At 38.3% G+C, this 72,089-nt stretch overlaps 3 protein-coding genes across 20 annotated transcripts in view; all 3 read left to right on the forward strand.

Moving 5' to 3' along the window:
• The first annotated feature begins 24,936 nt into the window (after positions 1-24,936).
• Positions 24,937-31,240, forward strand: LOC103711305 (protein KINESIN LIGHT CHAIN-RELATED 1-like). Its single transcript, XM_008797398.4, has 3 exons — positions 24,937-25,802; positions 26,364-27,272; positions 30,763-31,240. Exons 1-3 carry the CDS (start codon positions 25,141-25,143, stop codon positions 30,995-30,997), a joined length of 1,806 nt encoding a protein of 601 aa, XP_008795620.2. The 5' UTR covers positions 24,937-25,140; the 3' UTR covers positions 30,998-31,240.
• A 956-nt stretch (positions 31,241-32,196) lies between these two features.
• On the forward strand, positions 32,197-52,989 carry LOC120110436. 18 transcript variants are annotated; one of them, XR_005511384.1, is made up of 4 exons: positions 32,197-32,311; positions 38,379-38,441; positions 52,325-52,382; positions 52,457-52,989. XR_005511384.1 is itself a non-coding variant. In XM_039125377.1 (4 exons), the coding sequence occupies exons 1-4, from the start codon at positions 32,271-32,273 to the stop codon at positions 52,642-52,644; spliced, it is 306 nt and encodes a 101-aa protein (XP_038981305.1). In that variant the 5' UTR covers positions 32,199-32,270; the 3' UTR covers positions 52,645-52,989. The 18 variants fall into 18 exon arrangements, 5 of the variants coding, with proteins under 5 accessions (XP_038981305.1, XP_038981304.1, XP_038981306.1 ...); XR_005511386.1 differs by having other exon boundaries at positions 38,379-38,436; XR_005511381.1 differs by having other exon boundaries at positions 38,379-38,436; positions 52,474-52,989.
• Positions 52,990-67,225: 14,236 nt separating this feature from the next.
• LOC103698392 (hexokinase-2-like) overlaps positions 67,226-72,089 on the forward strand; it is a 17,402-nt gene continuing 12,538 nt past the window's right edge. Inside the window, exon 1 of the mRNA XM_039125382.1 lies at positions 67,226-68,064. Coding sequence (XP_038981310.1) covers positions 67,793-68,064 — 272 coding nt within the window. The 5' untranslated portion in view covers positions 67,226-67,792. The remainder of the gene's footprint in view (positions 68,065-72,089) is intronic.

Below are 72,089 nucleotides of genomic sequence, written 5' to 3' on the forward strand. Positions count from 1 at the left end.
TGGTGTCTTGTCAGAGGAGTTAGCCGATCTTCGACAGAAACTGGATACATATCATTCTCTTTTGCGGCAGGAGGAGATATTCTGACGGCAAAAGTCCAGAATTTAATGGATCAAAGAAGGGACAGGAATACAAGGTTTGTCCTCCGGTCTACCATCATCAGGAGATAGAGAAACTTAGTTTGGCTGTTGATAGATGAGACTGATAAAGTGTATAGAAGAAAAGCAGAGTCAGATAGGTGTTGTTTGACTTCTTCAGATCCAGGTGGACTAAGGGCCGCGATCGAGAGGTGGCCCACTATTTTCTGCACCTAGATGCTGGGTTTGGGGCGGCGGAGAATGCTAGACTCTTCGAGTCTATCTCAGAGATCAAGGTTACAAGGTGGGCATTTTGGACCTTGGCAGAGGATAAGGCCCCAGGGCTAGATGGCTTTCCCCCCAATTCTTTTTCAGAAGATACTGGAGCATCCTTCGAAAGGAGGTGGTAGAGGCAGGACGGTTGTTTTTCAGTACGTCCTTAATATCGGATGCCTCGAAAAAAACCTTCATCACCCTAATCCTGAAGCGCTATGCGACAGAACCTAGCCACTTCAGATCAATCAATCTTTGCACTACCCTTTATAAGGTAGTGACGAAGATTTGGTGGGTAGGATGAAGTGGGGGGTCAGAATATTATGGATAATATTCTAATTGCCCAGGAGGTGATATTGGATCTGCAGCGTGCCCCATGTCGGTGGAGCCTCATGGAAGTGAAGCTCGATATGGAGAGAGAGCCTATGACGGATTCCGTTGGGTTTTCTCTGATATCTCTTGAGAGTTTTGGGTTCCACGAGATTTGGATTGGCTGGATTTTAGCTGTGTGCGGGCTCTTTCCTTCTCCATCTTGATCAATGGATGTCAACACCATTCTTTCGCTCCATAATCGGGCTACATCAATATTGTCCCTTATCCCCTTACATGTTCATTATTTGTGCTGATGTGTTGTCCCGAGCTTTACGGGCGAAGCATCGAGAAAAGAAACTAGACGGATACATGCTATCCTTGGGGGCCCAGCCAATCTCCCACCTACTTTTTGCAGACGATTGTCTCCTTCTAACCCTCGTAAAGATGAGGGATGCGGTGGTTCTCATATGTATTTTGGAGGATGACTATATGGTCTTAGGTGAATCTGCTCAAGTCAACCATTGCTTTAGTCTAAAGATCAAGCCACAGGTGAAATAGGCCATTAAAGAGCTCCTTGGAATGAGAGAGCAGGAGGAGCCTTGGAGTTACTTAGGTGTTTCTATTACTAGTAGGAGAGTTTGGACGACAGAGTGCCTTGATGCAGTGCATCCAAGAGCAGCTAAAGGGTTGGAGAGATGCTTTACTATCCATGATGAACAAGCTAGCCCTTGTGAGATCGATTCTGAGCTCCATGCTGATCTACCTCATGTCCAACATGGTTGTCCTGAGGTCAGTGCTGTTGAGGATCGAGCATATGCACCGGAGCTTTTTGTGGGACTCGTATGGCGGCAGACAAGGGGTGCACCTATTTGCCTAGGGTGTAGTTTGCCAGCCGGTTTAAGAGGAGGGCTGGGTGTCTAGTCTCTGCTCAGGAAGAGAAAGGTGCTAGTTGTTAGACATGTTGTGAGGCTAGTTCTTGAGCCCCAATGCCTATGGAGTCAAGTGATGAGGGCTCAGTACAACCCTGGAACTGCTGACGGGGCATTCCAAAGTGGACGGAGGATTTTCTTTATATGGAGGGAGATCTGTAGACATGTTCCCAGAGTTCTGGCCAACACCAAAAGGCTTACTGGGGATGGGTGAAGTGTGGATGTGGTAGGGGACCTCTGGATGGATTCTCTCCTGCTGAGGCTTTGGCCAACCATGGTCAATGTTGAAGCCGTGGGACAGGTGAGGCTCTAGCCCGATTGGTCATCTCTTTGGAGAGCACCTTGTGAAGAGAGTGCATTCACTGGTGGTTCCGGGTGTAATGTTCATGATGTGAGGGTCTAGAGTACTTTTTGCAGCCTGAGAGTCAAAATGAGGGATATCTTTGACCTATTCCAGAGTGAGCGGAGTCATGGTCTAGACTATGCTTGGATTTGGAGGTTTGGCCTTCACCCGAGGGTTGACTTATTCCTATGGAAGGTGACCTAAAGACATCTCCCCATTAGAGCCGTCCTGAGCAAGCATGGGTTGAGCATTCTGCCGACCTACCCTGGGTGCAGGGTGGAGGAGTCTGTGGATCATGTCTATTTTAGTGTGATCGAGCTATGCGGGTGTAGAGACTCTCTGATATTCTGTCGAAAGCTCTGCGCTACTTTGGCCCTTTTTATCCAGGTGTTCAAGAGGTGGTCGGGCATGCCTCAAACCCGCAAGAGGCCATCAAGGCTACATATGTTGCTTATCACATTTTGCTGGCTAGGAACTCCTAGATATTTGGGGAAAGCAGTTCAACACCGAGGCTCATCCTAGAGAGAGCTCGAGTGCAGGCTATGAAGATCCCCCATATAGGTTTGTTTGGAGGTCCTTTGATAGCTCGGGGCATCTGAAACTCTACCTCTGCTCATGTAGCGTCTCAGACGGTGTACATCATCTGGGAGCCCTTACTCCCGAGCTTCCTCAAGGTCAACTTTGATGGATGTATTTTGCATAGTGGCAGAAGAGGTGGTGTGGATTTTGTGATCAGAGGCCCAGACTCTAGAGTGGTGGCAGCCATAGGGAGCTTGATCTTTGACACCTTAGTCCCTAACGCGGGGCTGAGGGCAGCTTGGGTTCGTTTTTGTCATGCTTGGCGTGTGCTGAGAACAAATATCATCTTACTTGAGGATAACTCGGCTACAGTGATTGATTGGATTTGAGGGTGTCCTAAGGAAGTTGGAAGATACTGCCCCTTGCTTCGGAACATCTGGGGTATAGCTAGTGTTGGCATTATCTTCAAGGTGAGGCATCTCTACAACCAATGGAGCTGTGAACTGGGTGATTTTTTTTGCGGCAAATCACTTTGGAGGGTTCTTTGGACTGGTGAGGGAGAGCTGCCTCGGGCACTTTGTGACCTATTGTATTTTGACTTTTTTAGATATATTTATACTAGAATTTTCAGATAATCATCTGATATATCAAAAAAAAATCTATCTTACAATTTTCAGATGCACATAGATGAAAATACTCTGCAACTTTAGCTATAGGAATTTCTGGAAATAAAAAAATTATCGGTAACACTTGCAATTGAAATATGTTCCTGACTTTTACCTGCTATGCAGATTGGGCTTGCATTTAATACACCAAGACAATTAAATTGTAAATTAAAAATAAATTTCATCTAGAATCTGATCCATCTTTATAATAGGGATAACTAATATATATATATATATATATATATATATATATATATATATATATATATATATATATATATATATCTTTCTAGAAAAAATCATCCATGCTAATAGTAAATTGCTTCTTTTTTTTGGTAGAAAATAGGAGGGAAGGAGGAGAGGCAGAACCCCACCCATGTAGCAGCCTCCACTGGGCCCCCTTCCACCAAAAAATGTTCGATGCGGGTCGCAAGTTTCCGTGTGCCCTTCCCAACCCGTAGAAAATCCTACTGGGCCATTCACGTGTAAGTACGTCACCCTAGCGCCACCTTAGTACTGATGGAAGGAAAGCATATCCACACAGAGCCATCCGAGCGTGGGGCATGCGGTCTCCTGATTTAATCGACGCCCGCGCAATTCGAACCCGGACAACTCGGGTAGAGTCAAGCTCCCTTACCACCAGGCTACCACCTTGGTGTAAATTGCTTCTTGTCTATAGAAGCAAGATGCCAAAGTTTTCCACCCTCTTACCTGCTTCCTACGTGGCATGTGCCAATCGTTGAGATTAGCACCCCATGAAAAGTCCATGGACTTGTATGGAAGTGGCAGCCAGTAACACTGCTTTCATTAAAAAAACAGGAATTAATGTCTTCCCATTCTGCTGTATAAGAAAGAAACAAATGATGCCTCCCAGCCTCCCACTCCGTGCTTGCTCTACTGTATCCTCTCTTCTATTTTATTGCTGATATTTTTTAAACTTTCTTATCTCACTAAAATAATCATGTTTTGCGATGCTACCGAAAAAAAACAAGCACCATTAGTTGATATTTGATTCTACGAGATCTTTATAAAGTCATGATTCAGCTTTTGAAGTCGAAAGATCCAACGAAGATTGTGCAATGATTGTTGCCGATCTCGGAGGCTTTTCAGGGAATTATTGACACTGGTTGATCTCTGCCAAGATTCTTCCTGCCTGACAATTCAGCAGTCAAATTATATCAATTATTTCCTTACATCTGGATGCTGCCGACCATGATCTAGAAAATTGTTTTTAATTTTTTCTAAGAAACGAGATTGAGGGAAATGATCCGATTCAAGTGAGAGCAAAATTCAAATCCAAATCACTGATATTGACACCCAAATACTCTGTTACTTTATCAATTTTTTTCCGGCAATTATTACTTTGTCAATCGAACCATCTATATTTTTTCAGTAACTTAACATTTTGTAATCAACTGGTTAATTAATATCATATTAGAGTTCAGTTCATGAAGATCACGGGCACAGAGAAGAGATGTTAGGTTAGGGATATATTGTAGATCAATTTACTAACTTAAACTTTAGAAATTAACAAATTAATTAATAATATTTATAAATATGAAAAAAATATATTATAGATTCATAAAGATGGCAGTTATAGGGACATATATAAATTAGCATACTTATATTTACTTATTATGTAAATATGTAACAATCAATATTGAATTATTAGCTATAATACTTAAAAAAAACTTCATCAATTTCATTACTTATATTAAATAACCATAGTGACAATATAACAATCTATGAGGTAATATAAAAATTATAATGCCAATTTTAACTCTTCAAATTAGACTAAAACATTAGTATGCAATGAATTATATGGAATTGAGATTGGAAAACTCCGGTGGTTTTTAGGCTCTAAATGTTGACCATTCGAGAAACCCAGGAAGCCGGAATATTTTGATTGGGATAAAATTTAAGGGGTTCCAACCGAGCCAGATTGGGAGGGAGAAATTACCTGTAGTTTTGGATAATCTTGGCTAGGACTTGGGCCGGGCTTAGGCTGCGCTCTAAACGATCGGACTGGTTTCAAGTTGTAACTGAGTGGGCTCAATCTGACCGGGCCACTGACAACCTAGTTTGCTTCCAGCGACTGACATTTACTTGCCCTCTCTCGATCTTCTTCTCTCCTAAACCTATATCTTGTATCCCTGGTCTTTAGTTCTAAAGTCTCGAAATGGATTATAAACTTGTAGGTTGTAGATCTTTTATTCAGCATATGGTGATGAATCAGTTTTAAATTTATAATTTTTCCCTAATTTGATGATGATTCATAAAGAGAATCTTAGTAGCACACGTATTAAAAAGCTGGAGCAGATATCTATAAACTGAATTTGTCAACACATATCGATACATCCTGTTTCTCACATTTGTTTTGGCTCTGCTTGATTGCAGACACCGGAGCTTCTTCAACAAGAAATGGTCATCCTTTCAGTAAAAATAAAAGAAAGTGGTGTACATCAGAGTGAGTTCAATCACATTTTCATCAGATAGATCAGTGAATTTTGTGTATTTTGTCTTCAATAGATCTTACTACTCAAAGATCACCGAGGAGTTGAACGTTAAGCTAAAGGAACAGCAGCTAGGCTCGAATGAAATCTTCCAAAGTTCTTTTGAACTATCATATCATCCCTTGGCATGCCTTGTGCTTCTAACTTGCAAGTATGTTCAACAAAGATTTTCCATTTTTTTCTCCTTTGTCTTGCGTGTGTTGGTTTAACTCACTACAAGATGCTTGGCCAGTATACTTTCACTAACATTCACCATGACCTTCTATACACTACTATACAATAATAAATTATGAGCTCTCCATGTATAATAACCGGTTAAGCTGTACAGGCTTAACATAAAAATAGGAGTAGTACCAAATTGCTTTCTTTGTTAAGGTCTACTTTCAGGAAGATCATGATAGTTGGAGTCCTCAGTTGCGGTTCTTGTTGCACCAAGTTGGACTAGGCTCAGCTATTCTTTTCTATGAGTTCATTTTTCTCCACTGAAAAGCATTGATTGCACAATAAAGTTTAATCTCTTCTTTCACAGTACAATAATTATTCTATTAATTAGATAAGAATATTACAGGTTCTACCCACTAATTTGATGATGTTACTAATGTAGATCAAGGAATGTTCCTCTAAGTCAATGGGTAGCTATATTGATGGTATGATTCTTCTGATGCATATTATTTTCTTGTTGGATTACATGTAATTTGTTGTTAGCAGAATATGGTGGAATTGTGTAGCTGGATATTCTTATTTCTCCTTTGAGGAAGAATAAAAAACTGTATTATTCTATAAGAATTTATATGCTTGATAGTTAATACCGAAGAAACAGCTGCATATGAAAATGTTTGAAATATTCTTCGGAAAGTCCTCTCCTGATTTGGTTGGGTAATCTGCTGCTATTTATGTTTTTAACTGTTTATATGCAGGAAACAGAAGCATTATGGTTTCCAAAAAACAAGTTTGGAGAATATGGCATGAGATGCTGGTATTATGTTTCTAAATTACCATGTGTTATTAATATCTTTAAGAGCAGGGACATGAGATGAGTGGGAGATACAAGGACCTGATGACTCAGTTGGAGTCTGCAAAAAATAAGCTTGAAGCAGTAGAAACAAAAAAAAATCTGAAATTAATATATCAAGCAGCATGACATTTCTTTTATTACAATTGATGGAATCAATTTACAATTATGGATGGGGTCTAATGTTCTATAAGTCGAGCATCCTACAATAAGAAAAATGCAAATGATTTTCTTTCTTAACAGTCAAAGCAGTTTGTCAAGCAAGTAAAGCACCAAATTGAGAGTGTTCCAGGGAGTCCATCAAACCAAATTAATTGATGATTGGCTATCATTCCTTCCAAGTTTAGTCTACAGAAATCTTTTCTGCTTCATGTATGTTATCATATGATGTGCTGGTTCATGCAGTCTCCTTTGATGGAAATGGATAAGGATGCCCTGGAAGAGGAATACAAAGCTCTGTTGGCTGATAACACTGGAGAAATGGAATACCAGCACTCTTTGGAGGTGTATTCTTGTTTGAACTTCTGCTGTATTGATTTGATAGTTGATCTGTTTTTATTGCTGATGTTAGTATCTTTTACTAAAGATTTTGCTTTGTATCAGTTCGTTTATGGTATTAGTAGTCTTAAATCGTCTGATCCTTTTACAATTTCATTTTTTCGGGAACACTTTTACTAGAATCAACTTCTTTATGGTATCTGTTACTGGAGATTTTCAAGTAATTTCCTCCAAGGACTAGGTTTAGAGGAATAAACCTAGCTTGTCTGCTGTATGTGTGCTAATGTTGTGAAATATCATGTCCTGTGTCTGCAATCGGTAATCATTCTGATATTTTTGTAGTTGCATTCTTGGTCATGATTATCATGTTTTGGCTTGCAAATCAATCTCGTAACGGTAAACTCCTGTTTCTGGTCCTATATTCAGCTTAGCTTTCTTTTGGACTTCTTTCTTGGTGCCTGAATATTTTATCACTTACCAAGCTGATCTATTTAATTACAATTTTCTTTTTTTACTTCTTAGTTTGCTCACTTTTGGATATAACTTGGCTCTCATATTCCACAGGAGATCATTTCAGATTCACCTATTTTGTCTCTGCAACATTTATTTTGTCAAATGATTTCAAGATGTAGTGTTATTTGCTGCAAATCATCGAATCATGGTGATAAAAAGTTATCATTCATTCATAGTTTATCTTTGTGGACAAGTTACACTAGTTAATTACTCTCCTCTTCCATTTGTGACTCAATGGACCAATCCACAAATTCAAGCCGGCCCAATAGGGCTCGGGCCTGGAATTGCCAAAAGTTTCGAGCTGAGGCCAGGTCTGAATTCTAAAAAAAAAGTTTTGGGCTTAGATAGGGGTATGGCCCGACCCATCCTAGCCTATTTCCAGCCCTAGCCATGGCTTCCTTCTGATTAATATATCTATGGACAGATGAAGCTAAGGTTAACAACTTCAACCTGGAATTCATTTGGAAGAGCCAAAATGTGAAAAATCAGGGTCTTTTAAAATTTAAATGGTCAAATAATCTGCCTTCACTGCATATTGAAGGTCACTAGTGCCTGGGTAACCATATTTCATGTAACACATGTTTTTGCTTCAAGTAAGATGGCATTGTTATTGGTATTGTGCCTGTAGTGAATCTGGTTTGCTTGTCCATGAAAAATCCTTGCCTTTAAGTTTCTAAAATAAACTTTACCTTTATTCAGACATAATGCTGTGACATGTGGCAGCAGTTGAAGCCCAGGTAATTCTGATGCGCTTTGCAGAATAATGAATTAAATATAACCATATGTCCTGATCTCAGAATATCTATGCATATTTGTGAACTTTTTTTGAGAGTTATATACTGTGGGAAGTGAGAACTGCTTTATACCGGGCTATTAATTTTTCTCATTTTATCCATTGATTATTATGTCTTTCTATTCTGGAACTACTTTCTTTTGCACTTGGTGTTGATGGTTGTCTGATTAGGAGTTTTCTTGTCATTGAAATAACATTTCTTATATTTTGCTTGAATTCAAGGGCTTGTGCAGGTACTTTTTCCTTTGCTTTTGACTATAGCAATAGTTCTAACTGGAAGAAGTAACTGGAAAGTTGACTTTTATTTGCCTTTCACATTTGATATTGTTCATGATATACTTATGTAAATAAAGGATTTGTTGAAGGCTCTAGCTTTTTTTTGTTTGCCTAGAAAAACTTGATCATTATCCTCAATTCCTCATCATAATTTTATAGAGGACACTAGATGCATTAGTGGATTTAAATGTGATTGCAATCATATGATTTTTAATACATCTTGATTGATTATGTTTTACCTAATTGCTGTAACACAACTGTCATAATTGTATCAAATGTTGATTAATGAGAAATTTGTTCCCCCTTTCTTTTTAATTTTGATCTTCTGTCCTATATGGTAAAATGCTCAATGAGAAGATGTTGTAGCCCTCAACGATGGATTAATTCTCCTTTTGATTTTGATTCCATTCACGACCTTTCATTTTGAAAAAGGCTATCTTTGTCTTGAATGACCTATGCGACGTACTTCAATATAAAACATACTTATGCTCTCAATTTTACTATATACTATATGTGAATAACGATTATAGTTCTCCAATGTCTTTATTTTGATCCAGTCGTCTGTTGTGTTAATCATGATTAAAATCATACAGAGTCCGAGTATGGTTGAGATGTTTAGTTGGATAATTAACTTCAACTCTATTAGGTGGTTATTTTAAATCTTGAGAACTGCAATTTAAAACTTGATTTCTTTTAGGATTTTAATTCAACAATATTATGTAAGATTCTCTAGATCATTTGTTCTTAAATATGATATTATTATGTAAGAAGGTCATACAATGTGTCAGAGCACACTGTAATCTCATAACTAAATACATAACTAATACTTAATTTTAATGATGGAGAGAAGGAGGGTAGTTCAATGGATATTGAGGCTGCCCCTTCCCTTGAGATTGGGAGGGAAGTTAGCCTCGTCCGGCCCTATTTCTACTTACGATCAAAAGCCTTGCCACGAGTGAGAAGCCAGTGGCGAATCTAGGTACAGATGGATAAGTCAAGACATGTTTAACTTGTGCCATTAATCCACCGATACCGTGTATTATGGTATTAGCGCAGGCAATACTTAAGGAAAGAAGTGACACTAGCAGTCACCTTGACTGTTGTTGAACTACAATGTTGGAATAAGTGTGTGTATTCTAACCATGAATAGCCTCAATCACTTCAAACCCTGTGCTTGACAAGATCAAAAATAGATCTTCTATAACTTGAGCGAGACATCAGCTAAAGCCAATAACTTGCTTTTTTGGGTCGTGCACAAGAAGTTACCAAATGATTAAATTGTTTGATATATTTCAATGTCTGAGTTATTCGAGACCAATTTATGTGGCTGGGACTCCACCTAGATTGCTTTGTCAAGATAACAATTAACAAATGGACCCAAAGCTATTCTCATGGTAAATCTTTTGCATCGATCTAACATATTTGCCATTGGTTAATACAGACGGGTATGGGATATTTTTTCTGTATCATTTATAAATATGTTTCTTGGTACTTGCAAATCAGGCTTCTTGTGGGTTAAAAAATCAAACAAAAGCCAAAAGTGACTACGGGATTTTGTCGAACCATAGTTTCTGGACCATACAAATGAAAGAAATAAATCAGCTTATCTTGTTACTTTTGTATGGTGTTTTCAGGAAACAATAGACCTTTCAAAATATGTAGGAAGTCTGTCTAGTTCCAGAGATTTGCTATTTGCTTCTGTTGATAACTGCATTAGTTTCTTTGCAAGCAGGGAGATGAGATGAGCAGGAGATACAAGGATTTGACAATTTAATTGGAATCCATAAAAATTAAGCTTGAAGAACCAGAAGGGCAAATTACAGCAAGCAGCAAGATTTGCCTTTTCATCAGTATAAAGCTGGGTCTGATGTCCTTTAAATTGAACATCTACAATAAGAAAATGTGCAGGGGTGGAGGTTGAACGTGAGATGAGAGTGAGTCATTTTTTTTTCTTTTATGCAGTTCCCTGTGATTCTCTTATGGTGAATACAAGTAGCCTCCTTCTTCTTCCTTCTTTTTTTTTTTTTTTTGGGTTAAAAATTGGGGGGGGGGGGGGGGGGGGGGGAACCTTACCCATGTAACAGCCTTCACTGACCCCCTTCCACCAGAAAATGTTCGATACAGGCCGCAAATTTCCACTCCAACCCATGGATTCCTCCACTAGGTTCCTCACCCACATGTGAGTACGTCACCCCAGTGCCATCTCGATACGAAGCATTCCCACCGAAAGCATCTAGACGTGGAGCATTTGGTCTCCAAATTTAATCGATATTTGTGCATTTCGAATTTGGACCATTCCACGAAAACAAAGCTCCGTTCCACCTGCCCTACCACCTTGGTAGCAGTAGCCTCCTATTCACTAGTCATCTCCCTCGTTCCTGCTTTTGAAATAGGGTTGGTTTTCTTTCTTCTTCCATCCGAACCCTTCGATGCTTCCAAATTCCCATCTCATTTGCATCAGTCGCCCCGGACAAACTGGTCTCCTCTACCCACCTGACACTGGAGAACCATTGTTGTGTAGAGGCATATGAAGGTCCTCTTCCTTTCTTTGGGAAAGTATGAGTTCTTGGCATTCTTCTTCGACCAGTCTTGGTCCTTCTTGAGATCTCTCGCAAAAAAAGTTTCTCTTTGGTATGACTTATTCCACTTCTCCTACGATCATTCTTTATATTTCTTCTGATCATTCTTGAAATTTCTTGCTAGAAAATTTAGGTTTTCAACTTAGGTATTTAGTGGATGTTTCTTGGGTGTGCAGCTATTTCTAGGGTTCATCCTTGTGCATTCTTTTATATGTTTTTGCTTGATCCACAGTTGGAGTTTTCTACAGCCAATAGATGACCTGATTTAACTTTCCTGGTTCGGATAGGAAGCATGCCCCACCCCCCCCCCCCCCCCCCCCCCCTCCTTTTTTTGATTTTTTGGTTAGCATTTTTTAACTTTTCAATAACTCGCATGGGTTGTAGTCTAGTTTGAAATTTGGCTGCATTGATTTGATAGTTGATCTAGTTTTATCACTTATGATGGTATATCTTACTGAAGATTTTATTTTCTTTATATATTAATGTTAATATCAATTCATTTATAATATTGGTAACTTAGATTGTCTGATCCTTTTGAAGTTTCATTTTTTTTTCTTTTGTCATGTCACTTTTACTGTAATCACCTTCTTTACGGTATTTCTAGCCCTCTAACATGAGTTTCTAGAATAGAGAAACATAGATATTTGGTCAAAAATAAAAGAATGATTGCCCTTTAAATTATGGGCTATTAAATGGCATTTTTGTAATTTTTTGAAAGTTCGTAAGCATGGATCTTTGATAAATCATCCATAACTTCCTCATTCAACCTCCATTTTAGGTGATTCCAAATGTGTTGGAAAACTAACTTGATGTATAATGTCATGGATGTAGACTTATCTAAAAATATCAATTATGATGATGCTGGTATAAATTCTTTTGGAACTGATGTATGCCAAACTTTTCTTAAAGCGACTGGATATGAACTTCAAAATTTAAGCTCATTTATCACCTGAGCTATGTGCCACCTTGTATTCTTTTTAGAAGTTCTTGTCAATCTAGTGGTCTTCCAAAGTGCCCCATCCCACCAGTAGATTGTAGCATGAATTTTGAGGAATTGCCATTTTATCATGTTTACATGCATCTTTGGTATAACCATGCCATGTTTTTTAGCTTTAGAGGTCTCCCATCACATGGGTTACTCTAATGAGATCTCGTTATAAGAATTTGAATATTTTTTTATGAACAATTATCAAATATGAGGCCTCTTAACTGCATTAATTTCCTCTGCCTTGAGAGACTCGGCTCTTGACAAATTTACGTGGAGTATGATGCTAGAGCCTTCAAATTTATCTGTGCAATGATTTCTCCTCCTGCATATTAAATTCATCTTCTTTGAGAATAAAAGTGGTCTTCTTTACTCAATGGATTTGTCTTTAGGACGTGCTTTTCTTCTTTGGCCGCTAATGCATAGACAACTCCAAACGTATTGCCCTCTTTCTTAAACCATCTAACTATAATGACTTAAGGCAGTTTGACGATAGGAACTAAAGGCTGCTTGTCAACTGAAAACTTCTTTTCGATTGGTTCAACTTTCTTCTTAGTAGAAACTTGAAGCTCCTTTTAAGAAAATAAGGTGAATAAGGTGAGATCTTTTCCATTTATCTTGAAGTGTATGTGTTGGCCTTTCCTCAATGGATGGCATCTCTATATTAGATCCAAGGATAACCAAGTAGAATATGGCTGACATTCATGGGGTGAATATCACACCAAGCCTCATCAATATAGTCCTTGCCTTATCTAATGGTGATAAGACACTGTTGGCACACAGAGATCGTTGAATCATTTACCCAAGAGACCTTGTAGGGCTTTGGATGTGGCATAATTTTCAACTTACTCTTCAAGATCCTTGGAGGCTATATTCATGCTATTGTCACCATCAATAATAAGAAAAACCTTCCCGTCGCAACATTCTACATTGCGATAGAAGATATTGTTTTAATACCATTCTTCCTTCGCTTCTTTTGGGGCAGTGAGTAAGACGAGTAGATGCCTCTATTTCTTCATTAGAGGCTAGTTGATCAGTTGAGACAATAGGTTCGGTAGATTCTTCAATGGGTTCCCCTTTCAGGAAAGTCATTGGGTGCCGTATAGATAGGCTCCTCCATACTGCAATAGTTCAAGCTATGAGCAGGGCATCTGTTTGCAAAGTGGCCTTGTTTGTGACATCTAAAACATCAAACTTGATTCATATCTTTCTTGGAAAGTACTACCCTGAGCTCCATCTCCTTCCTTGGTGCTTAGTTTAGTGCTGTAGAGGTACGACAAGCAGGCAGTTGGGTAGTGATGTTGGAGCGACTAGTTGATCCTTCAGTTTGGAGAGCAGAATATCTAGCCTGTAGGGAAATAGCCTTCTATTGTTGCAGAGCTTGATGGAGGGCCTCATTAAGGGTCTCTAGTCGATACAATCCTAGTTAGGCTTTTATGTCGATCTGTAGGCCATGCTAGAAGCTTGCCATATGGTGTTCATCATAATCAACAATTCCACACCTTGCATTCAATTCATTGAATTGGTCGATGTATTCACTGATAACAGAACACCCTGCTTAAGTTATAGAAGCTTTTCATAAATTTGATTGTGATAATTGTGAACATGTATTTCTCTTTCAGCTTCTTGTGCATCACTTTCTAAGTGTTAACAGGTTCATCATAGGCATGAGCATGATCTTCGACTATCTTCCACCAACTTTTGGCTTGACCTCTGAGCTTGACTAACTCAACACTTCTTAGCCCATTCAGCTTGTACGAATTGATATAGTCTTCAATGGATGTAAGTCAATAAAAGAAAGCATCCAAGTCAACTTTGCCTTGAAAGTCTTCTCCCTCTAGTTGAACCCTTTTGTAGATGTCTTCATCAGGGTCATGAACTCTTGGTTGGGCAGCTAGAGGTGGGTGGTCCTCTTCAATTTCATTGAGTTGCTGTGGTGGGGCTGGAATTGCATGCCTAATATCATCTACATGGGCTGCTAGATCATGCAAGATGTCTATTACATCATCAAATCAATGCTCTAGCTAGGCAATACGAGCTTCGAGAATTATTAGAGGATTAGTATTGCCATTACTAGGGTTCTGAGTTGTCATGATTGGTAGAGCATGACCACTGCACAGTTGCATACAAGAATTGGATGCAGGGGTATTAGGTGGCTGCAGATGTGCTGTCAGGTCAGGATTGGATGGTGGAGTGAATGCTATTGGATAAGCTTGGTCTGACATAGTCAACTTGGAATGAGAGCAGAGCCGCAAAGGCACTAGAAGTCAGCTTCGGCTTAACCTAGGAATCCCATGTCAAACCTAATTGGAAAACCAAATCCAACTTGGATCTTGTGGCCCTAAATCTTAAGTAGTTAAAAATCAGGATCGAATTGTAATGGATATGTAGTCTGAACCCATTCTAACTAACTTGGATTAGGCCTCGTATTGGATAGCACAGGGATGTTGTCCAAAGGAGATATTGGGGGATTAGGATAGGGATTGGGATTGGAAACCTTTGGAGCGATAATTATTCTTCTTTTCTGGGATGAAGTGGAAGAGGACCGTTGATCATACAGATAGGGTGGTGAAGGAAAGCTAAGGGGTATGCTAGAGCAATGAAACAATGAGGCTCTTATTTTTGGCTTTGATGCCAAAACTGATGCAAGCAAGCTTGCATGAGAATATGGAATCTGTGGAAGCAAGGTATAACTATTGACCTCACACCAGCCTCCTTGAGAGTCTTCAGCCCTTCGCCTCAAGAAGGGAATCACTCCAAGCAAGGAATTGAGGAAGAACTTTAAAAACTTTATTGATGATTACTTCATGGCAAAAGAGAATACAACTAGGGCCTTTTTGTAGGAGAGCTCATAGAGCCAATGGGATTTTCTGAGTTCTCATGATACAACTTTTCTACAATCAGAAGGTAATGAATTCCTAGGCCTAGTATGAGTACTTGAGATCTCCAAATGTTGGACTAGACATAGTCCCACATGGATCCTCACATGTAGTGATTGAGGAGGTGGTGGTGATGAGATTCATTGAGGAGCAGAAGTGAAAGGCCTTGATTAAGACCTTGGAGAAGGAGCTCCAGCAAGGTTTTTTTATCCATCCAAATTCTCCCCTTTTTCCTCTTGAATTCATAAGACTGATAAATTTGGAAACATTTGTTAATCAAGATTATTCTAGCCATATCAGTGGTAAGAAAACAGGTAATCCTAAGCTTAATGATATAATTTATTGTTACCTAACATCATATGTTAGAATCCTTCTGTGCTCTGTTTTTCTACTTGTAGGTTCCTGTGTATATGATACATAGCAGTCATTGACCTGGGGAAAACTAGACAGTAGATGAGTATTACATACTCTTTTTCCTTTTAGGAGTAATCTGATAGATTGATTACTCCTGCAAATGGATCTTCTATAATTGGAGCCACATCACCTAAAGTGTTTTATCCAGTTACAGGCTCAAACACAACCCTGTATTTCAATTAGTTTTGCCAGGCTCACTTCTTGGTCTAGATTAGAATTGTCAGCGAAACTGTAGCTCTAGCTCTGCTTGATTGCAGAAACTGTAACTTCTTCAGCAAGAAATGGCCCTCCTGTCAGCGAAAATAAAAGAAAAGAGGTATGCATTAATGAGAGTTCTATTACATATTCTGCATATAGGTTAGTGAAATGTGTACTTTGTTTTTGATAGTTCATATAACTCCCAAGATCAAAGAGGAGCTGAGTTTTAAACTAAAGAAACAACAGATTAGGCTCTAGTGAAGTCTTTCAAATTTCTTTTAACCTGTTGTGTCTTTTCTTTTGCATGCTCTGTGATTTTAGTAAGAATTTTTTTTGATGTTTATGTTTTCTGCTTTTTGTCCTTCTATGTGTAGGTTTGTTTTAACTCACGCAGGCAGAAAATGATCAACCAGTATGCTTTAGAAATATTTTTGTGCGCACTACGATAACAATAATGAGTTAGGAGCTATCCTTGTTTATATGACTCGTTCAGCTGTACAATTTTAACATGATAGTAAGTACCATATCAATTTGCTTTCTATGTTAAGATTTACTTGTTGGAAATATTTTGCCTAAAAACTACTACATCTTTATTTTATAAAGGTATTATAGAAGAATAATCTATTAGAAAAAATTAGAAGATTAAAAAGAGATTGCCTGGATCGAGACATGTGATATATACTGTCTTAAGAACGTGATTCGCCCCTACGTGCAAGTTTGCGGTGATCTCATTCCCAAGGTAAAACAATCCGGCTCAGTCCGATCCTCCTTTAATGAGCACAATCGTTGGAGAGACTTGACCCGACCGACTTTTTCAGATGCAAAAAAAAAAAAAAGAAAAGATAGAAAGCAGAAAGTTGAAGAGTGGAAGAAACTCTCGAAAGACAGAGTACCAGTGAGAGAGAGACTAGATTAGATTATTTTTTGATTAATTTCAAAGGAATTTATTTATAGACTCTATCCGGAAAACCGAAGAGATGTGATGGTTCTGAAGATACGTTTTAGAAATACTATATCTTTTCAGAAACCAATATTTTCTTTCGAAGAGTCACAACTCTATTGAAAAAGGTGTCTCACAAAAAGATATTTTAAAGCATTTAAAACAACTAAAATTTAACGGATCAAAAATGTTAATATTTTTAAATTAAAACTCCAATAATCTTCCCCAAAAAAATTAAAATTTTGAAAATCATAAAGTAGAATATTTGAACAACTTATATTGGGCGAGATGTCCTGTGAACCTAAATCTCACTTAGTGTTGATAATATCTACCTGAAAGAACCATAGTAGATTAGATCTTGAATTAGATCTTTTGACTCAGACTTCTACTTATCACACACACAGTATAAATCAATTGGGTCGTTATGCGGTCAGCTCCATTTAAAAGTCTTGCATTTCGTACCTTGATTTTCATGAGAATTTTATTAGGATTAGCCCAAACCCCTGGTCGCGGCCTATACGACACTTCTCATATAGATAAGTCCTCCAAGAATATTTGTAACTTAATACCCTGCAGATTTTCTATTTTGAACTCATTAAGAGTACAACTCGACCTTTTCAATATATATTTTTGTTACTAATAAAAGCACTCATTATAGGGATGGAAGGAGATATAGCTGAAAAATATGCTCTGACACGATCACTAAATCAGTTTTATTTCTACCATATTCAACCTCCTTCATGGAATCTCCAATCACAAAGGTTGGGTATCCACTGTCAGTGACCAAATAGTGGGTTTAAGCTCTATCCCTCTCGATGATTTTAGGACTGCACTTCTAGACAAACTCTTGGTTAATTCATCTGCCAAGTTTTTCTCATATTTGACAAATTTCAAAAAAATAATATTACTCTTTTTGAATTGTCTTTATAAATTTATGACGAATCTGGATATGCCGGTTCATCTTTTTGTTCGTACTATTTTGATTCGTAAGGTTTTGAGTTAAATTTTAGGTTTTGAGATGAATGTAATAAAGAGCAATAATATCAATAAAATTAAATAGTCACACTAAGAATTATAATATGTAACTGTGTAATTTTTGCACGTTTTTTGAAGCAACAGTATGTATTTTGAGAACAGCTAATATGTGCACAGTTTTTAGAGCAATAGTAATTTTTGCATAGCTTTTAAAAGTGCAAAAGTTTTTTGCACAGATTTTAAAAATGCAGAAAACTTTGCATAGAAATTAAAAATTACAGAAAAATAGAGTGCACATAATTTAATGTTGTAGAAAATTTGCATGGATCTTAAAGCTACAGTAATTTTCTACATGGATTTTTAATTTGCAAAAAATTTCTGCACAGATTTTAAAGTTGCAGAAAAATTCTGCAAATATTTTAAAACTGCAGAAAATTTTTGTATAGTTTTTAAAGTTGCAAAATATCTGTTTGGATAATTTTTCAGACCAATATAACTTTCTAAAAGGACTGATTTTTGTAGAGAGAAAAAAAAACTTTTACAGCTTTCTAATATATAATTAAAACCAAATTTAGCCTTATGCAATTAAACTAAATTTGAGAAATGATCAAATAGCAATTTCTGGTGTAATCAACATCACGTTCTTAGACTATTAGAAATATTTTATCTAAAAATGCTATATCTTTATTTTATAAAGGTATTATAAACGAATAATCAATCAAAAAAAAATCAAAAGATTAAAAAGAGCTTGGCTGGATCGAGGCGTGTGATATACACTGCTTTAAGAATATGATTCGCCCCCTATGTACAAGTTTGCGGCGATCTTCTCACCAAGGTATAACAACCTGGCTCGGCCCAATTCTTCTGTAACAAGCACGATCGCTGGAGAGGCTTGACCCGATCAACTCCTTCAGATGTTTCAAAAAAAAAAAGATAGAAAGCAGAAAATTGAAGAGTAGAAGAACTCTTTGTTTGTGGAAGAAACTCTCGACAAAGTATCGGTGAGAGAGATATTGGATTGGATTATTTTTTGATTAATTCCAGATGAGTCTATTTATAGACTCTATTCGAAAAACCAAAGAGATGCGATGGTTCTAAAGATACATAATGTTTCGGAAACACTGTATTTTTTTTGGAAACCAACATTCTCAAGTCACAACCCATCTGAAAGAAGGGTGTCACAAAAAGATATTTTAAAGCATTTAAAACAACTAAAGTTTATGGGATAAGAAAATTTAATTTTTTTTAATTAAAACTCTAACATTACTTTTAGGAAGTTCATGATAGTTGGGAGTCCTCATTTGCATTTCTTGCTGGACCAAGTTGGACTACCTGCAGCTAGTATCTTCTTAAGTTTATTTTTCTTCTCTACATTAGCATAGATCACTTATATATGTACCAAGAACGTCAAGCCCTTCTATTGTGGTACAAGCCTATTTATCTTATAAGAATGTAGGCAATTTTGCCGCTAATTTGGTGATGCTGCTAGTAAGCCACTGGGTAACTACATTGATGGTATGATGCTTCTTATACATGTTGTTTTCTTGTCTGTTAACATGTAATTGTTAGTGACAGTAGACTTTGGCATTATGCTATTGATATGTTTTCTCCTTTTCATGAAGAGTTGAAATCATATTTCATGTAATTGTTATCATATTTTTTCTCTCCTTTTCAATAATATGATCTGAACCTTTGATATGTTTTTATTGGATTTTCTAAATACTCCAGAGATAGTGCCTCATTTTCTTACAAGTTCCTCTCTGATATAGGAAAATAGATTTTATGTCAGATTATAATGTTTAATACGAAAAATAGATGTGAGATAAATGGTGGATCTCATATTTATTTTTTTGAGAAAGAAGGTAAAACAATTACCATCAAGGGATGATATTTATTTTCTTATGTTGGATTACTGAGTGGATGTAATATAAAAATATCATTTCTTAAAATATTTTGGTATGCTAGTAAGTCCTCATTATTGAAAATATTATGATTGATTTTTTCCTTAAAAGAATAATTATGGCGGAGGAATCGGCACTACCTTGATCCGTCTCATTACTTTTTTTCATTTGCCTTCCTTCACCCAGCATATTTCGATCGATTTCGAAATTATGGTGTAGATATGGGATCAGGTGCAAATATATTTGTGGCAATTTTTTTACAGTAATCTAGTTTATATGTAACCTTGATCAGTCAATTTCTTGTGGCCGATTTATTATAATGAGCTTGATATGGGGTAGGTTGGGTAGTAGGGTTGTCACTGAGACCCGCGCCAAACTGGGACCCTACCCTGATCCAATTCAGACTTCGGACCTTTATAGACCCAAGGGTCATGTACGGTTTTCGAAGCAACATTATGTATTTTGAGAATAGCTAATATGTGCACAGTTTTTAAAACAATAGTAATTTTTGCAATCTGCCCATTTTTTATTGGACAAAAAATATCCTTACTTTTTATGACTCTTAAGGGTATTTTATGTCTTTTTACAATTCCACATTAACTCATCCTCTCAACCTCCCAATTAATATATCTCTCATATATATATATATATATATATATATATACACTACTCTCTGAGTCTCTGTTATGGTAGGTTATCAATATACCTATTATTTATAACTCTTAAGGATATTTTATGTCTTTTTACAACCTCATATTAACTCATCCTCTCAACCTCCCAATTAATGCTCTCTCCCTCTCTCTCTCTCTCTCTCTCATACACACACACACACACATATATATATATATACATACATACATACATATAGATGTATGTATATATATAGATAGATATATGTAGATATATATAGATAGATATATGTATGTATGTATGTATGTATATATATACATACATTACATACATATATATATATAACGCAGAGAGAAAGAAAGGGAGGGAGAGAGTATTAATTGGGGGGTTGAGAGGGTGAGTTAATATGGAATTGTAAAAAGACATAAAATACCCTTAAGAGTTATAAAAAATAAGGGTATTTTTTGTCTTAGAAAAAATGGGTAGATTGATAACCTACCTTAACAAAGAGTAGGTTATCAATCCGACAATCCCCTATATATATATATATATATATATATATATATATATATATATACACCGAGGAGAGAGAGAGTATTAATTGTGGGGTTGAGAAGGTGAGTTAATGTGGGATTGTAAAAAGACATAAAATACCCTTAAGAATAAAAAAAAGTAAAGGTATTTTTTGTCCAATAAAAAATGGGTAGATTGATAATCTACCATAATAGAGAGTATGCTATCAATTCTCTCTCTCTCTCTCTCTCTCTCTCTCTATATATATATATATATATATATATTCTTAGGCAGAGTTGCTATGTAAAAATCTACATTTCCAAATCAGTACTTCCCCAAGTTTACTTGCACCATCAGCACAAAATCAAACACGGACACTAACATTGAGGAATTTAACAGAACTATAGTGCAAATGGGTCAGGGCGGACCAGTGTGATTCTGACTCAATCTGATTTTTTATTTAAATTCTAATGTTAGATCTGGACCAATCCAATAGAAGATTAGATCGGATTGGATTCATAGCTAAAATATTTGACCGAATAGATCATTCGGGTTGGGTCGGATCTATGTATGATCTGAGCCCAACTTGAAAAATTTAGATTTGGGTCAGATTTGGGTCTAAATAACTAATTTTTTTTATAGTTGATAAAACATGAATTGTAAAATATTTATTTTTACCTGACTTAAAAAAAAATTAGGTCATTCTAACTAGCATGGAAAAATGAAGAATCAGTTTTCTTTGTAGCCGCATGTAACATTTCCATGTCCCGGAAGAACATGTCTAAAGATTGTATTACCGGGCAAGTTAATTTACTGGTTAAAAAAAACAATTTTCCAAATTGCTGCCACTAGATTTTATAGCATCTCTCTCCGCCAATTTTTTAATTCTATATGGTGATTTTCTATTACCAAATATCATTAGTTTCCAAATCCATCTCCATGCTGAAGAAGGACATCGGTGAACCATAAATTAAAGGGGCCTAGCATCATCACTTTTGCTTGGAAATGAGTAAATAAGCCTGTTACCTCTATGAGATCACGAGAGCAATAAATTAATCTAATGACAAATCCCTTATGATGAAAATAAACTAGTTTATAATAGATTAGTCCCATAGCATCACCTTCTCTTCGACTGTTTGCTAAGATAGTAAACTGACCCATAAAGCTAATTTGTGGTATCATAGTTCCTGCAGACTAATGAGTTTTTCCATGCACACAAACCTAGTGGTTCTAGAAGCTCCTCAAAGTTGTACAGTTACTGCACATAGAGGACCTCAATTTCAAAAATTAGGATTGAGTTGGGTTGAATTCCCCATGCTGGAAATCCACTAGCTCCATAGGCATAGTCTAGGGAGCAACGCAAATAAATTATAACATGTCAGCAAAAATCTAAATGTAGGGGAAATAAACAGCATGGAAATAATCGGGTTGAGCTAAGTCGGGTAATAGGTCAAAAGATTCAAATTAGATCTATATAACAATTAGATTAAATCGAATCGGGTTTGATCAAAACCCAATAAACCTAGAACCAGTCCAGAATGTGGAATGGGTCTAAATCCGACTTGGCTACATGGATTCTGTTATTGCTGGAAATCGGACCTGGGGGTGATCGCGAACCAGAAGGATGAGCTTCTGCCGCAGGCGATGGATGTCTTCGGCAGACATGCAAGAAGCCCAGGCTGGAGGATCTGGTGAAGGCCCTCCGATGCTTAAATCAGAGAGAATTTGTAGATATTTTAATGAAGAAATCTTTTTGTCAAGGGGGAGAAGTTCCTCTCTCCGGAGTTCTTCCCTCTTTATAGGAGGAGGTGTGGCGGTTATTCGCAATCGGATGTGATTGCGCAAATCTGGTGTTAAATAAATTACCTTAGATGGCACGGAATTTTAGACTAGCTGGTAATCGGTTGAGATTGCAAGGATTCAAATTTCACAGCTGTTGTGGTGGAGACTGTGGGATTTGATCCCGAATATGGAGGATTTGGTGACCCATTCTTTATGCAGATGCTCCGATTTAGAGACCAGCTTAACTTTCGGTGGAGTTGAGGTCAGTCTCAGCTTCCGACTAGGTCTTTTTTGGACTCGAGATCAGTCAAGCTTTGCTTAGCTGAGATCGAGATTATGCTCGCCGAGACCATGCCTGCCGAAACCATGCCTACCGAGATCACGTTCGCCGAGACTAGGTTTACTGTCGGATTTGGATGTTTTAACCCTATGCGTTGGGTGATCCACTTTTTCCCCCATTAGATTCTTAAATCATGTCTGGATAGGATCTAAGCAGGTTAGTTTCAATCGGATCATGAGCCAATTCGATCTATTTGCAGTCTTACTATATTACATAAATATTATTTAGACGAGTCTAAAATTGGCGGTGCTTTAAAGAAGAATCTCAAAAGAAGCCTCATCCAATATCAACTCCCTTGGGGGGATTATATTTAGATGCTCATACCTTTCTAAGATTATAAAAAATGATAATATGATGGGATTTCTGTTACTTTACAGCAATGTATGCAAAATTCTTATTATATATGATCCAATATCCTCTCATGGAGCATGAGGTAGTGGATATTCGTGCCAGCTAAGTCCCAACCTTCTGAGTTAGGTCAAGCTCGCACCGTCAATTAACCTCTGGGCAATTGTCACACATTGCTCGCTCAATTTGCTAGCTACTTGTATACCTACTTGAGAGAGACCCCTCCCTAACCCAAACGCATGATCGAGTCACCGGTCCGTCTGCTTCTTAGAATCGCCTTTCCTTTCAAGTCACTCGACTTTACTTTTTTTTTTTTTTAATCCTCCAGTATCATCTACCATCTGATCCCCGGTAAGTGGCTGCGATCAAATTCTAGACGGTAACCATCGTCGGGTGTGAACAGAAGCTCGCTTGTTGACTTTTTACCTCCCTCCTTTTTCCATCAGTCAAAAAGGACCGCGTGCGACGTCTGGGGCCGCCTTTTCCCATCGCCTATCCGACCACATCATCTTCGAATTTTCCAGGATGAAGAGCCTTGGTCACCGTAGGATCCTGATCCGACGGTGGAGAATTTTTGATTTTTTTTTAACACCGGTTCCTCAAGGTACGGCACTATGTCACGTGCATCTTGCCGTGTCGCACATCGAGTGAGGTTCGGTTTGATAGATAAACCCCGGATGTCTATAAGAACGCTGCCTCATCTATGGGATCGTTTGGTTCGTAGGAAAAGAAGGGGGAAAAATATGGTCAACGGAAAAGTAATGAAATGCCTCTTATTTAGTTGGAGTTTTCAAAGGAGAGAGATGAAAAAGTTGTATTCCGATGGGAATATGATTCCCACATTTCATGAGAAAGTCTTTTCCATGAGAAACATGGGAAAGTTACTTTTCCATGAGGTGGAAATCACTCCTTTTTTATTTTTTTCCAAAAAGACCCTTCAGCATTAAAGAAGCATTAAAGAGGTATTAAAGACCTAATTTTTATTAAGGGCATAATAGGAATTATACATAACTTTCTTAGGAAAGTGGATGGTCAACCAAATATAAGCACTTTAGAAATTTGTCACTTTTCCATGGTTAACCAAACATGCCAAAAGTACTTTCCTAGGTATCCTCTTTCTAGAAATCTGATTTTCAGAAATCATATTCCTAAGAGAAAAAATACTTTCCGCAAACCAAACGAGCCCTATGTATTTTTCTCTGCGGTGTTTATAGTTTTATCGAGACAAGTGGTGTACATTTAAAAAAGTAAAGCTCTTGATAAAGCACAATCCTTTTCTAAGGACAAGTATGTCCTCCTCCATTTTAATTATTTTAGAAACAGGCAGAGAAAGAACATAGGATCACTTTGGTCGCTAAAAAGTAAAAATGAAGTGGAAACCGAAAAGCTAAAGAATAATTTTGTCCTGATATCCAGAACCAGTTGTATGACAGCGTGGCAAAGAAATAACACGGATATAATAACACGTCCGGTAGCCTCTTCGATGCGTCCGGTTCCCATCAGGCAGCGTCTAAGCCAACAAAAGCTAGTGGCTTCCTAGTAGTTTTAGCAAGGAAGTAGGGGCATCATGGTAAGTAAATAAGCATTGAGGACCATTTTATTATTATTTTTTTATTTATTTAACGGGCAGAAAAGGAAAGCGATGAAAAAGGGTTTAGAACTCAGAATACAATAACCCAGGCTTCACAAATCCACTAATTAATTATTTAAAAATTGAATTTGTTTCTTACTGGGTAGAAGTATCCTGCACGCAAGCTTTAGGAATGGTGGCGAGTGGTAATCTCTTACAAATAATTCCACCCGTTTACTCTCCATCTCGCTTATATCTCTGACGCCATCCCTACTTCGATTTCTCGTCGGAAAGCCCCCGATCTCTCTTCCAATTTTCCTAATTCTTCTAGGAAGACACCCTCGATTTCCGCCTCCAACGCCTCCATGCCGGGCCTCGTCGCCCCACCCGACGCTCCGCCTCTCCGGATAGCCGTCCCCGACGACGGCGACACCCAGATCCGGCGCCCCAGCGAGATCAGATCCCCGATCCCGAAGAAGGCTTCCACCCCGTCGCCCTCCTCGTCCTCCCGCGCGAGGCCCTCCCCGGACCGGAAGAAGCGGACCCCGGGATCGTCGTCGGCGGAGAAGCAGCGGCCACCAACGGTGGCGGCGGCGGACGAGGCGGCGCTGGACAACCCGGATCTGGGGCCGTTCCTGCTGAAGCTGGCGCGGGATACGATCGCGTCCGGGGAGGGCCCCGGGAAGGCGCTGGAGTACGCGGTGCGGGCGTCGCGGGCGTTCGAGAGGCTGGGGGAGGGGGCGGCGCTGGAGCTAGCCATGAGCCTGCACGTGACGGCGGCGATCTACTGCAGCCTGGGGCGGTACGAGGAGGCGGTGCCGGTGCTGGAGCAGGCGGTGGCGGCCGTGCCGGAGGCCGGTGCGGGGCCGGAGCACGCGCTGGCGGCGTTCTCCGGGTACATGCAGCTCGGTGACACGCACTCGATGCTTGGAAGGCTAGATCAGTCCATCGAGTGCTACACAAAGGGGCTCCAGATCCAGATGGAAGCGCTTGGGGAGTCGGATCCTAGGGTTGCCGAGACTTGCCGGTAAGATCGCCGCCGTTGTACACCTTTCTTTCCGTGTATTGCGTATCCTTTTTTAATGACAATTTAACTACTGTCCTCCGGTGTGGACGGTCCTGATTGCCGTGATGGCCCTCGAGGCGAGGCGCACGTTAGCAAGACCGCGCAATGGGGGATTAACGCTTACCGTGCATCAGGGTTGTTAGGAATAAAACTTTTGTAGCTATCTTAAAGCAACGATGCTTAGGCTTTTTTTGGCTCAAGCACGATGCTTTGGCTTTCACATGAGCCCCGCTGCCACGCCTTTTTCCTTTCGGAGACCCGCACTTTCTCTTGTCCTCTTCTCCTCCCAAGACCTCCGTCCGTCGCCGTCACCTCCGGCGCCCTAGTCCATAGCTCCCCCCCCCCCCCCCCCCCCCCCGCCGGCGACCCCAAATCCCCTTTTTTTTTTTTGCGGGGAACGCGAGCAGAAGAAGGTTTATTTTTTTAGTATTCTCGGTAGGAGTGGCTCCCAATGCTATCCCAGTTTTTGCCTTACTCCACCCGGCTAATCTAATCGGTAACTGAACTTTAAAAATTTGACAGTTACTTGGCAGAAGCCCATGTTCAGGCAATGCAGTTTGACGAGGCGGAGAAGCTCTGCCGCAAGACCCTCGACATCCACCGCGAGCACAGCCCTCCCGCCTCCCTGGAGGAGGCGGCCGACCGCCGGCTTATGGCCCTCATCTACGAGGCCAAGGGTGACTTTGATGCCGCTCTCGAGCACCTTGTCCTTGCCTCGATGGCCATGATCGCCAATGGTCAGGAGGCCGAGGTCGCCTCCATTGATGTCGGCATCGGCAACACTTACCTCTCCCTTGGCCGCTTCGACGAGGCCGTCTTCTCTTACCAGAAGGCCCTAACAGTGTTCAAGTCCACCAAGGGCGACAACCACACGTCTGTTGCTTCGGTCTTTGTCCGCCTTGCCGACCTCTACTACAAGACGGGCAAGTTTCGGGAGTCGAAGTCCTACTGTGAGAATGCCCTCAGGATCTATGCCAAGCCTGTTCCAGGCACGAGTCCTGAGGATATTGCTGGGGGTCTGATGGAAATTTCAGCTATTTATGAAGCAATGAACGAGCCTGAAGAGGCATTGAAGCTGTTGCAGAAGGCATTGAAGCTGCTGGAGGATTCACCAGGGCAGTGGAGCACGGTTGCAGGTATTGAAGCCCAGATGGGGGTGATGTACTACATGGTTGGGAGGTATGGAGAGTCTAGGAGCTCTTTTGAGAGCGCTGTGGCCAAGCTGAGAGCCACTGGTGAGAAAAAGTCGGCCTTCTTTGGGGTTGTGCTGAATCAGATGGGGCTGGCATGTGTGCAACTTTTTAAGATTGATGAGGCAGCCGAGCTCTTCGTGGAAGCAAGGGCAATTTTGGAGCAGGAATATGGGTCGACCCATCCAGATACTCTTGGGGTATATAGTAATCTTGCTGCGACATATGATGCCATGGGAAGGTAAGCACAACATCTGCACTTACTGAGTTCTTATATTTCTTCGCTCTTCATCTTGAAACTATATTTATACTTTTTAATCAGTACTCAGGCACCCATTTGTAGCTTGCAAGTTAAAGTGTCTGTTATGCTGCAATTTTCTTGCCTCCTGCACCTCTTTGCTGATGGTACTTCAGATTTACTCATAAGAGGTCATTTAGCTCATTTAACAAATGGTTTTGGCCTATGGGGTTTTCATATATGGAACAAACAATGGCAAGTTTTGTTCAGGTATTGACCCTTATTTCCGTTACATGTAAGTTCCCCCAGCAGGGTACTTTGAAAGGGCTATACAATCAAATTTTCGGTCACATTAAATTTCTACTTAGATCAATTCTAACTTGCAAATACTGATATAGTCGTGCCTTCTACCAAGAACCAACTACTTAATTCTTCCTATGTCCTTATAGAAAGTGACGTGCTTTGGACCCATATAATTAACATTATAGAGAACTAGTGAACTGTTCCGTCCTTATCTCGTATCTTAAAGGTGTTTGCTTACAAGTCTACAACCCAAACTAGTCAGCACTAGTTACTAACACCTACTGCTTCCCCTTGTGTTTCAGCATCATATCTCAGATAACCCCATCCACAAACTCTATAAAGTTTTCGCTTTTTCAAAGAGGCTATCATGTATCTTAACTCCTCCCATGCTCATCTTAGATTCTATTGCAACAGTTTTTCTCAAAAAAAAAAAATTTACTGCTAATAATGAACTTCAAAACAATTTAAATTTTTAATAGAAAAGACTTTGGTTTTATTTTAGTCTACTGCCATTAATAAGTTGGAATCAACATGGAGATCGGCTGACTATAAAGCAACAGGGCTAAGCATTTGTTGGCTCAAAGGGAAGCACTAATAACTTGATTCTTGCATGTTGTTATGAAGGTTGGTTTTGGCTAGATATATAAGAACCCGATTCTACAAAGTCGATACCATTTTTTTCAATACCGGTGGTATGGCGAGGTGTCCCACTGTCCCAAATGTCAGGATGGGACAAGTGGGGAAGACTACAATACGGGACATCGATCACCTAACTGTCGGTACACGGGTCTCCCATTCCATAGAAAAACTGGATGGCCCCATTCCATGGTATTTAAAATCCTAGTTTGTATTTATAATTGCTGTAAATGGTGGTTATATTGCAAGTAAGAGGTTAGGAGGTCAAGGCAAACTGATTTCGTGAAGTAGTCAATGTTCTCTCTAATTGTTTTTTATATGGACAGCTTGCATGCCCATTTGGGTTTCTTCTTAGGAGGGGTTCATAGTTTATTTGAGTAGGGTCTCCTAAGGTTCAAAAGTCACTTTGTAATCCTAGAAAAGCAATTTGGGGAGGTCGGAGTTAACTTTTTTCTTCTTTCTTTTTTATGCGTCCACGTGTGCATGGAGGGCTTGAAATGGAGTTATTATTTGCATGGCCTGTTATATTTTCATGAGCAAGGAATGGTAGTCATATGTTTAAACAGTTGGCAAGTTTGTGACTTAATTTGACTTGGGGCATAAAAATTTATCCTATGAAAAAATCATTTGTTTGAGAAGTCATCAGAACAAGGTTTTGAACATCTCCTTGAAATGTTATACGCTGATATGCCTGAATGTCCAACATAGATTTTGAACATCTCCTTGAAATGTGAGATGTTGATATGCATGAATGTCCAACATTTACAATATTGTGAACCTCTAATACAATCTTCCATGACTGTTTAGCATTTTTATCTTAAAATTCCTTCAAATATTTTAATGCCACAGGCTCCAAAAACTTGTATGATTGCTCGGAGTTCTTTCTTCTCCTAGGTCAGAACTGCCCCCTCTCTAATGCAGCTACCATATTACTAACCAATTCAGGTGGCCCAACATTTTCATCTCCAGCTCAATAGGGGTATGTGATCATCTTGAGGAAACCCAAGCAGCATCTGCTGGCCAACACCCTTATGTTCAATGCGATTCTTTTTGAGTACTCTTTGATGAAATGAAGTCTGAGGGATATCTTGCTAGTTAAAAGGAAAAATAGGGACACCAATTCCAATATCGCTCCTGTATGGAAAGAGGAGCTCATTGACTTGCCACAACTTGTCCACCTACGTCAGTCATCAGAAATCTATAGATCTATCATCTAGTTGATGTTGTCTTTTTTCAGGTTTCTCCTCGGAGCAGCTTTCCATGTTATTATTCTACTTAAGACCCTGCGACCATGTTCTTTTTGTGAAGCAGAGGAAAAACATTTGGTCAGCAGAGTATCCAAATACGACAAGTTAGCTCTGGATGCAAATATATTTTTGAAAATAGTATTTGGCTGATTGAACTCAGTTTGTGTGGTAAAGGATTTTCCGGAACTTCAGTCTAATATGTCAGTAATCAAGCTTATGTCTTTTTGGTCAACGGGAAACTGATGTAAAAAAAATTCTAGATTTGAGGAGGCGGTTTTTAAACTTGTATGCTTACTAAAGAAAATGATGGCAGAACTGGAGAGAGGTGATGGCGGCAAGATGATTCTGTTTGAAGTGTCTGCTGCCACAAATAGTTCAGTTTGACTTGGTTCTTTGGTTCCATCAGTTGGAGATAGTGCTATTCTTATTATCTCATATTTGACCATATAATATTGTTCCTATCAGGGCCAGATAAGTGATTTGACCGCTGACGAGATAAACTCCATTTGCCTTGGATGCAGAATTTCATCTATTGTTATCCTTATCTTGACAACATTGGTCTGAGTTCATCTAACAGATTGATCAACACAACCAGGGGGTAAACTAACCAATCTGGCATAAGCCAGTGTAGCTCAGGCTCTGCTTATTTAGTTTTTAACTGAACTACAGATGTCCATGAATTTCTAAGAAATCTGGTGAGAGCCAGAGGTCCCTCGGGGTCCCTCGGGGATTCCATATGCATGTAGTTTCAGCTAATTTTCATGCTCATATCTTGGTCTGATGGTTGAAATATCTTTCTCATATCTAGCTCTAATTCTTTACTAATTGTGCGAGTTAAATTCTAGCAGAATTGGGAGCTGAAAACAAGCTGCTTTAAACAGATTTCTCATTTTAAAGTCGTAACCGTAACTTAGCACACATTCATAGCCTTATATTCATTTGTTGTCATTAGTCTGTTGATCTTGTATGTAGTGCATCTTTATGCTTAATAACTACAATTTATTCTTGATTCTGATGCAGAGAACTTTTGATAGGTCTACTTTTTAACCCTTAGCGGCATCTTAATTATGAGAACTTGCATTCCTAGAGTAATGACTAGGGCATCATCCTTATGGTTTATCGTGATAAACATTTTCTGGTTCACCAATCACATTTCCATAATGTTGCAAGCTTGGTATTGTCAAGTCTATTTATGATCCAGATGCCACCTCTAACCCTATTGGCTGTTTAGCACAAACTATGGTATGCCAATAACTCGGGATCAAAGATTATATGTCATTTACTCCTTTGCACTTGTTTTACAACAGGGTGGAAAATGCAATTGAAATCCTGGAATATGTACTTAAGGTGAGGGAGGAGAAGCTTGGAACAGCAAACCCTGATGTTGAAGATGAGAGGAAAAGGCTCGCTGAGCTCTTAAAAGAAGCAGGCCGAGTCAGAAACAGGAAGCTGACGTCTCTAGAAAATCTTATGGATACTAATTCGCAGAAGGCTAAGAAGGAGGGCACAAGGAGGTGGTCAGGCTTGGGTTTCAAGACTTAATGGAGAACCCTCACCCTGCTGCCTGTGTAACATAAGAATGCATGTGTAAAGAGATCAGGATATGAATTTGGTGCCTTCTTGCCGTTTGAGCTGCTTCTTTTTTTATTTTCACTTTCTTAAAATGTTTTCATCTTATCTACTGGTGATTTTCTATGTGTATTTGTGGTGCGAGTGAAGCTGTCTCATTGTGGATTCTTCTATTATGGTGGTGAATAAATATTTACCATTGGCCTTCAAGCAGATTAAATCCCCTCTCATGTTGCTGTATTTTTTTTATTTTCCTCAGTAGACAAAGCTCATCTTTGTTTTGAACAAACGGAAGGATGTGGGCAAACTGATGAAACAAGAAAATGAAAGAAATTAAATGTTTGATTAGTTAATTACGATATGAGCCTGTCTCTTTGTCAAAGGTGATGAGCATTTTTTTCAGGGAATTATCCCTCGATTCAATTGTGGGTATGATTGATCAGTCTTATTGGTTGTCTTCTAAGGGAGTAATCAGGAGAGTATTGCCCCAGGATTGAAAGGCATTAGTCAATCAAAGTGGGGATTGCTCTCTACTTTGTTGCTCTGTTGATTCGAGATGCTGCCAAACATCTGTAAGGATATACAGACAACTACGGCAGCATTTGCTACCACGAACAGGCCATTTATCTCTACCAAAAAGACTGATTGATAGGATGCAAACTCAAATTGATATACGAAAATATGTTCAAGGGTTGGGTTTTCATGAGGGAAGACAAACAAGCCCAACTCTGACAGAGCCGACTCGTCCAGCCTAGTCTTAATTATCCAGCTCCATGGATGCATTGCGTTCATGTCATCTAGGCATGAGAACATCCAAGCTAAATTTGGACGTCTTGATGGTCGGCTGAAAGGATGGTACAGGGCCATCCCAGCCCGGTTTGAGCAAATTAGTCCTGAACTGAGATCAAGATTTGTTTTCTCATCACCTTGGAACGAGCAGGATCAGAGCCAGTTTATTTTTGTTCCCAAGCTCACAATTGGGCCTGTGCCCCAAGCTTACCAATTGGCTTCCTGGCCTGGCCATTCATAGCCCATTCGAAGTTCAAACCAGCCCTGGAGAGGTGATCATGGAGCAGAGCCAACAATTAACAATAAACAGTGTACGAATGGGCCCACGTTACGTATGACGGCCCACGTTGGCCCACAGCCTAATTAATTCTAGTTCACGTCGAATGGGCCATAAACATTCCGATCCTTCGATTCCTTCCTGGAGGGTAGACCGTCGAGGGTTTCACCGCCTGGAAAGATGACATCCGCGCCGAAGAAGAGAAAGCTCGAACCAAGCGGGTACTCTTCTCGACTTTAACATCAAACAATCGCTTCCCTTTTTTTTTTATTTGCACTCCATCTATTTTGTATCTTATATATATCCCTTCATATACGGCGCCGTCGACGAATCTTGGTGAAAATTTTGTTTGTGGGATCTGAGGAAATCAAAACTGATGCAACTGAGGTAATTCATCTAGTTATTAAACATGTGTATGAATAAGCGAGTGACTTGTCCGATTTTTTTTTGGAAAAAATTTGCCCTTTGTTTCATTCTTTCTTTTTTTTAATCATGAGGAGAAAAGTTTACATATGACTCATATATGATTCCATTTTATTTTGTCCTGTAACCGGTAATGCGTATTCTAAAGAATTCTGACGCAATTTTATCTGGGACTTGAAGTTAGAACCTTTTTATTGATAAGTGGAGAGCATAGACAAGGATGTCAAAGGTATTATAAGGGTTTACGTTCTTCCTTTTTTTTGTTCAGAACACAAGGTGCAGGGTTTTTATGATGGATACATAAGGTTGGATAATAAAGAGAATGCAGCAATTTGGAGAACAGATGATAAGAGAATGTGGTTTGTGGTTGGATTTGTATAGTCCGTGGAAGGTTATTGCTTTTATTCTAGTCTTAGCAATGTTGAGTGAGAGACCGCATAAAGAAGTGATTTTGGACGTCGAGCAGGAAGTCACTAGTGTAAAATACTGATGGAGTGTGATGGGAAGAGGTAATGATGGATGTATTTGTAGATTGTTTGACTTAGAGCCAGGGGCGGCCCAAGCCTAAGGCCTCGGCCCAAAGGAAGGCCTCCGGCCCTCCATTTTTCAGCCTCCAGGGCATCACCATTTTGGGAATTAGGATCGCCATTCGCCGTCGAAGAAGAAGTTGGAAGAGTCACGGAAGGAAGCCCGAAGCCTACAAGCCTTAACTGCCTGCCTGCCTATGAAGTACGATCTAGCCTCCAGCCTCCAGGCATGGCAGCATGGCCAATGCGGCAACGCCCAACGGGCAATGGACAACGGGGCTATGGAGGGCCCTATGCCCCTACGATCCTCCATGGCCCGTCTTCTCCATCCGCCGGCCGTAGTCACCAGAATGGCAGTCTTGGCTGAATCCCAGATAAGTAGATAACCAGAGAGAGTCCTTCTCCAGTTCTCCTTCTAAACTCTTCTTCAATCTTCAGTTCTTCCTTCCCTAATCCCTAGCCCTAGTTGATTCAATCTTCGGTTCTTCCGAGTTCCGAGTTCCGTCCTTCGCCCGTTCGCCGTCCTCGGCTCGGTTCTTCCGAGTTCCATCCTTCGCCTGTCTCTTCTCCTTCTCGGCCCAGCCCTCCGTCGCCGCCATCGCCGGAGCCCGGAGGTGAGCTTCCGCCTTCCGAGAACGGATTTAGGCCCTTTAACCTTTAGGGTGTTCTGTTTGTTGGGTTACTTGGGTAATGGGTTATTGGATAGTTATTACTTATTTATTTTGTTATCGTATATACTCATAATCATATTGCAGGAATCCGATCATCCAAAAGATTTTGATTTATTTATTCTAACCTTATTAAATCACATCATTTTTCTTTGAGTGCAGGCTTGTCCTAGTAATGACACAATTCTGCTTAGCAACTAGAAGTTTTGGGCTCACACCGTACCTACTTTTAACATATTTAAGAAATAGATATACCTCTAGTTTTTCATTGAGATTTTGTATAAGACGAGAGAGCTTAGCAACCAAGTTCCTTTAAAGTAATTATCAATGATTCAATAGCAACCAAAATTTTGAAGGTCATACCTGTCACCTGCGTATCAGTATATCTGTGTATGCAGGTGATTGAATAATATAAAGATGAATTGAGATTGTTTTGTGCCAGCCAAGATGGAAGGTAAAAGAAATCCAAAATATGTTAGATGATTTATAACAAGTGACTGAGTGAGGCATCAAATATTCAAGGGATATAGTTTATGAAAGATTAACCATCGGAAGCCAAAGTAAATCCTACCAAAAACCTTTCACTATTAAAAGTTTTAACAGATTTCCCTTCTTTCCCTGTCAGTGAAATTTCCTGGAGCACCTATTTGAAAGAACAGAATATATGATGCAGTGACTTGTGAATGCAGTTTTCCAAAAGTTGATTGAGAATTTTCATCTAGTTCACCTGCTAAATCATCCAATGATCTGATCCCAAAACCATACATCTCCTTCAGTTTTCCTACACACCCTTGGAGCTCTTTAGTAGCCTATAAAATAAAGCATTTAAGGTCAATTCCTATACAAAAGCTGAATTAGTTGTTTCAAGACATTTCCGTTGATATACCTCGGCCTTTTTAGAGACAAATAACACCCTTGGGCCGCCCCTGAGTAGTGTCACTGTGTCATCTGAGAACTCTCACTATTAAAAGAAAGATCCTTTCAAGAGGGGGAAAAAAGAAAAAAAAATTACTTTTCGATTATTCATCTTTTTCTCTTTTATGCATTTTTGATTGTCTATTGCTTTAAAATTGACAATAGCTTTTCATGTTTAGAGTCTCCATTAAAATTGACAGTAGCTTCGGCACCACTTCTCGTCGTTGAGTTCGTCACCGCATGTCGAAACTTGAGTTCGTCGTCGAATCCGGGCTGTCCGACACCGCTTCTGTTGACATTTTGGATTTTATCATTTTTAACTCTCTTATATTTTAATTTATTTATAGTGATTGTCCTAATTGTTTTGTTTGATAATATTATTCTTAAATTCAAATGTCTAATAGAAAAAATGTGGATATGAAAAACTCAGAAAGAAAAAAAAATCAAAAAACTCATTCAATCTCAAAAAGGTGCTTTAAATAGATTTATTGTCACAAATAAACAAAATACTACATCAAGTTCAACTCAGAGCAAAATAGAGTTTGAAGATGATATAAAAAGAACGAAACAAAATAAGATTGACAACCAGATTCATAATAGTATTCAAACATCTACTGAAACAATCTCTAATGAAGAACACAATGAGAAATTAGATGGAGATAGGATAAACAAGAATAGTATAGAGTTTAATAAAACTAGTTCTAATCCTACAAATATATATGATCCCTGTTGATGAAAAAATATTGATACAAAGTTGAGAGATCTATTAGTGGAAAGAGGTCCAATTAGAGACTATGATCTTCACTTTCCTAGGGATGAAAATAATAAACACTTCTCTACTATGCATTACGCTCGTAAGTTATCTAATGGTGAAAAATATGATAGAAGATGGTTAGTGTATTCGAAGGATTTGGATAGAATATATTATTTTTGTTGTAGATTATTTGATTCAACGTATAGCACGACTCATTTAGTCAATGAAGAAACTAGAGACTGAAAAAATATAGGTATTAAGCTTTAAAATTATGAAACAACTAATGAATATATTACTAGTATGAATAAGTGGATTGATTTAGAAGTGAGATTGTTGGAAAACAAGACAATTGACAAAAGTCTCCAAGAACAAATAAACCAAAAGAAGGATCATTGGAAAAAAGTACTATTGAGAATTATTGCTGTTGTGAAAAATCTTACAAAAAATAATTTAGCATTTCAAGGAAAGAATGAAAAGATCTACCAAAGCAATAATGGAAATTTTCTAAGTTTTATTGAAACGATTGCAGAATTTGGTCCAATACTGCAAGAACATGTTCGACGCATTCAACAAAATGAAATACGCAATCATTATTTAGGTCATAAGATTCAAAATGAATTGATTCAAATGTTAGCATCTGAAATTAAAACTATAATAATTAAAAAAATTAAAAAGTAATTTTTTTTCTGTAATACTTGATTGCACTCTTGATGCAAGCCATCAAGAACAAATGACTCTAGTTTTAAGATGTATAGATACTACAACAAGTTTAGTAAAAGTAGAAAAATATTTTTTAGAATTTTTAGAAGTGGATGATACCTCTAGAAAAAGGTCTTTTTAGTGAACTTTTAAATATACTAGAAAAACATAAACTTGAGGTTAATGCTATAAGAGGACAAGGGTATGCCAACGGGTCTAATATAAAAGAAAAACATCAAGGTGTACAAAGGAGATTAATCGATATAAATTCTAGAGCGTTTTACACACTATGTGGATGTCATAACTTAAATTTAGTATTATGTGATACCGCTAACTCATGTCCTAAGGCTATATCTTTTTTTGGAGTGATACAACGAATTTATACCTTATTTTCTTCTTCTACAAAATGATGAAAAATTTTACAAAATAATGTATCCACATTGACTCTTAAACCCTTTTCACAGACGCGTTGGAAAAGTAGTATTGAAAGTGTCAAAGCAATTAAAAACCAAGCTCCTAAAATAAGAGATGCCTTAGTTCAATTAGCAGAAACTAGTGAAGATCCTAAAACAAAGAGTGAAGCTATATGCTTAGCTACATATGCGATCAAGAATTTTGAATTCTTATTGGGCATGAATATTTGGTATGATATATTGTTTGTTGTTAACTTAGTTAGTAAAAACTTACAATCTGAAGACATGCATACTGATGTTGCTATAAATCAATTAAAAGATCTTTTTTCTTATTTGAAAAATTATAGAAAAAATGAATTCATGACTACTTTGGTTTCATCTAAAGAAACTGCAATTGAAATGAACATAGAATCTACATTTCGTGAAAAACGTGTGATCCGTAGGAAAAAACAATTTGATGAAAATAGTAATGATGAGATAGAAAGATCAACCGAAGAATCTTTTAGAATTGTTTCCTTTTTATATATAGTAGATCAAGCTATTTCTTTAATTCAAAATAGGTTTGAACAATTCACCATATATGAAGATATTTTTTTAGTTTTTTGTTTAATTTTAGAAAGTTTAAATTTTTGAATGAAGAGGATTTGAAAAAGTATTGTCTTAATCTTGAAAACTTTTAAAGCATGGTGAAAATTCTGATATTGATGGTCTTGATCTATTTTCAGAGTTAAAAGTTTTAAAAGAAGTTTTACAAACAGAAACTAGTACCCCTATTGATACTTTAAGTTTTATAAAAAAATAGATTTTTTTTTCAAATGCATGCATTGCTTACAGGATATTGTTAACAATACCTGTAACAGTTGCTTCTGCTGAGAGAAGTTTTTCAAAATTAAAGTTGATAAAATCTTATTTACGGTCAACTATGTCGCAAGAAAGATTAAGTAGATTAGCTATATTATCGATTGAAAATAGTATTTTAATAAATCTTGAGTACAAAAATTTGATTAGTAATTTTGCATCTCAAAAAGCTAGACGAATTATTTTTAAATAAATTTTTAAAGTATTTTACAGTTATTTTATAATGCCTAAAACATGATTTTCTAATGTTAATTTGTAGATTATGAAGCGAACAAGATGAACAACTATTTGGATGGATATTCCTAATAATTTATGAAGCTAGATTTTTATTTATTATGCAAAACTATGTCTTCTTTCATGAAACAACCTTGAACATATATAAAAAAAATATAAGAAAGTTTTTCTCTTAAGAAAACATGCTATATTAGTGTCCATCCATTGGACTCTGTGTCTAAGCATGCAAATCTGTGCCCATAATTAGAACATAATCGTATTGTCATAAGCGTGGTGCATGATACCATAATTCTTTATTACTACTGTCAATGATAGCATTACTATGAGCAGCAAAAGTCAGAAGTTAAGCTGCTAGGAATGCCAGGTTAAATTCTCTATTATTCTTTTTACAATTTGTGTCGGATTCATCCCCTAGTTATAATAGGACTTACTTTCATAAAATAGACATGATTAGTAAAAACAAGTTTGAAAAAGCTAAAATTCTATAGAAAGTAGATCTTGACTTTTCCATCCATTTTGCCTCATGTTGCTCCGCCTAATTCTTCTCAGATTAAAAGATATGTTTGAACAAATACTTTTCCGAAAAGAAAGCTTTCGGTTTGACCAGCCTATTTCAAAACCCAAATGATGGAATTTGAATGATATCACGAGGGATGCAACCTCTTTTAGAGGCCGATACTATATCGTAGCTCTTAAAATATTACACAATTTAAAAAAAAAAAATTCAATCAGATGTTGTATGACTAAGTTATGGCCTCGAAAAATTTGACTTGTGACTTAACTTTCCGATGTTGCAGGTCTCGCTTCTGGATTCTATCTAATAGTATTCATAATAGCCAAAATTGTCCACATCAAGTTTGGTGATGTTCTTGAATCACTCTCTCTCTTTATATATATATATATATATATATATATATATATGTACATATGTATAATGGATATATGTATATATGTATATTCCTATTCATTTTTTAGATAGTAAATATAAAATAAAAATTTTTAAATAGCATACATGCAAGAAAATTTACATTCTAAAGAGTGCCATGTTGTATTACTAAGAGAAAAGTTTCATTGGGACAATGCTCTCTTCAATATGCTTACATAAAGGTGACATTACGATATACACAAAAAGTGCACTCATTCATATATATAATGTTATATTTTATGAACTTCATGCCCAGAACCAGCAGCTAAAAAGAAGGAGAAACAGAAATTAGTAATAGAAAAAATCATAGTTTATGAGTAAAATTTATCTTGTTACATGCACTATAAAGTTTAAAAGTATGGGAAACCACGACTTAAACTAAAACATAAAAATAATAGAAAAGTCCTTATTCGTCTGCAGATAGGAATGGATATATGAGTGAATGAAAGGTATCTCAGACAGGCATACTCAAGCTCATCAATGCAAGGCGCCCTCTATTACATCAGGTGGGAAGTCCTTCGTTTCTTCAACATGATCTCCCACTTCAATCACCTTCTCGGTGATCTCGTAATTGAGCATGGCTAGCTGAAGGACCCCACCATCTTTCTGCTTCTCTGTTCCCTTCTCCACTCGAAAGCCCCACAAGTTAAGAATCTGACCCTCCTCTAGTGCATTGTTGTTCACATACCTCCTCCAGTCTGGGCCAATGATGCGGGGGGGCTTATTGCTACTGAGATACTTGAGAGTCATAAAATACTCTCTTCAGTTGATCCAAAACCTTTACGTTTAGCCCCTGTTTCTCCTTCATCTGAGCCTTTTCCTCATCGGTGATCAACTCGAAAAGGCGTGAGCTCTTCGAGGTGTCACGAGGCAGCAGTAGATGGTTCTGTTGCTTCATGGTGTCGCTGCTGGTGATCTTCTTGCTCAGTACAAATAAAGGATCGGTGATGCCTAGCTCTTTTAAGACCTCCAAGATTTGTTCATGTTGCTCACCCTGTATGACGAGGTTTTTGTCGAAACAATTCTTGTTTTTGATTTAACTGTTGCTTGGGACCTTTATCTTCTTCTTCTTCTTCTTTTGATTCTCCTTCTTCACCATAATATTGCCGGGCTTCAGCTTTATCTTCTTCGCCGGTATCTCAAAAGAGCCCATCATCAACTGATTGTTCTTTTCTTCTGCAGCCGTTTCCATCAATTTGTAGTCCCTTTTCTTGTAAGGTGAATGCGAAATCTCTTTGAAAACTAATGAAAAAAACAAGCATGGGGAGCAACCAGCCGATTCTTCTTTATCTTCTCTCCGAGCTTGTTGAATGTTTTCTTCTTGGTTTTCTTCTTGATCAGCGAGACGTGGGATGGTCAGGAAAATTTGCTCCCAAGCTATGAGAAACGGGAGCGTCGAGCTTTTTGCACGTAATTTATAGACTCCGAAGCCCAATCCTGGAGTGAGTGGGTTTCGTAGTCCTAAAACAACTCGTTGCGAGGCCCGTCCCCTACGACTTTGACTGTTGACTATTGACCGGCCTGAGATGGCACAAATCCCGAAAAAAAATGAAGCAGGGTTTCCCTTGTTCGAATCGGAGGAGCCCGACTCCGTTGGAGGCTAGAAATCCTTGCCGAAGATGAGCTAATCAGAATCACTACCCACCAATCTTTTCTCTCTTTACTGTTCCGGCCGTACACTATAGCTGTCGACCTAGATTTCAGATGGAAAAGCCGCTGGATTCCACCCCAAGCACCCCCTGCTTCCACCCCTGTTCCCTCTCTCTCAAAAAAAAGGGAATGGAATCACAGCCTCCTCCTTTAATCTTTGCTTTGTTGTACGTTCCCGTTGATTCTTCATCACATTATACTCTTGACGGTGCAAATCTTAAGGATTCTTTGATGTACTCATTCCATGCTATTTATCTTTCTTGATATCTTTCAAAAGCATCCCAAAGTCCGTGTTTTTGCAAATAATCTACATATACTTTACATATATCATGATAGATTTGTAGAGGTTTACAATCACTACTCAGCAGTTTTTTGAGTCACCTGGTGCAGCTTGGCCAAGGGAGAGCACGGATACGATGAACGTGGATTGGCAGTGCTAGAGATAGGCACTGGGCCGGGCCGCCCATGGCCCGGCATGGCCCGGCATGGCCCGGCACGAAGCGGCTACAGTAACGGGCCGTGCCTAGCACGGCCCATAAAAGGGGGCCGGGCTGGGTTACCAATTCCTGGCCCGCGGGCCGAGACCGGCACGGCCCATAAGGGCCTGGGCTGGCACGACTCGTGGGCCAAGCACGGCACGGCCCGCGAGCCAGCCCGGCACGGCCCATAAGGGTCTGGGCCCGGCACGGCCCGCGAGCTAGCCCGGAACGGCCCGCGGGCCAGCCCGGCACGGCCCATAAGGGCCTGAACTGGGCGTGGGCCGGGCCAGACACGGCCCGTCCCCCTTAAAATAAATGAAAATAAATTTTTTTAATAAATTAATAAATATTGAAAACTAAGGATTTATTAATATAAAGCCACCTTAATGGTGGGGGGTTTGGCATAGACCCCTACTAGTTTATTAATTTAAATCAAAATGGCACATGAAGGGAGGTTTGGACCTTGGTCTGACCTCCAGAATACAATAAGAAAGGAGAAAAAATAGAGATGAGTCACTTTAACAATTAAAAAAATAAAAATGTATAATTATAAAAAATTAAGAAATCTTACTAATCATCAGTGATTCAGTATTCACTATTCAGTAGTGTTTGTATCATCATCATCAGAGGATGTTGTATTATGTCCACCTTTATCTTGAAGTCTCGCCTCAGCATCCAACCAATCTTTGAAGCAGAGAAGCATCTCAACCGTTTCGCCAGTCATCCTACTTCTCTTTTCGTCAAGAACACGCCGACCTGCACTAAAAGCGGATTCCGATGCTACTGTGGACATCGGCACAGCTAAAATATCGCGTGCAATTGCAGACATAACAGGATATTGATTTTTAACACTCTTCCACCAAGATAATACATCTAGACTCTCTATTTGATTTTCATCATATGCAGACTGAAGATCATTTCGTAAATAAAATTCTAGTTCACTACTTAAAGATGAAGAAGATAAAGATGAACTTGAAGCATGTGTGTTTTCTCTGTGCAATGAATGAAAAAATAGATGACGAACAAGAACTACTAGAAGAAGAAATAGAGCTTTGTACGGATAATCTAGATCCACGAAGTTTTTCATCATATATAGCATAAATATCATAAAGAAGTTGTTTTACCTCAATTTTAGCAGGTTCAGGATCTTGAATCATATTTTCACGGTATGCATCAAGTAAAATTAGCACGCCATTCAATTTAACTCTTGGATCAAATACAGCAGCTAAGTTATGCATAGGACATATCTTGTCCCAATACTCATTCCATTTAGATTCCATTTGTTCAATAATAGGCATTAAAACATCATCATATCTATGTTCTGCAAATTTTTGACTAATTATATATGCTTGTTGTAAAAATGAACATGAAGTTGGATAATAAATACCAGAAAGAACATTAGTAGCATTATAAAAACTAAGCAAAAAATCTTCCAAAATTTTTCCTTTATTCCAATCAATTTCAGTCAATGTAAAGCCTAATCCACGATCATTAATATATGCACTTAATAAGTTTTTATATGGGTATGCATCATGTATCATGCTATATGTTGAGTTCCAACGAGTAATTACATCAAGTTTAAATTTTTTAAAACGTTTACTATGATTTATACATAGTTCCTTAAATTCTTGAATTCTTGATCTTGAAGCATGAATAAAAGAAACTGCATTTCTAATTTTTGAAATGACATCTTGAATCATGCCCATGCCAGCTTGAACAGAAAGATTTAAGATATGACATGCACATCTAATATGCAATAAATTTTCATTTAACATGGGATGCAATGAGTCCTTTAATAATGTAACAGCAGAATTATTATTAGATGCATTATCAAAAGTAATAGACATAATTTTATCATTAATATTATATGAACATGCAGTTTGATAAATGGCATTTGAAATTTGTTGCCCAGAATGTGGAAAATCAAAAGCACGAAAAGCAAGAATACGTTTATTTAATTGCCAATCATTATCAATATAATGAGCAGTAATGGCAATAAAACAATTACTACCTACAGATGCTGACCAAATATTAGAAGTTAATGAAATTTTTGTATTTAAAGTAGAGAGTGTTTCAATTAAACTTTGTCTCATTGCTAAAAAGTTAGTCATAGCTACTCTTCTAAATGTACGCCTACTAGTTCTTTTGTAAGCAGGTTGTAGGTTTAATTGAACATATTCTTCAAAATTAAAATATTCACATAAACTAAAAGGTAATTCATCCTTAACTATCCATTTTACAAGTGCTTTTCTTTGATTTTCATGATTATATGCAAAATTACCTACAAGTGATCCTCCTTGTATATTAAGGGTACTTTGAGCATGAGAATCATGTATCCTATGACTTTCTTGATGTCTTTTTAAATGGCCTGTTCCCCCACTACTACTACAACTATAAAGTTTGGCACATTTTTTACATTTTGCTTTCCAGACTCCATCAACCATAATTTTATCAAATTCATTCCATACAGCACTAGTCCTCTTACGAGAAGAGGTTTGATCTTCACTCGGTTCACTAGTTCTAGAGGAACTAGGAACATGGGGTTGGGGATTAGTTTCTTCTCCCTCAGAAATAGGAGGAATGCCAAAATGACTTTCCTCAAAAGATGACATATCTAAATTGATGAATGCAAAAAATAAAAACTAACCACAAGGAGGAATTGAGTAGAGGGTCAGAGGGCAGAGGTAGAGTCGAGATTTCTGAGCTTCCTCTTGTGCTCTCAACAGGAGTAACCTTCTCTTCTCAACAAGAACCTCTTCTTGTGTAGCACTTGAACACTTACTAAATGCAAACTAAAAATTAAATTGCTAGAAGAGCATTTTAGAAGAGAGAAATAGTAGTAGTAGAGAAGGAGAGAATAGTTGGTTTGATGTGGTGAGAATGAGGGAGGAAAGGGGTATTTATAGGACTCCAAATATTTTTTTTCCAAAATACCCCTCAAATTATCCGTTTTTGGACTGTTGGGAGGGGTATTTTGGGTAAAAACCAAAAAATAACTGTTTGGAAAAGGCTATTTTCTTCCCCCTGCCAGACTGGCACGGCCCGTAACGGTGCCAAACGGGCCGTGCCAGGCACGGCCCGTAATGGGCAGATTTTATTTGCCAGACGGGCCGTGCCAAGCACGGCCCGTTTGGACCCGTTACGGGCCGTGCCTGGCACGGCCCGTTTCGCGGCCTGTGATGGGCCGTGCCCGGCACGGCCCATCTCGTGCCAGGGCTCGGCACGGCCCATCTCGTGCCAGGGCCCGGCACGACCCACCACCCCACGGGCCTAGGGCCGGGCCGGGCTTAGCTTTTAGGCTAAACGGGCCGTGCCCGGCACGGCCCGTTTACGAAGCGGGCCGGGCCAGGCACGGCCTGTTTATTCCGTGGCCCGGTGGGCCTGGGCCGGGCCAGCCCGGCACGGCCCGATGCCCATGTCTAGGCAGTGCCTTGCACTGGACATTGTCAACATATCCAGTTCAAACAACTTGCCTACGTTTCTGATGAGATGACCGAATTGGTTTCAGATTTATTTTTGATACACCATGGCTTCTACAAAGTAATTTGGTCGTGAATGATACCAACATTGCTGAATTTAACCATATATGTAATGCAATGTCAAAGATGACAAAATCTAGATGAAGTTTAATGTTTTGTGCTTGAAATTGAGAGAGATATCTGAGAAAATAAAGGAAACAGATGCCTCTACAAACAGAAAGAAAGAGATGTACAGTTTAGACACTAGGGGGTTGGTTGTCTCTGTGTATCTGCAATCTTTCTAACATCTGAAGCTCTAAACTCGAATAGGGATGAAGGTTGGACCAATATTTTTATGAGATGGGCTGAGCTCAGGTCACAAACTTTTGGCTTGATTTAAATCAGATTGAGGTTGGGTCTGTGGTTTATGAGATAAAGATACTAGTCATTCAAGGAATCATTCTTCCAAGTAAGGAGTGTATATAAATTGTCGACATGGATTTGGAATTATAAACATGACTACGGAGAGAGGATGAGTGATATTTTTTGAAGTTTGATTTGTTACTAACTTGGGCTGGCCCAAATTTTAACCCAAACTGGCTTTCTGGCTGAGCTTGGGCCCATGCATGTTGGGATATATAGCATCCTGAGATTTTATTACAGCCAATAAGAATAGGAGGAGTTCTAGCTGAATAATGGTTGTGAAAATCTAGAATAGAAGTGTGTCGATTGCATTGAAGTTGATTCCAAGGCTCCCCCCACCCCAGACATAGGTTGTTGTTGCATAAAATAGATATTCTCTTTCAGTTCATTGCAAACTCTACCAATTCCTTTCTATCTGAAATCTTTCAAAATTATTTGTTGTCCCACATTAGTTTGGAGATAGATGACTGTTTATAGTAAAAGCTGACCCTTTTTATTTTGTTGATGCATGGATGTTATTTTATTTGTATTGGCCCAGATCAGCATGCAATAATTTGGTGGGCAGGATCTTATCGTCATGTAGGTAGATGCTAACAATTGCAAGGGTATCACAACAGACCGATTTAGTGCCTAACATAAACTTTTAACTACCTAATGGTGGAGGCCTTGCCCTTCATAAAAATTGGCACTTTGCTCAACTCTTGTTATGCTATCTTGCTTCATTTCTGTAAATAACTGATTTATACTACAATTAAATTCTCCAATGCTTTCCATGATGGAAGAACTTGGCCTTGATAGGAAGGAAAGATGAATGGAGCAGGAATCCTAAAGCAGATTCCAAATGTATGGAACAAGGCTTATTTGAATATGCTAAGGCTTCAAATTTGCATAAAAACTTGTGTATTGTTGAAGATCCTTTTTGCATTATTATGAGTTATTCTGCTGCTAATTTGCAATTGGTTGGAGTTTTTCAGATATTCCACTTGTAAAGTTTTTTTCTAAATGGGTATGATCAAATAATATGACCTGAGAAACCATATAATTGTTGTTCTAGCAGCAGAACAACTTTCTCTCTTTGTATGATATAGGATTGGCAGTCTCATACTACAACTTTCATCTCATACCACCGATCGATATGCCGTGATCCTAATTTTGTTCTTGGATCCCGTTTATTGTGCTCGCAGTGCAAGCATATGATCAGGAAAGGAGAAATGACGCTAGTGGAAAACAATTTGGTGGGAGAGACGAATGGTTGCAGAGGGATGTGCAAGGTTTGAGGCAAGGGCGGCCCAAGCCCTAAGCGACCGAGGTGGTCACCTAAGACCTCGGCCCAAAGGAAGGCCTCCGGCTTTTCACTCTCCAGCCCCCAGGGCATCGCCATTTTGGGAATTGGGATCGCCATTCGCCGCCGAAGAAGTCGGAAGAGTCACGGAAGGAAGCCCGAAGCCTACGAGCCTTAGCTGCCTGTCTGCCTATGAAGTACGATCCAGCCTCCAGCCATGGCAACACGGCCAACGCGGCAACGCCCAACGGGCAATGGACAGCAGGGCTATGGAGGGCCCCATGCCCCTACGATCCTCTATAGCCCGTCTTCTCCATCCGCCGGCCGTAGTCACCAAAATAGCAGTCTTGGCAGAATCCCAAATAAGTAGATAACTAGAGAGAGTCCTTCTCTAGTTCTCCTTCTAAACTCTTCTTCAATCTTCGGTTCTTCCTTCCCTAATCCTTAGCCCTAGTTGATTCAATCTTCGGTTCTTCTGAGTTCCGTGATTTCCGTCCTTCGTCCGTTCGCCGTTCTCGGCTCGGTTCTTCCGAGTTCCATCCTTTGCCCGTCTCTTCTCCTTCTTGGCCCAGCCCTCCGTCCTCACCGTCGTCGCCGAAGCCCGGAGGTAAGCTTTCGCCTTCCGAGAATGGGTTTAGGCCCTTTAGCCTTTAGGGTGTTCTGTTTGTTGGGTTACTTGGGTAATGGGTTATTGGGTAGTTATTACTTATTTATTTTTGTTATTATATACTCATAATTATATTGCAGGAATCCGATCATCCAAAAGATTTTGATTTATTTATTCTAACCTTATTAAATCACATCATTTTTCTCTGAGTACAGTCTTGTGACTCTTGTCCCAAACTCCCAGTAATGACACAATTCTGCTTAGCAACAGTCTTGTACCTCCAATTTTTCATTGAGATTTTGTATAAGACAAGAGAGCTTAGCGACCAAGTTCCTTTAAAGTAATATTAATTTGTTTTGTTTGATAATATTATTTTTAAATTCAAATGTCTAATAGAAAATTTGAATGTGGGTATGAAAAACTCAAAAAGAAAAAAAAATTGAAAAACTCATTCAATCTAAAAAAGATGCTTTAGATAAATTTATGGTCATAAATAAACAAAATACTACATCAAGTTCAACTTAGAACGAAATAAAGTTTGAAGATGACATAAAAAGAACGAAACAAAATGAGACTGACAACCAGATTCATAATAGTATTCAAACATCTACTGAAACAATCTTTAATGAAGAACACAATGAGAAATTAGATGGAGATAGGATAAATAAGGATAGTATAGAGTTTAATGAAACTAGTTCTAATCCTACAAATATATATGATCCTGGTCAATGAAAAAATATTGATACAAAGTTGAGAGATCTATTAGTGGAAAGAGGTTCAATTAGAGACTATGATCTTCACTTTTCTAGAGATGAAAATAATAGACACTTCTCTACTATCCATTACATTCATAAGTTACCTAATGGTGAAAAATATGATAGAAGATGGTTAGTGTATTCGAAAAATTTAGATAGAGTATATTGTTTTTGTTGTAAATTGTTTGATTCAACGCATAGCGTGACTCATTTAGTCAATGAAGGAACTAGGAACTGAAAAAATCTAGGTATTAAGCTCAAAAATCATGAAACAACTAATGAACATATTACTAGCATGAATAAGTGGATTGATTTAGAAGTGAGATTGTTGGAAAACAAGACAATTGACAAAAGTCTCCAAGAACAAATAAACCAAGAAAAACATTATTAGAAAAAAGTACTATTGAGAATTATTGCTGTTGTGAAAAATTTTGCAAAAAATAATTTAGATTTTCAGAGAAAGAATGAAAAGATCTACCAAAGCAATAATGAAAATTTTCTAAGTTTTATTGAAACGATTGCAGAATTTGATCTAATAATGCAAGAACATGTTCGACGCATTCAACAAGGTGAAATTCACAATCATTATTTAGGTCATAAGATTCAAAATGAATTGATTCAAATGTTAGCATCTAAAATTAAAACTATAATAATTAAAAAGATTAAAAAAATAAAATACTTTTTTTGTAATACTTGATTGCACTTCTGATCCAAGCCATCAAAAATAAATGACCCTAGTTTTAAGATGTGTAGATACTACAAGTCCAGTAAAAGTAGAATATTTTTTAGAATTTTTAGAAGTATATGATACATCTGGAAAAGGTCTTTTTAGTGAACTTATAAATATTCTAGAAAAACATAAACTTGAGGTTAATAATATAAGAGGACAAGGGTATGACAATGGATCTAATATGAAAGAAAAACATCAAGGTGTATAAAGGAGATTATTGGATATAAATCCTAGAGCGTTTTATACACCATGTGGATGTCATAACTTAAATTTAGTATTATGTGATACCGCTAACTCATGTCCTAAGGCTATATCTTTTTTTGGATTGATACAACAAATTTATACCTTATTTTCTTCTTTTACAAAACGATAGAAAATTTTACAAAATAAGGTATCCACATTGACTCTTAAACTCTTATCACAGACGCATTGAGAAAGTCGTATTGAAAGTATCAAAGCAATTAAAAACCAAGCTCCTAAAATAAGAGATGCCTTAGTTCAATTAGCAGAAACTAGTGAGGATCCTAAAATAATGAGTGAAGCCATATACTTAGCTACATATGCGATTGAGAATTTTGAATTCTTATTGGGCATGAATATTTGGTATGATATATTGTTTCTTTAAGTCAGTTAGTAAAATCTTACAATCTGAAGACATGCATATTGATGTTGCTATAAATCAATTAAAAGATCTTCTTTCTTATTTAAAAAATTATAGGGAAAATGGATTCATGATTGCTTTGGTTTCATCTAAAGAAACTGCAATTGAAATGAAAATAGAACCTACATTTCGTGAAAAACGTGTGATCCATAGGAAAAAATAATTTGATGAAAATAGTGATGATGAGATAAAAAGATCAGCCGAAGAATCTTTTAGAATTGATTACTTTTTATATATAGTAGATCAAGCTATTTTTTCAATTCAAAATAGGTTTGAACAATTCATCATATGTAAAGATATTTTTAGTTTTTTGTTTAACTTTAGAAAGTTTAAATCTTTGAATGAAGAGGATTTGAAAAAGTATTATCTTAATCTTGAAAATTTTTAAAACATGGTGAAAATTCTGATATTGATGGTCTTGATCTGTTTTCAAAGTTAGAAGTTTTAAAAGAAATTTTACAAACAGAAACTAGTACCCCTATTGATATTTTAAGTTTTATAAAAAAAACAGATTCTTTTTCAAATGCATGTATTGCTTATAGGATATTATTAACAATACCTGTAACAGTTGCTTCTGCTGAAAGAAGTTTTTCAAAATTAAAGTTGATAGAATCTTATTTACGGTCAACTATGTCGCAAGAAAGATTAAATTGATTAGCTATATTATCGATTAAAAATAGTATTTTTAATGAATCTTGAATACAAAAATTTGATTAGTAATTTTGCATCTCAAAAAGCTAGACGAATTATTTTTAAATAAATTTTTAAAGTATTTTACAGTTATTAAAATTTTTTATTATTTTTTTAAAAAAAGACTTCTTTTAGTGAATTCGCCTTAGGCCTCCAAATGTATTGGGCCGCCCCTGCCTAGAGCTTAAAAGTTGATCATTGTTACTTTGACATGGTTAATATTAGTGAAAGTAGAAAATGCACAGTAGAACAGAACTGCAAGCTGTCTATAAGCAGGGAGGAGATTGAAAATAAGCATAACACCTTAGCTAAAATCTAACTGTCAAATATAATACAGCTATTTGTTGGCACAATACAAAAGCTGTTGCACACTTCAAAGTTTATGCCGAGAGGGTAGAGATGTTATGTATGAGTTTGCATTACATAAGAAAATGATATTGCAGCAATACTAGTGCTGAAAAGCTTTTCAGTTTCCCTTATACATATTAGTTTTGGTTCCTGTGGGATAACATTCAGAAGTGGATAGCATTCAGAATTATCCTTGTTGAAGGAAACCTAATGGGGTCAATTGAAATAAAACATGCATATCTGATCCGATATTCAAATGAAACTTTGTCCTTATTCTGTGTTTTGGAGTTGAACTTTAAGAAAAAAAAAAAAGAACGAAAGAAAGAAAAGAAAAACTTGAGAGTAGAACTGAGAAACAAACTCATATGCATCTAGAAGACAAAGAAAGAGGAATATATGCAGCCTTATTTGCTGCAGCAAAGTTGAGAAAGAACATCAAGTGACTACCATTTATCTCTCTAAGGGTTAATTGGACTTGTTAGATTTAGAACATCACAGAACAATCTTCCAGATCTAAACTCTGATCCCTATTTTATACATTAGTTAGTGTGACAGTAAGGTCCACTTCAGATGTACTACATGAAAAAATAATCTTTATCAAGGTTTTAAATCTCGTGGGACGAGGAGTGTCTTAGTTTCTCTATGGAACTGGATGACTCACTGTCCTGCCTCATCCTAGCAGCAGTCCCGGTTGAGAGTTTGGTAGGTACCCTCCATCAGTCTCCCATTTTTCTTTCCTTTCCTTTCAATTCTTTTTCTTTATATTTTTATTTCTTTTTTCTTTATATTTTTATTTCTTCCTTCTTTCTTTTTTTTTATCCCTTCCTTTGCCTTTTCCTTTCCTCCTTTTTCTTCTTCTTTCTTTTTTTGTCCCTTCCTTTGCTTCTTTCTTTCCCTTTTCTTCTTCTTTGTCTTTCCTTTCTTCCTTCTTTCCTTCCTTTCATTTTTTTTCTTCTCCATTTCTTTGTTTCCTTTTGCTTCTTCTTTCCTTTCATTTTTCCCTTCTTCATCTTTCCTTTCTTTCTTTCCTTTTTTCTTCTTTTCCCACATGCATAAGTTTCGGATTCCTGACCTTGTCCCAGTCTTGTTTTCTCAGAACGCGACAGGCCCGCATCTCACCGAGACTTAAAACCTTCATCTTTACCGTATCAGATTATAATTCTACTTCGATCCGAGTTATACTCTTTGAGAATAATGGAAAAAGTGGTCATGCTAACGATTAAAGTCTTCCTATGAATGCATGCTAGAATAATAAGGGATCTCTGTAAGGCAAAATGAACTTCAATTTGGTGTGAATCAAAATCTATTGGCTTGCTTTGGCTGCAGAACAAAAGTGAATCATTTTAATTCCTTTTTGTCAACCTCTCTACCTTTATACCTCATGCATCAGGCTCTTGTACTTGAAGAAAACTTGCCCTCAAGTTACAATATTCATGTTCTGTTGAAAAATTCTATTATTCTACTTTGAGAAAGTTGCATATTTTATTGTAATCAGCTATTTGTAGATTTCTTAATGCACAAATTGGTTTTTCTCATCACACCCTTATCGTTAAAGTTATAATTGCCAAATGGTTCATCTAGACTGGTCTCAAATGCAATGGTCGTTCATAACAAGAATGGGTATATGAGTTTCTTGATGGAAAGAATTTTTTGTTTAGTTTGTTCCCTTCTTTAAATTGAGAGTATCTTTTCCATGTCATCTTTCTCGTTCCACTTCATGCAGATCAGTGAGAGCTATTTATTTCTTTATATTGCCAAGGAAATTTGGGATGCAGTTGTTTAAACTTACTCCCAGAAAAAAAAAGGCTTAAATTTATAAGAGAAATGTAAGTTTGTTTGGATTATAACATAGGTAGCATACTCTTGCTGATTGTTTGGTATAACATACAAAGAATGAGAAGAAACATAAAAACCTATCTTGAAATTTTCTTGGTCTATGTTTGGAGTCTGTAAGCATGGAACTGTGATAACTTGTCCCATTTTGAGGAGAGCGGGCTATATGCTCTGTGTTCTCTCTAGACCTTAAAATAACTAGGCCTTTTATTTTGTTTCAACATTTTCCTAGAAAAAGAAGCTTGAAAATTCTTGGAAGACCTGGATATAGAAGATAGTAAGTAAATTCCATATGGCTGCCTTTGCTGCCCTGGTGTTTTAAGCCTTCAAGTGCCTGCACCAAGTCCTCGGTTGCCTGTATCACAAATAAATCAAATATTGCTCGTTGAAGCTTGTCTCATCAATAATTTTTCATGAATCTATCTTGTTGGCTTGAATATTTTATTTTATAGTGTTGCATCAGGGAACCCTTGGACCCTGTAAGTTTGAAAACTTTCACAGCTTCTTTCTTTATGATCTCTATGTGTTGGAAGACAATTCAAAATCTGGCCTTAGAGTTAGTAATTCAATCCCTTGCTCAGGTAGATACCATGAGAGGAGACCATAATGCTTGCTGTATGAGTGAGACACAATGTGTGTGAGAGAAAGAGAGCCATGAACTTTGTATATTAAACTGAATAGTTAGAGTGTTCACATAAAAATGGATCTCCACTTTTGAAGCAGGCTCATGGTTTGGTGATCATCATGAATTGAGATGAAAACAAAGGAAAGGTTTTAAGGACATTGTCATCAAGCCACCTGAGCTCACGCGGAAGAGCCCTGGGGGAATGAGACATGTCTTTTGTTTGTCACTGATTTTTGTTGTTCTTCCTGCCTGACATGATTGTTTCTCCCCTTTGCAGGAATGCCCCTTCAAGGGTTGTGGTAGATAAGGTTGCGACATTCTCATATCCTTCTTCAGTATGTTTTCGCACTTTTCTTCCTTCTGTCCTATTTCTTTCCTGCTTCTACTTTTTGTGCATCCTTCCTTGCAGCAAGGTTTTATGTGCAGATTCCAGAGACACCAATCATTGGATTAGATTTGAAAGTTCAGCAGGCTAAGAAGTTCGCTGTGACACAAGCACAACAGGAAGGATGCCTCGGAAATTATAGAAGTTTTGACTCTCCCTTTGGAAACTATCTTGTTCCTGTAATCCCAACTCATGCTGACTTGATTGGGTAGAAGACCGGCCATTAATTATCAGTTACTCCAAGCTGCCTGCCTTGGTTTTTGAACAGAAAAATTCAATGTTGATAGTTCTGCTGATTCTGCAATAGATTTATTTATCAAGCCACATTCTTCAAATGCTATTAAATTATTGGTTGGATAGCCTTATGAAGTAACCATTTTCAACAACCAACCCTTGAAATTTTGGATAGGCTCACAAAGTTGAGGTTGGATAAATGAGAACCTCATCAACTAAATGTAACTTTTGAATGAGATGCTTTGCAAGAGTGATAGTCTGTAATCCTGATAAGCATTTTATTATTCTATACATTTTATATGGCAGCTATAGCTTTTGAAACATGTTTCTTCCAAGGCAATGGTCGTAAGGTCTACTCACTGGATCCACTAATAAATATAATTAGCGGGTAAATCGATATTCAAAATAAAGCTATACCTGTCTCCTATTTTTATGCAATTTAGATGCAACTGCAAACCTTTTTGAATACTCAACTTGAGCCGGTTGTTGAAGATGATTGATATAAAAGAAACCTCACCTTTTTTTCTTTTTTGACTAATTGAGTGGGGTATTTTACTGAGTGAAACGAAAATGAGAACAGCCTCAGGACATAATCTTTCACATGCTCATGGTTTAACAATGAGCCTAAATAAACTTATTCAAGCAAGGGCTTAAAGTTTATGTCAATTGTATAGTCTTCCAAAATGCAGCACTGTGGGTTATTTTTTATCTCGTTTCAATTACCCTCTGCAGTTTTTCTTTCGGTAAGATTGTTGTCTTTTAGTTACTAAAAGTATCCTACCACAGCATAAATGGAGCTTTTGTATACCTTTCCACATTGCTTGGTGATAAGTACTTCGTCCAAGAATTCCTACGTTTGTTTGCTACTTCAGGCAGGCCATCGCAGGTAATTCTAAAGTGCTTACAATGTATCTTAAGAACCTTTACTGTTTTCTTCTAGGTATATGCCGTATTTGCCAACTTTTTTAAAAAAAAATAGGTTAAAAACTTCTTGTGCTTGATTAACTAACAGCATAGAATTTGTACCAAAGAACTGACAGCATAAGAATACGCTGCTAGGATTAGAACCTTGCATGCCTTTTTTGTTTGCATACTGAAACAGTTAAAACAGCTAATTTGTTACTGCAAGCAAAATGGCATTAATGCACCGAGCTTCCATTAATCCTGTGATGGCAGCACAATATCCTATTTGATGAGAGAGTCGGAATGAAACTGTAACAACCTAGCGAATAACTGATATGAGGCTAAATACACGTCCGCAAATTCTCGTCAAGTTAAGAGTTCAAATCCATTCTAATCACAAGCACAATGATTGGCTCGTAATCGGTCTTAATGGATTTGTATTGCAGTATTCCCTAATTTACATAGGCTATGGTTCGGATTTGCTCTGATACAATTTGTAACTGTGAGACCCCGGAACTAGGCCCGGTCCATTTAACCGGCCCAGTCCCAGGTTTCGGCCTCACGTGCGTTTCACGTGAGGCACCGGGATGGAAGGATCCATCCCGAAGAAGAAGGAAGCCCTGTTTTAGGGCTTCTTCTCCTTCTCGTTGAGGCCAGATGAAGGGTAGCCGCAAACCCCGAGTCTCCTCTTCTTCCTCGTGCAGCCGCCTAAGAGGGAGGGAGGGGGAGAGAGAGAGAGAGAGAGGGAGAGAGAAGCGGGATAGCTTTGGCACGGCCGCACGGGTGGTCTTTTCCACCTCCGTTTGCCGCCGGAAAGAAGCCACGGACCATCATCGGGGCCGAGGTAAGGACTCCCAGCTTTCCTCCCTTCTTTCCATGATATTTAGCCATGATTTATCATGGTTTTGAGCCGGCCATCGTCGAAATTTTTGCCTAAAAACAGAAGAGCCCTGTTCGGGCATGTCCTCTCGTCGCCGGCCTTGTGCGCCGCCACCAGCCGCTGGGGGTGGTCGCACTTTGCTTCGCCACCCCTTGCCGCCAATGGGGTTGGCCACTGCGGCCACCCCTGAGTCCGACGGAGAAGGAAGGAAATGGGGGTATGGGTCCCCTGTTCCGCCAAAGAAAAGAGAGGAGAAGAGAAGAAGAAGAAAAAAAAAGAAAGGAGAGGAAGCTTCGGGAGAAGAAGAGAAGAAAAGAAAAGAAAAAAAAAAGAAAATAATAATAATAATAATAAAATAAAGGGAAGAGGGTGGTCTACGGGTATGAACCCGAATTCGAACCCGAAACCGGGGTGCTAGACACCTTAGCAGGGTCAGCCCTGGGAGAATATTAAAATTTAAGTTTTATATATATATTGTGATGAATTTTAAAAGAAAATATGATTTTTGGATATTAGGTTCTGCGAGGAATTTGTGAGATTTATTGGATTTGTTGTGGATCGCGTTCAATGTAAGTAATGAAGTGCCTTCTCTAGACTCTTCATTTATATAATATTATTTTTGCATCGAATAAATTGTTAATGAATTTATATGTGATTTATGAATTTTACGAGATAATGATTTGAATGAAAAATAGATATGTGAATTGGAATAATATTTTTCGGATATATTTACTGTTCTTGCATCGTATATGCATATTTAGATCGGATTATGATATATCTATTATGTACCAAAAGAATTTTGATGTGCATCAGATTTAGAACTCTCAGCCTGACTATGTTCTAGACCCTGCCAATTAGAGGTTATGCATTGGCAATTCTGGCCCCCACCACAGGGTATAAGTGTGGTATTCTGGCCCACTCCGCAGGGTATAAGTGCGGTATTCTGGCCCACTCCGCAGGGTATAAGTGCGGTTCTATTTCTAGCCTAGCCACAGGGTATAAGTGTAGTCGTAGTTAAAGGCTGTTGAGATGAATGTGATTTGTTTCGAATCAGATTTACGATTATGCATATGGATATTTGAAAGATACGAATTTTAATGAATTTGTGTTTGAAAATGAATTGATTATGTTATTATGTTGATTCATCGTAATTTGTAATTTATATTTTATGTTATTATACGATTTGACTAGTTAAGGTGTTTATTACTTACTGTGCTGTTTAGCTCATTATATAATTTTTTGTTGTTTTACAGATTCCGAGAACTAACCTATCGGGGTTTCAAAATGGGAGAGCGATTAGAAGAACTGTGGCACAAGTTATCTTAGATTAGGGTTTATTTACATTGATGTTTTATCTTTATTATTCCGCTGCGTATTTAGAACCATGAGACATTATAACTTGTGTCAGTCAATGGAATAAGATTGCATTTATTTCAGCTGAATTATTTTAGTTACATTTTTGAGATTTGGTTAAGATGCCTTGCATGCTCGTGGGGAGAGTTTCCTACGGGTGTGTGGCAGTTGGCTCGACCCCCGGCTCGTGATCTCGGGCCGGGGGCGTGACAACTTAAGTGGTATCAGAGCTTAGGTTTAAGATTACTAGGGAATAATGATTTGTCATATCAGAGCTTAGCTTTTAGGATTCGTAGAATTCGTCGAAAAATTTGAGAGATGGGGCAAGAAGACAAATATCTTTGTTTACTTTTGTTAATGGTAAGTTTGTGTTATCTTATCTGAATTTTGTGATGCTGAAATTAGAATGCTAGCTAACTGTGTTTATAGCCAAAGTATAAATAGACTATTTTGAGAGTTTTCTTGGTAGAGTGATTTGTATTCCAAGATATTATTAATTGGATTTTGACTAAGTTAGGTGAAAGAGTATTAGTCTTGGAATATTATCGTGCAATGTAAGTATATTGGATGTGCAAATTGATATCGGGTACTATGATGTTACTTCTAGCTTGAAGTTAATTAATTCGGTGACAAGTTAAGGTTCCCATATGAAATGTTGTTTAAGGTTTGGGCTATATATATATATATATATATATATATATATATATATATATATATATATATATATATATATATATATATATATATATATATTTGATGATATTCATTAAAATATTCTTCGAGGATTGAAAACTGTATGTGGATCATGTATGAAACTCTTGTGTAGATGGAGAATATATTTGGGATGAAATTCTAGAATTATTCTTTGGCTTTACCGAGAATTTGAAATTTTAAATGTAGATTGGGATTTTGATTGGAGGTGATTTAGTAAATTATGAGAATATTGGTCGTTTAAATTATTTTAAGATGATCAACGATATTAACTCTGTGATTGGAAAATATTTTGTGATGGGTTTCCTTGTTAAGGAGAATTTCGTTGTCAAAGAAAAGAATATTATTTTTGATTTTGACTGATATGGATATTATCATGTTATTAGTAGGTTCTTCTATCTGCTATGAAAAAAAAATAAGAGAGAGAAATCTGGCATTCTAAGTCTAGGATTAATAGTTCCTGCATTAGCTAATCTTGGATTTGGAATGATTTAGTATATATTGATTTTCTCTTTGATTTGTAGCTTATTCTTTTGAAAGAATTCAGGGATAAATATCAATCTCGAAGAATTGATTTTATTGGAGATTATAAAGTATTCATCTCGGTGAAATTATTAATAATTTAAATTATCACCTTTGGATTCAAATAATAGATCTTGTTCATGTTTATCGAAAATTATGTAATGTATATGAAACTTCAATTCAAAGTTTGGATTTATAAGCTGATCTAGGGTCTTTTGTCAATATTGTAGCAGTTGCTGATAAAATCTAGATTTTGCATTAAAAAAAAATTGAATTTTAGAGGCTTACATGATTATGATGGAAGATTTTTAATAAATGCCATAGATCTCGATGAAGAAAACTCTAGAAGAGATCGCCGAGCCAATTTTACTTATATCTATTGATTTAAGGTCTTCTAACTTGGTGGAGCATTGAGAACATTTTTCTAGTTATTTTTACTTGTAAGAGTTTGACTTGGAATCGTCCAGTTGAGTAGATGAAGAATTAAGATTTAATTTATTTTGAATTATAGTAACTAGCCTATATGGTGTTTTTGAATGTATCAATTGACTCGAGGATCAGCCTAGATGGATGTACTCGGAGGAAGTTAGAGGACGAAACCAAAAGTTCTTTTGGGCTTTACTTGGAAATTAAAATTTTGGATCTCCTTAGTTCAAAATACAAGGTAGTATTTTAATAAAAAAAATAAAGTTATTAGTGAATTCAACAAAAAAAAAAAATTGGTGGTTTGAATCAGAGTGCGTAGTGAAAGCATAGTGGTCTGAACTATTTTCTAAGTTGGTCAGAAGTATTATCCCTTTAATTCGGCAAGTTTTAATAACAAAAGACTTGATTTGATTTTGAATTTTCGGATGTCGCTGCACTATCTTAGGTTGTCTAATTTTATGTCGTGCTAAGGAAATGCTTAACATCATGAGACTAGAATCAATAGATCATCGATTATGATCTTGGACCTAGAATATTTTGGTGTATACCTCTTTCCTCCTAATCCGAAGCTTGTACTTCTTCAATTAACATCAACCCTCTATTTGACTGAAAGAGATTGAGGTTATCTATCGATCTTGATAAATATTCTACTAAGGGTGGATTAGAGTTGTTTATGACCTAATCTTGTGATAGATCGATTAATAAAGAGTAGTTGATATTTTGACAAAGAAATTTGATGTTCTTATTCAAAATTAAGACATTGATTTTTATTTATGAGAGAGAGAAGTTTGATTTACATCATCTATAAAAAGAACCAAATTTGGAGGTATTGGACCTTATTCTTATGATAAGATGAAATTGTATTGATAAGTAGAATTATTGGAAGACTTGAGTTAGCCTTCTAGTAGAGAAGAATGTTGTTGATTCTATAAATAATCTGGAGGTAGCTATGTAATTTTCACCAGCGGGTTTTTCTATTGTTGACAATTCTTGGAAAAATCTTGGGCATCCTAAATTTAGTGTTAACATATTGATGGTTCCTTGTTGGGCTTAGACCTAAAATGCTTTAACATTGGTTCCCTACTCCTATTTATGACATCGTCAATCTATCTGTTCGAAAGGGTTTGAGGTTTTTTTTTTTAGGATAAAGGTTGATCATTAAATCATGGGCAAAGTTAAGAGAAAAAAAAATCTAGACTTGACACGGGTATGTTGAGATTTAAATCAGAATGTGCAGAGAAAATACGGTGAATAGAATTATTTGAAATTGGTCAGATAAGACGACTTTGATTTGAAGAGTGTTATGACTTAGTTTGGAAGAAGTATAATCTACTCTTGAACTACATGTACGAAAATTTCGTGGACGAAATTTCTTTTAAGGGAGGAAGGATGTGAGACCCCGGAACTGGGCCCGGTCCATTTGACCGGCCCAGTCCCAGGTTTTGGCCTCACGTGCGTTGCATGTGAGGCACCGGGATGGAAGGATCGATTTCGAAGAAGAAGGAAGCCCTGTTTTAGGGCTTCTTCTCCTTCTCGTTGAGGCCAGATGAAGGGTAGTCGCAAACCCCGAGTCTCCTCTTCTTCCTCGTGCAGCCGCCCAAGAGGGAGGGAGGGGGAGAGAGAGAGAGAGGGAGAGAGAAGCGGGATAGCTTTGGCACGGCCGCATGGGTGGTCTTTTCCTCCTCCGTTTGCCGCCGGAAAGAAGCCACCGGACCATCATCGGGGCCAAGGTAAGGACTCCCAGCTTTCCTCCCTTCCTTCCATGATATTTAGCCATGATTTGTCATGGTTTTGAGCCGGCCATCGTCGGAATTTTTCCCCAAAAATAGAAGAGCCTTGTTCGGGCATGTCCTCTCGTCGCCGGCCTTGTGCGCCGCCGCCAGCCGCTGGGGGTGGTCGCACTTTGCTTCGCCACCCCTTGCCGCCAACGGGGTTGGCCACCGCGGCCACCCCTGAGTCCGACAGAGAAGGAAGGAAATGGGGGTATGGGTCCCCTGTTCCGCCAAAGAAAAGAGAGGAGAAGAGAAGAAGAAAAAGAAAGAAAGGAGAGGAAGCTTCAGGAGAAGAAGAGAAGAAAAGAAAAGAAAAAAAAAGAAAAGAAAAAAAAATAATAATAAAATAAAGGGAAGAGGGTGGTCTACGGGTATGAACCCGAATCCGAATCCGAAACCAGGGTGCTAGACACCTTAGCAGGGTCAGCCCTGGGAGAATATTAAAATTTAAGTTTTATATATATATTGTGATGAATTTTAAAAGAAAATATGATTTTTGGATATTAGGTTCTGCGAGGAATTTGTGAGATTTATTGGATTTGTTGTGGATCGCGTTCAATGTAAGTAATGAACTGCCTTCTCTAGACTCTTCATTTATATAATATTATTTTTGCATCGAATAAATTGTTAATGAATTTATATGTGATTTATGAATTTTACGAGATAATGATTTAAATGAAAAATAGATATGTGAATTGAAATAATATTTTTCGGATATATTTACTGTTCTTGCATCGTATATGCATATTTAGATCGAATTATGATATATCTATTATGTACCAAAAGAATTTTGATGTGCATCAGATTTAGAACTCTCAGCCTGACTATGTTCTGGACCCTGCCAATTGGGGGTTATGCATTGGCAATTCTGGCCCCCACCACAGGGTATAAGTGTGGTATTCTGGCCCACTCCGTAGGATATAAGTACGGTATTCTGGCCCACTCCGCAGGGTATAAGTGCGGTTCTATTTCTAGCCTAGCCACAGGGTATAAGTGTGGTCGTAGTTAAAGGCTGTTGAGATGAATGTGATTTGTTTCGAATCATATTTACGATTATGCATATGGATATTTGAAAGATACGGATTTTAATGAATTTGTGTTTGAAAATGAATTGATTATGTTATTATGTTGATTTATCGTAATTTGTAATTTATATTTTATGTTATTATACGATTTGACTAGTGAAGGTGTTTATTACTTACTGGGCTGTTTAGCTCAGTATACAATTTCTTGTTGTTTTACAGATTCCGAGAACTAACCTATCGGAGTTTCAAAATGGGAGAGTGATTAGAAGAACTGTGGCACAAGTTATCTTAGATTAGGGTTTATTTACATTGATGTTTTATCTTTATTATTCCGCTGCGTATTTAGAACTATGAGACATTATAACTTGTGTTAGTCAATGGAATAAGATTGCATTTATTTCAGCTGAATTATTTTAGTTACATTTTTGAGATTTGGTTAAAATGCCTTGCATGCTCGTGGGGAGAGTTTCCTACGGGTGTGTGGCGGTTGGCTCGACCCCCGGCTCGCAATCTCGGGCCGGGGGCGTGACAGTAACAATCCAGAAGGTATTATTTGGATTCCTTAATTCTGTATAAATACCCAAGATCTATCTAACGAATAACCAATATGGGACCAAACACACGCCCGCACGGGTCTCCACAAAAACTAGTTCCATATCTAGAGGCCATAATTCCTTGTTGACTAAGCTATTAGAGAAAGAGAACATACGATTTTTCTTTTTTTTTAAAGAGTCATGTTGCTGGTTCAATTTTTTTTTTATTATTTCTGAAAGACTAATTTCCATGTTCCTAACTGTTTTGAGAGCTTTTGCTTCTTTTGTTTGTGAATAAAATCCAATTTGTTCCTTCGGCAAGTAGGAAATGCACACCATATTGGTAATATACGTGTAACAAACCACTAAAGGTGCTGATTACAATCATGAAATAGGACGGGAGTAATTACTTGCACTAAATTGTGGGTTAGTTTTTTTTTTTTTCCTCCCTCTAACGAGGAATCTCTACACTCCATCATGACCTTTTATATGGTTGGATTATCAGTGACATACAGAATACCTTCATTTACCTTGGCATATACCGTTTGGCAGCTCTACATACTCCTACCTTGCTACTAAAGAACTCAAACCTCATCATTATAAACCACATCACCAGCTAAGTTGTCCACATTAACTTGCGAGCACTGAACCAATTGGTTTCAATGCATCGCGTTGTCAATTATCACAGCACTGCCACATAATTATACAGGAGACTTTTTTTTTTTTTTTCGTCTTGCATATTTCCAGGTGGTTGGCAGAAGTGTTGCTTTTCTTTTTTTTTTTTGGGGGGGGGGGGGGGGGGGGGGGGGGGGGGGGGGGGGGGGGGGGGCGGGCGACTGGGTGGCTGTCTATGCGGCCCACCACTCAGAATACACCCTTTAATCAAAAGAGGGAGAGCTGCCACAGGCACTCCGCGAGCTAGTGTTTTTTTATTTTATTGAGTGTATTCGTACACGTATTGTACGAAGAACCCGCCAAAGCAAAAAAAAAAAGTGTTGCTTTTTTTTAAAAAAAAATACAACGGCCGCATGTCTGGCCGCCAGTACCTTGCGCCTAGCCGTCAAAAAGTGGACCCCCAATCGGCCCTGTCTAGTCGGCTGACAGATCACCTCCTATGCCACCAGATGAATGCCCCCTCTGCCCTCCTATCTACTTTAGATGAAGTTCCTGAACAACTATTTTAGAGACCTCAGTAATGCCACTGGCACGATGGTGCTCGATAGTAGGTCTATCAAAATCGAACTGAGGACCGACCGCACTAGGATGACTCTGCCCATCATAGAGGTGCACCCATTTGCCACCCCTCAAGCCTATATATAATGCTCATCTCGACATCCGCACAATCCCTACATTAAGGGTGACGCCCTGTGATGGGAACTTCCAGATACCTCATAGCGCCCTCCTGCTCACCTGCACCCAAAATCTTCTTGATGTATGCTTTCACCTGCACCTTGATCTTCAGGCTGAAGGTAATTGCAAACTTGGCCAAATTGACCCGTTGATCGGAAGCTGCATAATAATTCTCCAGAATCCTCCGTACAACCTTTGCTATCTGCCTCGTGGCCCGCATCAGGAGCATACAATCATTAGCAAACAAGAGATAAGATATTTGTATAGACGCTGATCCTAGTCTATAAACCTCCAAGACTTGGGTCTCCACTGCATGCCGAAAGGCTCTGGAAAGAGCATCCGAACACAGAATGAAGAGCAGTGGAGATAGTCGGCATCCTTGCCGCAATCCAACTAAGGATTCAAAGAAATGTGTAGGCGAGCCATTCACCAATATGACGAAGGAATGTGATCTGACACATTCCATCACTCAAGCAATCCAATCCTCTCGAAAACCAAAACTCACCGGCGATCTCTGCACGAAATCCCGGCACATTCTATCATAGGCCCTTTCTATGTCCAGCTTGATCTCCATAAGGCTCCTCCGGCTCGAGGCTCTATAGAAGTCATGCATAAACTCTTGGACAATAAGGATGTTGTCAAAAATGCTCTGTCTCCCCATAAATGCTTTCTGCTCTGGACTAATAAGTCTCAGTAAGATACTTTTCAATCTAACCGCTAATATCTCTACTGTAGCATTATATAGAATTGTACATAGGCTAATCGGTTAATAGTAGGCCAGCTCCATAGCATCCTGTCTCAAAGCATTGTTGCTTGATTCCGTCTTCCGTCACGCGCCATAGACGTCAAAGTCCTGGGTGACCTTTTTTTAGAACCAGATTCTGAGGCATCGAGAAGAGGAAATGGGCACAGCCTCCAAATGAGACACGTGAAACCCTTTCACGTGTCGCTCCATTTTTTTTTTGGTACACAGGTGTCGTTTTCTTGAGGCAGTGGGGTGTTCCGGATCGCTTGGAAATATTGATATGGCGATAATGGGGGAAATAAAGGTCCCATCGGTCTTGGATCATGTATCTTGTTGTTAGTGCGCTCCACGTGGTGCTGCGCCCGTGAGGTGGTGGTGGTGTTCTCGACGGCGTCTAACTTTTGGATTGGCGGGCGGGCCGTGCACTGGCCACTTAAATTGCTGCGAATATTGGGCAGGCCTACGCCACATCCGGTGTGTATTACAGATGAGATCTATCATCCTAAAGGATAATCCAACTATCGTTATCAGTTGGATTCGAAAAGATTCTAAGAATGACGGTTGCGACCATTTCTTACTCCGAAACATCTGGGCTATGATGAAAAATGGACGGATCTTTCAGGCCAAGCATATTTACCGTAAAGTCAATGGTGCTACGGATTGCGTGGCTACGTCTATAGCTCATCATTCTGGAGGCACCTTATGGATTGAAGATGGGGAGCTGTCTTTGGTACTTCGAGGTATCCTATTTTTTGACTTTATTGGGTGTATCCATACCTGTTAGATACTATCCATCCGTATTAACCAAAAAAAAAAGAGGAAGAAAGAAGAAGAAGAAGAAAGAAAGAAAGAAAGAAAAAGAAAGAAGAGGGACCGTTAGCGCTCGCGTTGTTAATCCTGGAGAACACGCCGGAATCACCTTCCATTCGAACTTTTGGAACCTCCCAAACATGTATTGTTGTATGAAGCCCTTCTCAACTAGTTATTAATTCTTCTATTACAATTGAGGACATAGGCAGCGATCCAAAAGCTGAATGAAGTATGACTATTATGACCTCTAAGTACGAAGCCCGCACTTGATACCGATAGAAGCGTCAAATTCTTATTTTAATCAATTTTTTCTGATAGCTAGAAGAGGAAAAGCTGCAAGTTTTCTATCATCCTGTAGAGATCCATGCTCTTTATTGAGTTAGATTCTTTTCCTAGTTTGACAAAGATAAAATTTTTACTCATTTCATGCTAGTAAAATCCAATCCAAATTAGCTTAGATTTCTCTCCTAATTAAAAGAAGATATAGATTATATAACTAATAAAAAAATTTATAAATTTTAAAGTTGTGCGGAAGCTAAATTTTAACTTTGCATGGACTCTGTCCCTCGTCAAGATGCCAAGTTTCTCCGAATTAGATATTATAATTTTTCAAAAAATTTATTCGTAATTAAGTCCTAAATGTGGTGGATCTTGCTTTAAACTTTATTTGGACTTACTCAAAGTAGCTAAATTTATCCACAGTGGGTCAGGTGATGCTCCTAGATTGCAATAAGAGTCTTAAATCCTCCATAAAGAGATCGGAATTAATAGCATTGTCATTAGTCCTTCTTGTTGTTCTACTCATTGGCATCAACTCTATCCTATAATTATTATGAGGCTCCCTTATTATTGCTCCGTGCAGTATTTTAAGTCTAATTTATAGTTGAATTAGATGCCTTGGCTCCGGTTTGATTCATCAGAGATTGTCAATCCATCATCATTCCCACCGGAACCATGGCCACTCTAATCTAGAGATCGTATAATGGTTTAGTGCCTTGAATATATATTGATCTATCACTCTGATTCCTAATGTGGACAATTGTCTTGCGTATGACCTAAATGGCCACACATATAGCATAAGTCTATAACGTCTTCAAAAGAGAAATCTTGCCAAATTCTCCTCCACTTGCAGGTTACTTTAATATCTAGCCTAATTGGTTTAGTGATATCTACATTGACACACGCACCAGCAAATCCGGTTTTGCTTGGAGATTTCATTCAATTATCAAGGTTTAGAGTAGTAGCAGTTGAAGCTATATTAAGAATCTTCTCCTTATCCCCATACTCCATGAGGACCTCGAGCATATGAAGCCACATGGAGACATGACCAAGTATATCTTTGTTTGAAATTAAGGCACCATTCTTCTGCTGCTAATATCTGGTCGGCCACCACCCATGGACCTCTCTAAAGGACTTGTTTCTTGTCCTCCTTCGATGAAAATCTAAATAGTAGGACACCATTAGAAAGAGGCAAGGTCTCAAAATCATTAGCAGCTATGTTTAACAAAAAGGGAAGTATGTGTGTTAATCAAATTCCTTCAATTACAAAGATAATGTGGTTGATGTTAGGCTAGATAGGTTTCAAGAGGCCCGACATTGTAATTTTTGGTCTCATTAAACTCGATTAGATTGGCCTATTTGGAGAAACTCATAAACTCCATCATTGTATCGAATTGGATTGCTGATTTTATTAACTAATTCAAACAATTCATTTTTCTTGTAAAGAAGATGGCGCATACTTTTTATCCTAAATATTATAAGTTACATTTGCATTCTATATATTGTTTTTAGTTGAAGCTTTCAGTGTTTTTATTGAAATCCTTTACCTCATAAGTTGATCTTTTTTGTCTAATTGATATGAGTACCATAAAAATATTCCCTTGAGCTAGAAAACAATCCCTTCTCCCACACAAACATGGCAAAAGAAAAATCAAAACACAACAATGGCAATGGTGATGATGAAGTAACTAATTACATAAATTAGACTAAATTTATATGCTTAACCTGGCTAACTTGATAAATTCTAAACAAAGACAAGCTACTTGCACAATTTAGGAGCTGTATTGTTAAACTAGCAACACCTCCCCTTGAAATACCCTTAAAACACGAACAATGCTACATATAAAATACCATATGGTTCTTTTACATGGGTTAATACTTGTTTGGGCCTTGTTTTAAATAACAAGGCAAGTAGATGAGCACCACATGATACAGCAAAGTGTGACTTTGCAATGTATGGTTTTTCTTAGATAATTCAAGATCAAGGAAGAAGCTGGCATTTGTAACATAAGCTTTGAAAGATAGAAAGGTTTAAAAAAACACACCCTTCAACCCCAATTTTCCGTTTTTTCATATTTTTTTTTTAAGTCCGCGAAGCAAGAACGGTTTCGGCTCGTTGATACCGCTTGGCTGGCCCACAGTTGGGGCCTGTTCGCTAATCGACCGCCCATATAATTTTGTTTCTTCGGACCGTGCTCTCCCAGATTCCCATCAACTGGACCACACGTTGAAATAATAAACTCCATCATCTGCCGCTCATCGCTCGTCCCCGGAAAACTTCAGTGGGTGCTGAAATTTAGTACAGTGTATTGCTTCGTGGCCCATCTCGTTTTCCAAATGACAGTGTATTGCTTTGCAGGGAACGAGACATTCACAAGTAGCCAAGTCTGGCTCAGAACGAAATCGGTAATAGTGCTGGGCCTTGAATTTTTCCTGGGATTGTGCTTGCAAATTTAAAAAACGGGAGGAATGTAATAAACCGGTTATCGATCGTGTCCTTTTTTATATATTTTTGGTGCAATATAAATCTTATCTGGTACAATATAAACCTTATCCGCTGGGCCTTGTATTTTGCCAAATACGGTGCCTGCCAATGAAAAAAAACAGGGGAATTAATTACAAAAAAGCAGAGGAATTTAATAAACCGCTGTCCTTTCCCCTTTTTTGGTTACGGTATCAACCTTATCCTTCTCATATGTCAGGATAAACGTCACATGGACCCAGAATAACGCATGCCATTAACGCTCGCTTATAAGGCTAGAAGTTTGTTACAGTTATCATGTAAGGAGTTTTTCGTCACTCTCTATCCTTGGCAATGCGGGCGGTTTCTACTTCTGTTTTGAGTTTCCACTTCCTTTGACGCTCGTCTCATCGTAACTACTAGATCCTCGCCACGTGGATCTCACGAATAGTAACATACACGTGGCAAGCAAGGCTCAGGTCTCGTCTGCGGGGCACCGATGGCCGATGCCCTACCGCTATTCCCAGGAAACGAGTTGACTCCTCAATCATCCTCCGCGTTTTGTCGTCGTATCCGATCATAATTACTAAAACACCCATACCTTATGGCGTAACTATCAGACCGCCCCTCGGCCCCGGGGAAGCGTCTGATGACCAAATTGCGATGATTATTTCGTGGTCCGTGTGAAATTGTAACCGTTGGATTTCTCGTATCAAATCAAGTGGGTGACAACCTTCCCCATCTGTTCAAAAATCATGGGCATTCTAATAAAGCACTTGAAGAAAAATTTCCGGAAGTACATGCTTCCTATGTAATAAACTGGAGCGGGGTTCGACGATCTTGGATGAGTTCTTGCTTCCCCTCCGAAGGGCTCTCTCTCGTTCAAATCGTCGCGATCCCAAAGGGTCGGAATCACGGCTCGGAGATATCTTCCTCCCTCTCTCTCTCTCTCTCTCTCTTTCTCTCTCTCCCTCTCCCTCACTCCCAAACCCCACGGCGCCGGATCTCTCGATCCCCCTACTCTAAATCCCTCCTCCTCTGAATCTCCACATCTCCATTTGATCTCAGAGGCTCCGGCGATCCCTCTCCCTCTCTGATCATCGGCGATCGGCGGTGGAAAGAAGGAATTTCGAACCTCAAGAACAGAAGCAAAGAGCTCCAAGCCGACGGGGGTTTCTCGTCTTCATCCGTTCAAGAAAGTAGACAGGGGGGAGGAGAAGAAAGCAGAAGAGAGAATTCGAGGCCCTAATTTCTTGGATCGTGTGGGAAGCTAGGGTCTTGGTAGATCTGGTTAGCACTCTACTTAAGATTTTCTTGCTTTCTTTGTTTTTGGAGGGATTTTGGGGAGAGGCGAGGATGGGGAAGGTGGCGGTGGGAGCGACGGTTATGTGCGCGGCGGCAGCATGTGCAGTGGCGGTGCTGGTGGTGCGGCACAGGATGCAGAGCTCCGGGCGGTGGGCGCGGGCGGTGGCGATACTGAAGGAACTGGAGGAGAAGTGCGCCACGCCGATCGGGAAGCTGAGGCAGGTGGCGGATGCGATGACGGTGGAGATGCACGCCGGGCTTGCGTCGGAGGGCGGGAGCAATCTCAAGATGCTCATCAGCTACGTCGATAACCTCCCCACCGGGTACGGGCTATCGTTTCTTTGCCCACCTATTCTTTTTTTATTACGGATGTGCATATTATAGTGGGTGCCATGATTAAATCCGCTCGGGCTATGAGTTTGATTCTTGAGATACTCTTCCTCTTACCATTACTTAAATGTGATATTAGTCGGAAGTTTGTTTTCTTTTGATTTAAATAAATTTTTAATAGTGTCTTATGAATGTGGATTTTAACGTAGTTTAATTTTAAATTTTGATTTTGAATATATAGTATTTTTTTTCTCGCGTAGTTTTTTTTTTCCTGTTTCTTGGGTTGATATGTGAAACGGAAGGTTTTCTTTAAAAAAAAGATGTTCTAGAATTACCAGTCAAGAAGATATGCTTTACGTTGCTCTTCCCCCAATTTTTCCTTTCTCATGAACACTACATTTTTTTTCTCTTTTTAAGCCTTCTTTTCTTCTTTTTCTTTTTGGGTTTGGGTGTCTTAATTCGTTTTTACCACTCATTCCCATCTTCATGTATGTAAAGATTGTTTGATGATTTTTTTTAGTATTCGTTCTTAGTATTGAAAAGATTTTTCTTTGTATGCTGTGGATGTTTCTTTTTCCTTTCTTGTGGTTGTTTATTGGTGTAGCTTAAAGAATGTTCCCCACGTGGATTTCTTTTCGTTTTGGTTTCTTCTGTCAAAATTCATCTTTTTATTTTGGAGTCCCTACTTTGATGATTTTTCCGTTCCTTTTCAATGGAGTCCCTACTTTGATTATATTTTGTCCCTTTTCCATGAATCTCTTTCTTTGCTTTTCTTGTTCCTGAAAACGTTTGCTGGATCTGGAACTCTAATTTTCCTCCGGCTTGATGGCCCTTGTTTTGTATGATATCATGGGCATGGGTTCTGTGATGGTGTAGATGAGGGGTGTTGTACTCCTTTTCAATAAGAAACAAAAAGAAACAAACTGTTTTCACATTACCACAGTCGGCAACTAACTTAAAGTTTTGCAAGGTGCATTTCCCCTCTTTGAGTAGAATAAATTTTATATTTGCAGCCAGTCGTGAATTGGTAATCATAAAAATATGCGTTTTATCTTCTCTATGAATATCAAGTGAAATTATCTGGTTGTCATGTCGCTCTTTTCTTCCCTGGTTATGGGTTATTTCATATGTCAATAATAGATGGAAGCAATTCTATTGCAAGGATATCTCTTGGTTGTTGGCTATAATCCAAATTTGGCTGGTGGGAAAATAGTTCTTGAACTTTGATGTACTTTAGGATTTTATGCAGTAGGATTGTTGTTAATTTTCTTTGTTTATTTTATCTAACCTTTGGTTTATGCAGTTAGCTTTATGATTAGCTCGTGGTTTATAACATCTAATTCTTTTGGACAGTTACCAAGGCGTATTAATCATGGCCTTTAATTCGGTCGCTGGATATGGAACAAAATCTTATCAACTTAGAATTTTGTTTAGAGACCGTGGATCACACTTATACAAATAGTTGCTGAGTTAGTATGACAGAAAAAATATCTAGAGTCAATTAATAGATGCATTATAAATATAGGTAGACAGTGGCACCAAGACTAAATGCTTTCACCTAAAACCTCAATCTGGTGAGCTTCATTTTTTTTGGTAACTATGAGTTTCTTTAAACTACAAATCTTGTGCTAAGTTGTCAGGTCTACAAACAATGGCTTCACACATGTTCTCTGCTTTAGACCTTACCATCATCACCACTTCTACATCCTGTTGATAATATTTTGCAACTGACCTTTGATGCTTGAAGTAAATGTCCCATAATGCTGTAGAAAATTTGTCGTTTTATGAGGGAAAGGGGCATGCCATATAACAAAAGAATGATGCTTTACATGCTTTTACTATTATTTTTGCAAATAATTTCTTTTTTCTCTCAATAAAACTTTTTTCTTCTCATACAAGGGGTTTATTGTTTAAATGTTTTAATATTGATCTGGTCTGTTGGCTTATAAAATGTTATAAGGGATGAATTAATTCCTCAAATCAAATTGTGTTTCTTTCTCTTCATTTAGACTCTTTCATGTCTAGGATAATTTAGAGCAATAACACCTTAATTCCACAATCTTAAACTTCATAATCAGCAATATGGTTCTCCATACTTGCCAAAATGGCATGCTAGTTTTACATTGCAAGCCATCTTCTTCAATAACAGCCATAATGTTGGGATTTTTCTGAGTGGAATAATCTGAGCCCAATCGCCCCCTTGTGGTTCGCTGGCGCCATGTGGCTTACGGGGGCCACATGGTGGCATCGGGCTTGACCGCCCAGCCTGCCGATGCGCTTACGTGGCGTATTGCGAAGTCTCTCCTATCCACCTATCGCTTAGTACGGGGCTCTGCGCTACCGTTGATAGCCGTGGGAGGTGTCCTCCAGTGGTCAGCCTTGGCTTAAGAAAATAAAGTAACGCCTTCACTAACAGCAATTGCTTTTGGTGTAATAGTAAGCGCTTGATCCAACAAGTGGTATTAGAGTGAGGTTGTAGGTTCGAACCCCCATGATGTCGTTTGGGGGGGGGGATTGTTGGGATTTTTCCGAGTGGAATAATCTGAGCCCAATTGCCCCCTTGTGGTTCGTTGGCACCATGTGGCTTATGGGGGCCACGTGGTGGCATCGGGCTTGACCGCCCAGCCTGCCGATGCGCTTATGTAGCGTATTGCGAAGCCCCTCCTGTCCACCTGTCGCTTGGTATGGGGCTCTGCGCTGCCGTTGATAGCCGTGGGGGATGTCCTGCAGTGGTCAGCCTTGGCTTAAGGAAATAAAGTAGCACCTTCACTAACAGCAATTGCTTTTGGTGTAATAGTAAGCGCTTGATCCTACACATAACCATAACAGTGAAGCCTTGTGCCCAACTATTTGGAGCTGGCTTTATGGATTCTCATTTTCCAAGCGTATTCCTATGCAGGATGTTATTTCAAGCTTTTTCATATTCTTTTTTGACACCTTCCATTCATGTTATGTTAGGTTCTCTCTTTTTCTTACATCATTTATAGTACGGGTAGCAATCGGATCAGGTCGGGTCAGATATGGGTTGGGTTCGATGCGGATTGGATCAAAATTCATCAACCCAGATTCGACATGTTTATTAAACAAGTTAAAATTTCAAATCTGAATTTGACATGTTTATTAAACAGATAATCCGACCCGACATAACCCATTTAATAAACAGATTAAATGGGTTAGACGGGTTTTTAACAAGTTAAATGGATTTAAACAGGTTAAATAGGTTAAACAGGCTAAGTGGTCGGATTAAACAGGTCAGAAACAGGTTAAGTAGGTTTCAAATAGGTTAAACAAGATTTAAACAGATTAAACAGGTCGGGTTATAATCCGACCAATTATTAAACTGGTCAAAATAGGTTAAATGGGTCAAACGTTTAAACTTGAACCTAACCCATTTAATAAACAAATTTAGATGGGTTGACTCACTTACGACCTAAATTCGTTTATGTCAAACCCTTAAAGCGGGTCGGGTTGACGGGTTGGGTCATAAATTTTTACCCCTAATTTATAGTATATTAAAGTATACCTCTTTTTTAGAAACCCTGAGATCGTCATAGTAGATCGCTTGTGTCATCCTAATAAATTCTCCATCAGTTTGTGCTTAATTTGCAACATTATTATATCTCTTTTAAGTTTTAATATACTCATTTCCCACTCTATTGTTCATAATTTTACTATACATCCATCCCAATGTACTTATTTCTATTACATTCTAAGACATAAACGTGTACCATATTATTATTATCATGTAAAATTTTCCTTAAGTCTTGAAACTTCAGAATCATTTAGAGAGTTGATCTTCTTTGCCAAGAGTCTATCATAACACATTTAGCAGGTTATGCCTGAATCCAAAAGTAGCCTTCATAGATGGGCTAAGGCTTGTCGTTAGGGTGTTTGCTTATAGTTTACTTGAGCACCTTAACTCATGCTGTCATGTTTAACACACAAGTCATATATGTCTACTATGTCTGCTTTTACCTGCATCTCACTCATTTTGTTCTTTACAACCACTGGAAATGCC

The sequence above is a fragment of the Phoenix dactylifera genome, chromosome 4 (genome assembly GCF_009389715.1).
Source record: "Phoenix dactylifera cultivar Barhee BC4 chromosome 4, palm_55x_up_171113_PBpolish2nd_filt_p, whole genome shotgun sequence".
Taxonomy (NCBI): domain Eukaryota; kingdom Viridiplantae; phylum Streptophyta; class Magnoliopsida; order Arecales; family Arecaceae; genus Phoenix; species Phoenix dactylifera.

Bases quoted from the DNA above. Each gene is read 5' to 3' on its own strand.
- LOC103711305 (XM_008797398.4), top strand. From the start codon at position 25,141: ATGCCGGGCCTCGTCGCCCCACCCGACGCTCCGCCTCTCCGGATAGCC. The intron at 25,803-26,363 runs GTAAGATCGCCG...AAAATTTGACAG, and splicing joins AGGGTTGCCGAGACTTGCCG to TTACTTGGCAGAAGCCCATG. The intron at 27,273-30,762 runs GTAAGCACAACA...GTTTTACAACAG, and splicing joins ACATATGATGCCATGGGAAG to GGTGGAAAATGCAATTGAAA.
- LOC120110436 (XM_039125376.1), top strand. From the start codon at position 32,271: ATGACATCCGCGCCGAAGAAGAGAAAGCTCGAACCAAGCGG. The intron at 38,442-52,324 runs GTGATGTTCTTG...TCCCCTTTGCAG, and splicing joins AATTGTCCACATCAAGTTTG to GAATGCCCCTTCAAGGGTTG. The intron at 52,383-52,473 runs GTATGTTTTCGC...TTTTATGTGCAG, and splicing joins CATTCTCATATCCTTCTTCA to ATTCCAGAGACACCAATCAT.